General features: G+C 44.7%; 2 protein-coding genes across 6 annotated transcripts; one reads left to right on the top strand and one right to left on the bottom strand.

Annotated features, from left to right (window-relative positions):
* Window positions 1-17,353: 17,353 nt before the first annotated feature.
* Window positions 17,354-34,773, bottom strand: DCLRE1B (DNA cross-link repair 1B). 5 transcript variants are annotated; one of them, XM_030221191.1, is made up of 5 exons: window positions 34,751-34,773; window positions 32,861-32,946; window positions 24,929-25,094; window positions 24,083-24,265; window positions 17,354-19,174 (listed from the first exon to the last, which is right to left on the bottom strand). In XM_030221191.1, exons 3-5 carry the CDS (start codon window positions 25,014-25,016, stop codon window positions 18,000-18,002), a joined length of 1,446 nt encoding a protein of 481 aa, XP_030077051.1. In that variant the 5' UTR covers window positions 25,017-25,094; window positions 32,861-32,946; window positions 34,751-34,773; the 3' UTR covers window positions 17,354-17,999. The 5 variants fall into 5 exon arrangements, with proteins under 5 accessions (XP_030077051.1, XP_030077047.1, XP_030077050.1 ...); XM_030221187.1 differs by lacking the exon at window positions 34,751-34,773 and adding an exon at window positions 34,217-34,396 and having other exon boundaries at window positions 32,861-33,085; XM_030221190.1 differs by lacking the exon at window positions 34,751-34,773 and adding an exon at window positions 34,140-34,210 and having other exon boundaries at window positions 32,861-33,085.
* AP4B1 (adaptor related protein complex 4 subunit beta 1) lies at window positions 34,741-55,311 on the top strand. The gene is made up of 11 exons (XM_030221186.1): window positions 34,741-34,810; window positions 36,534-36,647; window positions 37,957-38,181; window positions 38,889-39,019; window positions 40,376-40,523; window positions 42,999-43,495; window positions 44,266-44,349; window positions 45,406-45,509; window positions 48,444-48,651; window positions 50,255-50,524; window positions 53,936-55,311. The coding sequence occupies exons 2-11, from the start codon at window positions 36,535-36,537 to the stop codon at window positions 54,364-54,366; spliced, it is 2,211 nt and encodes a 736-aa protein (XP_030077046.1). The 5' UTR covers window positions 34,741-34,810; window position 36,534; the 3' UTR covers window positions 54,367-55,311.
* The last annotated feature ends 825 nt before the right edge of the window (window positions 55,312-56,136 follow it).

The following is a 56,136-nucleotide window of genomic DNA, read 5'->3' as shown; positions in this document are numbered from 1 at the left end:
GCTTTCACCCGCTTCCTGAAGTAGAGGTAGTCTTGTGTTAAGCGGAGCCTTTCAGGCAATGCATTCCAGAGTGTGGGGGCTACTCCGGAGAAGGCTCCCTTGCGGGTATCACATCGAGTAATGTCCTTTGGAGAGGGTGTGGTCAGTGAAAGTCCTTGGGAGGACCTTAGTGTCCTTGGCAGTGTGTGGAGGATCATCCTATTTTTCAGGTACTCAGGGCCATTTCCTTTCAGGGCCTTGAAGATCAGACATAGAGTTTTAAATTTAGCCCTGTATTGTACTGGTAGCCAATTAAGTTTTTGCAAAAATGGTGTGATAGGGTCACGTCACTTGCAACCTTCTATGAGTCTTGCTGCTGCATTCTGAATCAATTGGAACTGGTGCAGGCCCTTTGTAGTCAGACCACTGTAGAGTGCTTCAGGAGAATCAATGGCTTACATGAGCCTGTCAAACAAGTGCTGACACTAATCTACTTCAGACTGAAACCTGTACAATACAAAATAGTAGATGATTATTTCTGGAGTCAACAATTGATATGTTTTCAGGGGAAAGTCTCATATAGTCACCGGGATCTCTTATGCTATTTCACTCACCAAAAAGGTGAAACCCTTCATGTGACGATTTTAATCACAGACAAAACCCCCTTCCTTCCTTCCTCTGTGTGCTACCAATTCGCGTTGCAATTTAATTTTTTATATTTTTAACTTTTTTTTTCTGCTGTGTTTCTTTGCATTTATTGTTTAATCACTCTCGCACACACAATATACCAACTTAACATCACTGTGCTAACCATGGCAGGCTTAAAGTGGTCACCTATCTGGATATTCTGGTGTGTTTTCAATTCACTGGACCCCGACAGGTGCCTGTTTCGCTTTCGAGCTTTGTCAAGGGATATACTGTAGCCTTCTCACTCGGCAGTCCAGTTGATATCCAGTGCTACAGACTTATGCTGGTTTTCTACATGAACGCTTAGGGACCCTTTTACTAAGCCATAGTAGGCTCTACACATGTGCAGCGTGCACCCAAATGAGACCAGCACCAGGCCAGCGCACCCTCCTGGCGGAAATTTCAGATTTGGCGTGCGTCCATAATGCGTGGATGAATTCTTTATTTCTTTCCTCCTATGCACCCAGTTCCGGTGGTAATCGGCACTCGGCGCACACCGACCGGTCACGGCGTGCAGCGTGTGAGCCTTTACCGCTAGATCAATGGGTGGTGTTGAACATGCAGAATCTCTTTGTTTTAACCTACATTGGCCCCCCCATTTCAGCTCGTCTCACCTTCAAAATCTGCATGTTAACTCACAAGATCATCTATGGGGAGACCCCCTGCTTACATGGAAGACTTGATTAATCTGCCATCCAGAAATGCTTCCTTGACCGCTCGATCTTACCTCAACTTATGCTTTCCAAGCTATAAATCTGTTCGATATAAATTGCTCCTTTCCACATCCTTCACCTATGTCAGTCCTAAGTTTTGGAACAGTCTACCAAAGTCCTTAAAGGAGATATACGATCATCAAATTTTCAAAAAAATCCTTAAAAACATTCTTGTTTGAGAAGGCATATTCCCACTACATCACTCAGCCCACACCTTCTTCCTCTTGACTGAACCTGTTTCAAACAGTTATTTCCCTTCTTGATATGTAACTTTTGTAATTTTGTAAGCCGCATTGTGCCCGCTTTTGTGGGAAAATACGAGGTATAAATGAACTAAAATAAATAAATAAAGAAATAAAAGGGCTCAGGCCAGTTTTGGGCGCGTGCTGGTTTTATTTTTTTATTTTTAATTCTTTATTTATAAATTTACAGTTTACATTTTACAACTGAAATACTTGACAAGAAAAACAGACCAGCCATATTTTTAAAAGGCAAATCAAATTATACAAGAAAATACTTTTCCATGCCTTCTTTAGACCACAAAATTTTTAGGAGGAGTTTACAAGTTTGTTCAGGAGAAAACATTAAGAAAAAAAAAAAATAAAGTAATTATAGTTTAATACTCTTAACAACAGACCTTCTTACAATCCAAAAACTCAATCTCAGATATTAAGCTATTCCCAACTTTTTTGAATTAACAAAAACTCTTAATTGTTCCGGATTGAAGAAGATATATTTCAGCCCTAAGTATTTTATCACACATTTGCAGGGATAATTACTACTACTACTATTAAACATTTCTATAGCGCAACTAGACTTACGCAGCGCTGTACAAATTAACATGAAAAGACAGTCCCTGCTCAACAGAGCTTACAATCTAAATTGGACAGACGAACAGACAGCTAGGGGTGGGGAAATTGCAGTGGTAGGGGTGATGTGAGGGTGTTGAGTAAGAGAGTCATGGTTAGGAGTCGAAAGCGGTAGCAAAGAGGTGGGCTTTAAGCCTAGACTTGAAGACAGCCAGAGACTGAGCCTGACGTACCGGCTCAGGGAGTCTATTCCAGGCATAGAGAGCAGCGAGATAGAAGGAACGGAGCCGGGAGTTAGCAGTGGGGGAGAAGGGGGACGACAGGAGACATTTACCCAGCGAACGGAGTTCACGGGGAGGAGTGTAGGGAGAGATGAGAGCGGAAAGGTACTGAGGAGCTGCGGTGATTTAACCAGAGCTTACATTGTGATGTCATAATGCCTCAGTCCACCAATGCCTAAGAGCCAACCTCATCAGTGATGTCACAATGGCTTGACTGTCCTATACTTGGCTCATACTACTACTACTACTATTAAACATTTCTATAACGCTACTAGACTTACGCAGCGCTGTACAAATTAACATGAAAAGACAGTCCCTGCTCAACAGAGCTTACAATCTAAATTGGACAGACGAACAGACAGCTAGGGGTGGGGAAATTGCAGTGGTAGGGGTGATAAGTGAGGGTGTTGAGTAAGAGAGTCATGGTTAGGAGTCGAAAGCAGTAGCAAAGAGGTGGGCTTTAAGCCTAGACTTGAAGACAGCCAGAGACTGAGCCTGACGTACCGGCTCAGGGAGTTTATTCCAGGCATAGGGAGGATAATTGAGGTAAAAAGATGCCCCTATTGCTAGGGCCTCGTTTCTAATGGCTCGAAAAGCTCTTCTTCTATCCTGTGTTTGCCTGGTAACATCTAGATACATCCAAATCTTTGCTCCATAAAACAAAGATGGTGCTGGTTTTATTTTTACCGCAGGCTCTTTTCCCGTCCCATTACAAAAAAGCCATATTTTGTAGATGCGGTAAAAACTGGCCCAGCACACGCCAGTGGCGTAGCTACGTGGGGCCTGGGGGGCCTGGGGGGCCTGGGCCCCCGTAGATTTGGCCCTGGACCCCCCTGCCGACGACCCTCTCAAACCCCCTTCCCGCCGCCAACCTGCCGTTGCCGTCGCCTGTCTTTGCTGGCGGGGGACTCCAACCCCCGCCAGCCGAGGTCCTCGTCTTCCTTCGTTCTATTTCTGAGTCTGACGTCCTGCACGTACAACGTGCAGGATGTCAGAAACAGAAGGAAGCCTTTTGCGGGAAGAAGAGGGCCTCGGCTGGCGGGGGTTGGGGTCCCCCACCAGCAAAGGTAGGTGACGGCGGGTTGGCGGAAGGAGGGGGGTTGAGAGGGTCATGAGCAGGGGGCGACAAAGTTGGTGGTGGCGGCGGGGTCGGCAATGGCAGGGCAGGGGGGTCGGTGGTGCTGGGGGGGGGGGCTAAAATGTGCCCCCTCACCTCAGGCTTTGGACCCCCTCCCGCCGAAGTCTGGCTACGCCCCTGGCGCACACCCAATACATGCGCTTGCACTACCGCAGGCCACTTTTTACCACGGCTTAGTACAAGAACCCCTTAATGCCTAAAGCGCTGCCCTTGTTGTAGAACTGCCTCCTTAGGGAGCTTCATTTAGGTTCTCAGAGGATGCGTGGTGAGAGCTTCTTCTATAAGCGCATCAGGGAGCCCAGCATAACCTGGTATCGGTGCATCTTACATTTAGCCCCCACAGTAGTATCAGCCATACAGCTGACGTACCTGCAGCTGTATAAATGAGACAGGGAAACTTGTAAATTACAATATTCTATACATTACGCACTCATGCTACACCCACGTGCCCCTTGCTACCTATTATATAAATTACACTTAATCGCATAAGTGCTGATTTCTTTTTAATTTGTCCAAATTTGTTATTTTGCTCCTTATGTGTGTGTGTGTGTGTGTATATATATATTTTTTGTATGCTTGAATGGTACGGTAGATTAAGTCTTTCCTATCCAATTATTGGTGTTCCTTTCTGGTTTCTTGTTTTTATCGCTATTTTATCTGTAAACCCCTTTAAGTTGCTCACAACGAAAGCGGTATAGCAAATTTTAATAAACGATAAACAATATTCTGTAAATGTATGCACTCAAGTGGACTGCAAGTGCAGACAACCAGTTATACAATTCAATGGCTGAAGTTATCTGTATATACGCCTCAGATTTTTTTTTTTTTAAACCACTTATGCAGGTGACATAACATAGTCTTTCCCAACTCTGGTCCTGGAGTACTCCTTGCCAGTCAGGTTTTCAGAATATCCACAATGAATATGCATGAAAGAGATTTGCATATAATGGAAGTAGTGTATGCAAATCAAGTTCATGCATATTTATTGTGGATATCCTGAAAATCTGACTGGCAAGGGGTACTCCAGGACCAGACTTGGGAAAGACAGACATAACAGATACCTTGTTCATATTTTTCATATGCCCTTGACAGCTCTTGCCGCTTCAAATCCATGTTTTTCCTTTTGGGATAACGTCGGATATAAATGTCACAAATAAAGGAAGGAAGGAAGGAAGGAAATAGAGCAAGTTCAGTTGGAATCTTAGGGAGATCCAAGTACATTGTGATGTCATTATGCATTTTTAAAGCTGCCTTGCCATTGGTTAGTGTCTGTAGTCACAAAACTGACTCCACTTCTTACATGGGAAAATATACTGAATAAACAGAAAGTCGTCTCATGGACCTTCTTATAATCCTGTGACAATTAGGGAAGTGTATTTTATTTTTTGTTTCAATTTATGCACATATTTTTTTACACAGATACGTTTTCATGCACATATATCATACCTATCTAAATAAAGATCTCTTTGCATGGATTCAAATGCAGGTCATTGCATTGTAACTAATTGGAATCCTGTGCAGAAGGAATGGATCCTCAGAAGCTTAGCCGAGATTGGGAGGCGGGGCTGGTGTTTGGATGGTGGGGCCAATGCTGGGCAAGACTTTTACGGTCTGTGTCCTGAAAATGGCAGATACAAATCAAGGTAAGGTATACACAAGAAGTAGCACATATGAGTTTATCTTGTTGGGCAGACTGGATGGACCGTGCAGGTCTTTTTCTGCCGTCATCTACTATGTTACTATGTTTATCACTCTATTATGACCTAATCACCTTTTATCAAAATCAATACTAAGTATTATTACAAACACACTACTTTATTCAAATCAAACATAATCACTGGTTAATATTTAACAAACTATTTATACAAGGACTGTGTTCTGTATTAACGCCACTGATACTCAATATAGTTCTTCAAACTTTCATAACCTCTTAAAAAATACAGCGTCACAAAAGTCAGATGACTTATCTTATCTTCATTCCAGACGACGAAATGTTAAATGTTCCATCATATAGTTCATTGGTGAGTATCAATCACTAGTCCGTTGATAAACAGAAAACAGAATCCAAAAAAGAAGAAATTCACAAAATCCTCGGGGTGGGTCAGTATTCTCTGAAACAAATGACTCCACTCAAATCGGATCCTTATATCAAGTTTCCTTCACAGCGATGTTTAGTTTCAATCCACATTCATATATATATCCACAGATCTCAACACAGGCCGTGTTTCATTATAACTTCTTCAGGAGATCCAGCCACATTAGAACACTGGGCACACAACAGGAAATCCCTTCTGATAGCGTATAACATCATAATTATCTAATAATCTTATAATCCTGTGACAATTAGGGAAGTGTATTTTATTTTTTGTTTCAATTTATGCACATATTTTTTTACACAGATATGTTTTCATGCACATATATCATACCTATCTAAATAAAGATCTCTTTGCATGGATTCAAATACAGGTCATTGCATTGTAACTAATTGGAATTAAATGCATATATGATGATAATTTTATGGGTGCAGAGTTTGATACATGTATATGTGTGTAAACTGATAATTCTTAGGCTGTGACAGCAATGGCCTTGTTGGATGCCATATACTTATTGATTTATTTGTTTGTTGCAATTGTATCCCACCTCTTTGCAGGCTCAATGTGGCTTACAATACATCATGAATGGTGGAAATACATAAGAAAAATATACATTTAGTATTACAGAAGGAACTATTGATAAAACATGATAGTAGTTTAACAAGCAAATATTGTAAGACAGTTCTGGAGATATGTACAGGAGTTCACATTTGTTGATCTTTGTGGTCTGCCTTGTTAAAGAGATGGGTCTTATGAGGCAGCGGTGGATGTATTTACTGCAGCCAATAAGAAATTCCATACGTGAGACCTTCTGATTATGTCGAAAGCTTTTGGTCAGCACTGTCAGACTCCATCGTTCAGAGAAAGCAAAGCAGCAGGTCACTCGGAATACTTTGAAGAGTAATTCTGTGTAATGCTCTTATCCGCCTGTAACCAGGTCGAGTCAAGGGCCATCTGCAGTACATCACGTGAGGTCACTTATTGATTGTTTTTGTTCCAGCTTTATTTGATATACCTTAGGGAAATGCCATAAGGGCAGTTTGCAATAAAATCATAGTTTCAGGTTATATTTTCATGTGTTTAGAATTCAGGCTTAGATTCTACTAAATTAATTTCTAGAGCCCAGCAACAAAATTATAGCTCTGCCAGGAACAGGGAGCATGGGGCCTGCTCAATCCTTCTGTTTCTCAGAGGGGGGGGGGAGATGTGAGGGGATGGTGGGAGACCCTGCAACACAGGGCCATAGTGAGCTATGTATGGGCAGACTGGCTACACAGGGAACAAGGGAGATGGGGTGTCAAAATTATTATTATTATTAGCATTTGTATAGCGCTACCAGACGCACGCAGCGCTGAACACCTGACATAAAGAGACAGTCCCTGCTCAAAAGAGCTTACAATCTAAAAATACAGACAAGAGAGTTACGGGTGAGGGAAGTACTGGGTGAGAAGGAAGGAAGGGACAAGGGAGGTCATGTCCATGCCCTCCCCTGATGGCCAGGACACAGACAGGGAGGGAACACTAGTGTTGCACAGGACACATTTCTGGCAGCACAATAAGGACTCTTGGAGCCCCCCCAGGCCCAATCCTGGTGCTCCTCCTGGCCCACATGTTACTGGCAGCACCTGTGAACATTTTCAAGGCTTGTGGGCAATTGTACTGATCTCATACATCGCAGTGAATGTGGCCACTGCTGGTTCTGACATTATTTAAATATAGTTCCAGGAGATGAGCTCCACGTAGTTTTGACTATATTAAAGGCCAGTTTTGCACAGGTCATCTAGGTTGTGCAAGTCCAGACTTTCTAAATGTTATAAAAGACTTACTGAACATTGTGCCTTCTGTATAATACCTATAAGGATGTGGGGGAAACATCTATACTTGGAGGCATGCAGAGCAAGAACAGCCATTGTATAAAGAAACATTTGAAAGAAGAGCAGCACAGACTTGGGGCTTTGAATGTGTAAATACTGCCACCTAAACCCGGCATAGAAAGGGAACCAGTGAAGGAGCCCAGCTACAAAACTCACATTTTTCACTTTGATCATCACAGATATTTACAAAACTCCCCCCCCCACCTCGATCAGTTCTCTAAACACTAATTCCAAGCGAGCAAGTAGCTGACATGCGTGACTTGGAACAGACATAAATGCCAGTGGGTAGGCTTTTTTTAAAATTTACATATATGTATACTGCCAGGGGCAGGGCCAGCTTACCCTATGGACCAGATGAGGCACTGGCTCAGGGCATTGTCGATAAAGGGCACCAAACACTTCAGCCTCTGATGACATTGGCTTGGCCTACCTTATTTTATATTAATCCAATCAGGCAGAGGCAGGCGCAATAGCTGGGCCAGGACACAGAGGCTGCTTGGGACTGCTAAATGCCCACTGCACACCCCCTTCCCCTACAGCATGCTGTGTCCTGGAAGTAGAGGCCACTTTGGGACCATCCCCTGTACATTTCTCACCTTGCCCCACTCCACCTCGTGACACACAATAAAGCTGAAGTCCTCCAGAATCTCCTCCCTTGAGGGGACTTCAAATCTCTATTGGATTTGATGCCCAAAGCCCCTCAAGTACTACCCCTTCTCCTCCACTCCATCCTCTGCATCACCCCAACATCCCCCCCCCCCCCCCCCCCCCCCCCCCCCCACGAATCCTGACTCACTCTAGTGGTTCTAAGGGTAACATGAACAGAAGCAGGAGCAATCGCCATTCGCTACTGCTCTGGTGGCTGCCTTCTTCAAAATAGCATTGCTGACACCTAGTGGTAGTCTTGTAGTACTACCTTAGGGCTTTAAGCTGCCAAATGCTGTCTATTATTCTAAGCTGGGTTCTAAACCTCAAACATCAATTGGGTTACATCTAGTCAACTGGGTTAGATCTAGTCAGGGAACTCATGACTTTACAAATAACTGTCCATAGTCTGGGAGGTTTATGAGATTCAACTTTGAATGGTGAAGCCCAGGTTCATCACGTTCAATCTTTTACCTTTCTTATATATCCCCTTCCTCATGTGTTTTAATTTTCTTAAGAGTTGTTAACATTTACTACCTCTATGTTTTAAATTATGTTGATGTTTATACAATTTTAATTAATGCCTAGTAAATGTACTGTTCTGTTATTATACTGGGGTCTGTGATCTGTGTAACAAATGTGGTATAACACATGCTCAATAAAGTAAAAATGAAAAATAAAAAAACACATTCTTATTTTTGGGTTGATGATTTACAGGAATTGATTCATGTTTTTGTTTCTTCCTGAGTGATTGTAATGTTTTGTACTTGGTCCTGATGAAGGGGTCATTGTCCCTGTTGCAACTGACACAAAATACGGTGAACAATGTTGTTTTGGCCAAATCTAAATACGGCAGGATTACCCCGTTGTTAAGGTTGTTGCGCTGTCATTGCATATAGTGAGTTTAAAGTTTTCTTTTGTTTTTAAAATTTTAAATGTATTCCTCCCCGACACGGAAAATGGCCGGTTAAATGGTACTTAGCCAGATATCTGGTAATATTCCACAGGAGATATCTGGCTGTCTCCTAATGAATACTGCCAATTTTTTTTTTTGTTACATTTGTACCCTGCGCTTTCCCACTCATGGCAGGCTCAATGCGGCTTACATGGGGCAATGGAGGGTTAAGTGGAACATTCCATGTAGAAGTCGGCCCTTGCAGATCACCAATGTGGCCACGCAGGCTTCTGCTTCTGTGAGTCTGACGTCCTGCACGTACGTGCAGGACGTCAGACTCACAGAAACAGCAGCCTGCGCAGCCTTCTACATGGAATGTTGCTAGTGGAATAGCAACATTCCATGTAGAATCTCCAATAGTATCTATTTTATTTTTGTTACATTTGTACCCCGCGCTTTCCCACTCATGGCAGGCTCAATGCGGCTTACATGGGGCAATGGAGGGTTAAGTAACTTGCCCAGAGTCACAAGGAGCTGCCTGTGCCGGGAATCGAACTCAGTTCCTCACTTCCCCAGGACCAAAGTCCACCACCCTAACCACTAGGCCACTCCTCCACTTGCAATCTTATGATATAACCGGCTATCTGCTGATTTTCAGCGCATCGCCAGATAAGTTTGTTGGCCAAATTTGGTCACGTCAATAAAAGGCCTATCTTTGGCTGGTTCCTACTTAACCAGTAAATACTGGCTTGGGCGGTTAAGTTAGTATCAGTCAAAAATAAACTGGCTATTCAATGCTGGTCACCAGAAATGGCCTGGAATTGAATAGCCAGGCCCAGTGCTGACTGCAGGGGGCAGCCTGGCTACCTCCCATGGTCTGAATACTGACCCCATTGTGTCCACTTTATTGAGAGTATAAGTGTGATCTAGGTCTGAATGATGGCATCATTCTATGGGCTCCTTTTACTAAAGTGCACTAATGGATTTAGCGGGCACTGACTGTTGAGTATTTATTTATTTAGATTTTGCTCACACCTTTTTCAGTAGTAGCTCAAGGTGAGTTACATTCAGGTACTCTGGATATTTCTTTGTCCCAGGAGGGCTGACAATCTAAGTTTATACCTGAGACAATGGAGGGTTAAGTGACTTGCCCAAGCTCACAAGGAGCAGAAGTGGGATTTGAACCACCCACCTCTGGATTGTCAAGACCAGTGCTCTAACCACTAGGCCACTCCTCCACTAGCAACATGCCATCTAGAATCTCAAATAGTAGCAACAGAATCTCAAATAATAGCAACATTCTGTGTAGAACCTTCAATAGTAGCAACATTCCATATATTTATTTAGATTTTGCTCACACCTTTTTCAGTAGTAGCTCAAGGTGAGTTACATTCAGATACTCTGAATATTTCTCTGTCCCAGGAGGGCTGACAATCTAAGTTTGTACCTGAGGCAATGGAGGGTTAAGTGACTTGCCCAAGATCACAAGGAGCAGCAGTGGGATTTGAACTGGCCACTTCGGGATTGCAAGACTGATGCTCTAATCACTAGGCCACTCCTCCACTCCACTATTTGTATTCGATGCTTAGCTCCACTGTATACAATCATCTGTGTTGGCACCAGGGCCACTGAGAGGGGGGGACAAAATTCCCCGGGCCCGGGCCTCCGGGGGGGGGGGGCCCAGTGCCGCCGCAGTCTGGCCCATCCGCCCTCTGTTGCTCCTTGGCATTGAATTTAAGCGCCTCACCTTTGAAAGCGCAGCAAGCAGTGGCAGACCACTCCTTCCTTCGGTGTCCCGCCCTCGCCTGACGTAACCCATGAGGGCGGGACACGGAAGGAAGGAGTGGTCTGCCGCTGCTTGCTGCGCTTTCAAAGGTGAGACGCTAAAGGTCTGTGCAGAGGGCCTGGGGGTGGAGGGGGGCCCGGCGACCTCAGGTGGGGGCAGGGGCCCCGGGGGCGGCCTTGTCCCGGGCCTGGCCTAGTCTCTTGGCGGCCCTGGTTGGCACCTGATGGGACACACAAAAAAAAGTACCTACAAATTCTCACCTATTATTATTATTATTTGTAAAGCACCCCCTTCTCATGCTTGCAGCTCAAACCTTAGTCTCAGGCAATGCCATAGGAACAGATGCACTTACACAGGAGAAGGATGCAGAGATCAAAGATCATTATTTAGGGCCGGTAATTGACTTGCAGACATGGCTGGGAACCAGGAGGCCAGGGTTCCCATCCTGAATCTCCCCCAGTGACAGTCCTTGTGTCCATGGGCACCACTTTTCACCTGTAGCCCCAGGAACTCATCTAGAATGTAAGCTTTTCTGAAAAGGGACTTCTGTACAGGTAGGGCAATGTGTTGTGACTAACTAACTAAAAATACTGAAATGGAATGCATGCATGTGTACAACAGAAAATGTTTTAACAATGTAACTCATCCTTTCCGTACTAATTTAAAAAAATGCCAGAGTGCAGAAAACAGAACTGCAGAGATCACACATTCTGGAAAATCATGGATTAGGTTGACTATGACCCCTCATTAGGCTGGAGGATAGACAGTTCATTTATCTGCTCTACACATTCAGTGTTTTATGAGCCGGGGGGGGGGGGGGGGGGGGGAGGGGGGGCAGGGTGCTTTGGTACAAGGCCCAGCCGTAGGCTATATGAATGCGGATGAAGCCTCTTCGGTTCATTATGTGAAACAGAGGCCGATGGTCTTACTTAAAGAGCTGGAGATGCTACGATTACAGAGTCCCTTTTAAACTTATACTAGCCTCTCTGTCTCTTCCAGCACAGGCCACTTACTGTCCATAAAGGTTCCTCAGACACTGAGATTTCTGAGCACACTAATGCAGCTGGATCTGCTGGCCGAAATGCTATTTACACAGAAACAGAGAACAATGTAGGCAGATAAAGACCGTAAGGTGTATCCAGGTGAACAAAACAGTGGAAATAGCAGCTTGGCACTGAGGTTGTCTCTTCTCATTTTACCCTAGTAGCGCTTTAGAAATGTTAAGTAGTAGTTAAGAAGCGCAGAGAACACAAGCTGTACCTTTGAGCAGGTGGGGGGAAGAGGGGTTGGTGGTTGGGAGGCGAGGATAGTGGAGGGCAGACTTATACGGTCTGTGCCAGAGCCGGTGATGGGAGGCGGGACTGGTGGTTGGGAGGCGGGGAATCCTGCTGGGCAGACTTATACGGTCTGTGCCAGAGCCGGTGATGGGAGGCGGGACTGGTGGTTGGGAGGCGGGGAATCCTGCTGGGCAGACTTATACGGTCTGTGCCCTGAAAAGACAGGTACAAATCAAGGTAAGGTATACACATATGAATTTATCTTGTTGGGCAGACTGGATGGATCATGCAGGTCTTTTTCTGCCGTCATCTACTATGTTACTATGATACTAAACATTCAAACCAGTAAGTAACCCTTTTGAAGCTTGCTTCCAATAGCTGAGCTTTTGCATAAAATATTTTCTGATTTGCCAGTGCCTTTGATAGCTCTAGAGAGAAGTGTGTTTGAATGATCCCCTCAAGGTATATGTCCCTATTGATTCATTACTTTTCTCTAATGTTGAAGACATACATTATATGTTATGTACTACAAGCTCATACTGTGAAAGGAATACAATCACACTAGTTTATATTATAACTTCAATCACTTCACTTGCAAAAAGACTCATTTACTGTCACATATATCCAATTATGCGTGTTTTCAGTTGTTTTTTATGTGTTTTAATTAGGAGTTACTTTTTTTCTTTTGTTATAATTATGGAACAGTATTTTAAATATAATTTATATGTATGATTATCATTTATTAGTATTTAAGTTACTATCCCTGACAGCCTTATATAGACAAAACGTGGCCATGTTGGGCAATATTTTTCTGACCATCCGGTTACAATAAAGTGTATATGTCTTTTTATGTGGTTTGTATGGTCTGCTCCATATTCTTGCTGTCTGAGCATTTACAGATCACTGCCTTCCATTGCTTTGCTGTAACTCTATCTATTGTATATTCATTATGGATATCTTGAAAACAGGACTGGCTAAGTGTGTCCTGAGAACAGGGTTGAGAAGTACTGCATTAGGGTAAGTGTCATTGTTTATGGCCGGACAGTTCCAGTTCTGCTCCAGAGAGACTTGGAATGAAGCGAGACCAATCCAAACCTCTGGTGCCATGTGGCTCAAGCTCGCAGATAGACCAGTAACAGTGGGGAATCACGGATCCCATAATAACAATCTAGGGCTGAAGCCAGATGAGGGAAAAGAGACTGGGTAAAGGCAGGGGAGGGAGGGGTCAACAAGAGAGAGATTGGTAAAGGCTGGGAGGCATGGGAGGGAAAGAGACTGGGTGAAGGCTGGGGGTAGAGGGGGGTACATGAGTGAGAGACTGGGTGAAAGCTGGGGGGGGGGAACATGAGAGACTGGTTAAAGACGGGGGGGGGGGGGTACATGAGAGAGTGACTGTGAAGGCTGAGGGCATACATGAGAGAAAGTGTGAGTATGCTCGCTCACACAAGTGCACGTCTGGCCCTCTGAATGTTACAAAATATAAAATGTGGCCCCCATTAAAAAAAAAAGTTGGATACACCTACTCTAAACCTTTCCTTGATAGCATCCTCTCTGCACAGCTACTGTATAATCACAACCAGATCTTATCTAACTTTTCAATCATTTCTTTATTTATTTTCACCCTCCATTTCTCCCCAACACTTGTTCCTTTAAGTTCTCCATTTCCCCAACTAGGTTGCTTCTCTAGCAGTCTCCTATTTTCTGGCTTCTCAACAGCCATTCCCCTTTTGTGGCCCTCTCACCACTACTACTAATCATTTCTAAAGCGCTACCAGACGTACGCAGCGCTGTACACTTGAACATGAAGAGACAGTCCCTGCTCGACAGAGCTTACAATCTAATTAGGACAGACAAACAGAACAAATAAGGGATGAGGACAAAGAGTAGCAAGATTCCATGCAGAATCCTAAAGAGTAGCAAGATTCCGGAATCCCATAGTAGCAAGATTCCGTGCAGAATCCTAAAGAGTAGCAAGATTCCGGAATCCCAAGACTACTACTACTACTACTTATCATTTCTATAGCGCTACTAGACGTACGCAGCGCTGTACACTTGAACATGAAGAGACAGTCCCTGCTCGACAGAGCTTACAATCTAATTAGGACAGACAGAACAAACAAGAGATAAGGGAATATTAAAGTGAGGATGATAAAATAAGGGTTCTGAACAAGTGAATAAGGGTTAGGAGTTAAAAGCAGCATCAAAAAGGTGGGCTTTTAGCTTAGATTTGAAGACGGCCAGAGATGGAGCTTGACGTACCAGCTCAGGAAGTCTATTCCAGGCATATGGTGCAGCAAGATAAAAGGAACGGAGTCTGGAGTTAGCAGTGGAGGGAAAGGGTGCAGATAAGAGAGATTTACCCAGTGAACGGAGTTCCCAGGGAGAAATGTACATACTCTCTCCCTCACGCTCCTATCCTCAACCATCTCACTCACCAACAGGGTTGTCCAACCTCGGGCCGCGAGGGTTACAATCCAGTTGGGTTTTCAGGATTTCCCCAATGAATATGCATGAGATCTATTTTCATGTACTGCCTCCTTTATAAGCAAATAGGTCTCATGCATATTCATTGGGGAAATCCTGAAAACCTATGAACAGCTTGTTAAAATGTTTCTCAAAGGAGACAAGTTCCTACTCAAGAGATGGATTGAGGACAATTTTAAGTGGAGGATTTTGAACAACACCCTGAAGGAGCAGACTGTGACATTGGACATCAAGGATTATTTTTATTGATTGGAGATCTACAGCCATTGTGAACTATGGTGGAGAGTTTGCTTTAATGGATTGTTTTTGAGAAGTTTCTTCAGCTTTATGGACAGTGATTTTCAGCCATTGAGATTTGAATTTTGCCTTGAGAGGTCTGATCAGGATTTAGAATTGAGAATTTCTTCATTCCATCGCAGCAAATTTTTATATCATGAGGGGGAAGTCATTTCGGTCTGGGATATTCCAGTAAGAGAAGAACATTGAAGTGCACCAGTTCAAGATAAGTACAAACCTGAGTTGAGTTATAAGAATATCAATAAGAAAATTTCTTTGCATAGAGTTGCTTCATAATTTTCATTACACATCACGATATCCCAAAGAAGCAAATAGTGATGTATTTAGCACTAATAGTAGATGTTTTTATATTATATACTGCAAATAAAAGGAAGAACTGTTTGTAGAAGATGCAAATAATTTAATCAATATTATTAGGATATGTATATACATGAATTTATATATGATTGATAACCCTATTATTATATAACCAATGAATATGTATGAAATATTTGCATGAAAGTACCGTATTTTTCGGACTATAAGACGCACTTTTTTCCCCCCAAATTTGGGAGGAAAATGGGGGGTGCGTCTTATAGTCCGAAGGTAGATTTGGCTGGCTGGCAGGCTGCCTGCCCTCCAAGTTCGGGATCGCCATCAAGGTTACCTCCTCTTCCCCCCCCCCCCCAATCACCACTTCTCCCTACTCACGCAATCTTCCCTGGTGGTCTAGTGACGTCGGGGCAGGAAAGAGCCCCCTCTTTCCTGCCCAGCGCGCTGCTCTCCATCCTCCTGTATGCAGCCTGACGGTCTCGGCGAGATTCAAAATGGCCGCCGAGACTTCAATTCTCAGCGGCCATTTTGAAACTCGCCGAGACCGTCAGGCAGCAATGCATACAGGAGGATGGAGAGCAGCGCGCTGGGCAGGAAAGAGGGGGCTCTTTCCTGCCCTGATGTCACTAGACCACCAGGGAAGATCGCGTGAGTAGGGAGAAGTGGTGACAGGGCCGGGGGCCGGGGGGGAGGAGGAGGTAACCCTGACGGCGAATCGGCGATCCCGAACTCGGAGGGAGGGATTCGGACAAGACGCACCGGAGCACCTAGGTTGTAGAGGAGGGAAAAAGGAAATTTTTTTTTCCTATTTCCCTCCTCTAAAACCTAGGTGCGTCTTATAGTCCGAAAAATACGGTAAAATGCATACAAATTTATTTATTTTACACACACATGGGATAGTCCAGAAACTTATTAGCAGCCCTAGGAATGAATAGCACTATCTAGTGTCCAAATTCCACCGCAATGTTTCACCTAAACAGCAAATCTCAAACTATCTAAGGGCTCAGCAGCCCCAGAGCTATATTATAAATATTTATTAATCTCGTTTACTTCCATGGAACTACATTAAAAGTGGTTTACATAGTGCATACAGGTACTTATTTGTACGTGGGGCAATGAAGGGTTAAGTGACTTGACAAGAGTCACAAAGAGCTGCAGTGGGAATTGAACCCAGTTCCCCAGGATCAAAGGCAGCTGCGCTAACTACTAGGAAACAAATCTTCTCTTTCTCTCCTCTATGATGACAAGAGCAGCCTGAGCTGGTAATGGACAGGGGACCTTCACACACTCAGTAAGTCTTCAAGATTTTTCTGAGCTTTACGAGGACTAGTCCACCCATAGCACTGGCAGATGTCGTCACCTACAAGTGGCTGAATCATCCTGCTTATCCATAGAAAAACTATATCCTAAATAGGAGGATTTTCATTCTCTTTTCTTATAAAACATGGAAAAGAAAATAAGATGATACCTTTTTTATTGGACATAACTTAATACATTTCTTGATTAGCTTTCGAAGGTTGCCCTTCTTCGTCAGATCGGAAATAAGCAAATGTGCTAGCTGACAGTGTATATAAGTGAAAACATTCAAGCATTTTACAGGACCAGGACACTGTACCAGTGACTTCACAGTGAGAATCCTGAAAGGTAACTTTAAAACCATACAAGAACGTAAGACCTTTGAAGTCAGAATGATTGAATATTTTAACAACCAACAGAAAGGACTTAACAAGGACCTGGGGTTCCTAGCCCATTATAAACCATAAAGCTGTATTTCTCTCCACCCCTCACCTATCCACACCCATCCTGTTAGAATATCAATGATATGCTTTGATGTCCCCATGCATACCTCCTACCCACCCCCATCCTCCCACCCTGTCAGACTGTCATAGTAATGCTTGAATGTTTTCACTTATATACACTGTCAGCTAGCACATTTGCTTATTTCCGATCTGACGAAGAAGGGCAACCTTCGAAAGCTAATCAAGAAATGTATTAAGTTATGTCCAATAAAAAAGGTATCATCTTATTTTCTTTTCCATGTTTTATTTTGTTTGATTTCTATTGATAACCTTAGGAGTGGACTAACACGGCTACCACACTCCTCTACATTCTCTTTTCTGAAATAAAAGCTGAAGGTTACAGGAAGTGAAAGATATGCAACTGTACATTTTCCTTGCCCAAAATGGTACACAGGTACTTTAAATATTAAACTCAGCTAAGGCAGGAGGAGTGATTTTGTTTAATGTCGCCATTAATGCCAACTCCAGCCCCAGTAAAACAATTATCATGATCACATCATACATACACACAGCAGGGACTGTTTTTGTGGATGGACTGGACTGAAATTTCATTCAAAACAAACACACTAAAGGACAGTGCCAAGGTGCCAACGCGCCTGCCAAATTTCAGCCACTTCCATCCAGGAAGGGTCCCAAATACTTTACTAGAGTGGGGACCTTATTTAAAGGAGCAGGTAAACCACAGCACAGAATAGAAAAACACTTTATACGCATAGATTTCTGCTTCCTTTATGAACAAATACACAGTGAAAGAGTGAACACTTCTCATAAGTTTAAAGTAGAGGTAAAAAAAAAGTTAATACTTTCAATATTTAGTGCAGTTAACATATTACATAAAGCCAGAAAAGACAAACCACCCCCCTCACGCACTTTGTTTTAGCTTAATTGCACATGATTACAGGCTGAATCGATAACAGCATCTTGCTGGTATCACATTAGACCCCTCTTAAAATAGCTTTCAACACGTTCATGGAAGCACTGAGCCATTGACCTTGTGTGCTTGGTGAAGGGGATCAGACAGTATTTTTGGGTTAAGTCTTGTGCTCTGCCATGCGGTACCAGAGATCTGTTAGATACCCTGGCTTTTCGTCTGCCATTACAGTCCTCATGTAAAAAGAGCTCCTCATTCACAATTGTTCTGTTTTTCTCTGTCAAAACATCACTATTCAGGTTTAAGGAGACTGACAGATGTGAGCTGCCATCGGTCCCCGCACTAGACTTCGGACTCTCTGGGGGTGAAAAGGTGGATGCTTTCACCAGCAGAACCGAGTTTCCATCTGTTGACAATAAAGGACCCCTGGATGGCAACACCAGTGAATTTTCTTGATTGCAGTGGTCTATAATGTTGGGTGATGAAGCTTCTTCCCTACTGTCATGGCATGTTGGTATATACAATTCATCACAAGACTGCAAGCTTAGCTGCTGTTTTTTCCTGCATTCCCATGACTTTTCCACATCAGCGTCTGATGGACTGGAGGCTTCACTTTCAGACCATTGTGATGCACTCTCGTAATTGACCCTGACTGGTGTAAAGGTCTTGGATAATTCACTATTTTCTTCCAGAGGCTCAAACACAACACCTCTAGGGAAATGTGGCATCAATGTCCTTTTAAACGACACAGGAGCCGTTCTTCCACCTTTCTGCTCCCTCATAAACTTCCGGATCGACTCCGGAATTGTAATGTTAGAAACAGTCTTTTGTGGGGAGCTCAGATACATTTTAAAATGAGATTCGCACATGTCGCTTTTTATGACAGGAATAACGGAGCGGGGTTTCAATGCAGCCACAAAGGCGCACAGCTCCTGAAAAGACGAATGGTCTGAATAAGGAACCACATGGACATCCTTATGCCAAAGTTTTATTTCTCTGCTGGTGGGGAAAATAGCTATCGTTGGGTGCATTCGGTTCCACGCGATCATGGTGATATATCGGATTTCAGACTGATCCAGGGCGTGAACTCTCCCTGCTCCCTCCTCCACGGTGAAAACATCCTCAAGTCCCAACAGCTTTATCAGCTCAAGTCTCTGAGGACTGACTACAATCCAGGTTTGGAATTCTAGAGCCAAATCTCTCAGCAGCGTCTCTTTTCCTAAGCTGTAAAGGCCTGTAAAACATACAATAAAAACAGAAATGGTGAAAAGATTACAGAAAGAAAAACAGGAAGATCGGTACATGATGCATTACGACAGAGGATCTAAATGGTTTCCACATCACAAGTAAGTGTGTGGATTACAAAATGTTCTTTCCACTATGCTGGCCTATGGACGTGTCAGGGCTGTGCCTTGGTTAGGATGTCAGGACTTTCACAGTGAATATGCACGAGATCAATTTGTATGTAGTGGAGGCGATGCACTGCAGTGGATCTCATGCACATTCAGTTGTGGGAATCCTGAAAACTTTGCAGTAGCCTTCAAGAAGCCAGTCTGACCATCATAATGAAGTAAGAGCTGGACTGATCTCCTGGCATGCTTGGAAGAAAATCCCTGGTTTGATCCCCTGGGTCACAGAACCTATAGGCATGCTTCAGAAACAGTATCCAAAGCCTCTTGGGCCCTGATGATCAAACTCTGGCACAAAATACCGCCGGATCAATGCATCTGAACTACTCCCTAATGCTCAATGCTCATAGCGTTGAGCATTAGGGATTTGTTTAGAGGTTAGGGGAAGGATGGCGCCTGGCACATGCGCATCAAGCAGAACACCGGGGGGGGGGGGGGGGGGGGGGGGGGGGAGAGAAGGAGAAAGAGGTGCTGCTTGCCAGTTAAGTTGCAGCATTTCAGCAAGCAACAGGAGTAGCGGTTTGCATGCCAAAAATGTAGCTGGCAGAGACAGTATGTGAAGGCAGAGCAGTTCTTGGTTTTCCTTGGTGAATAAGGGAGAGAGTTGGGTGGGGGGGAACATTTCCCACCCTTTCAGCTCACGGTGCTAACTTCTTAACTACTGCATTGCTGCAATTCAACCCTATGCTGACCAGCTGCTTCTTTTAAATCCTGTTTTGGCATAGTGGTGGTGTACCTTCCACTGGAGCTTCTTGCCAGGCCAAATCCTCTTCAAAAACCTTAATGCCAGTTCTAAGCTGGCGTTAGGTTTTCAGCGGAAAGGGTGCTCTTTCAAACTGCACTCTCATCTGAGCATCGGGGGGGGGGGGGGGGGCAGGGAATGGCCTTGTTGCCATGCAATTTGCTTTGATGTCTGGAGAGCTCATTGTTTCCCCATGGCAGGGTCCTTGGAACACTGTGCGCTGGTAAACGCGGGCGCTAGTCCGGCACTAATGGTTTCCAACGCCCCAATTACTTCCGAGCATTGGCCTCTTGGGAAGCAAGGGACGCATGGATGCCATTGTCAAGGGCGACACCTGCTGGCCAGATTCTACAGCTCATAATCGGGATTCTGGAAGGAGCCCTGGTACACGTCTTCTTGGCTCAGGACCCTTCCTGCAATGATCTGACAAGGAACAGAGAGCGGGTTTATTAAACTAGGAGATAAATCCCTGGGTACTAAAGGCTAAAGCCAGAGTCACAAGGGGAATTACTGGATCTTAAAAAGAGCTAAAGATGCTCCCCGCTGCAACCAACTCTGCAGCCTCAATTTCCACAGAGAGAGAGAGAAAGAGAAAAAGAGAAAGCGAGAGAAAAAAGAAAAAAAGAGAAAGCGAGAGAAAAAAGAAAAAAAGAGAAAGCGAGAGGAAAAAAGAAAAAAAGAGAAAGCGAGAGAAAAAGGAAAAAGAAAGAGAAAGCGAGAGAAAAAAGAAAAAGAAAGAGAAAGCGAGAGAAAAAAGAAAAAAAGAAAAAGCGAGAGGAAAAAGAAAGAGAAAGCGAGAGAAAAAGGAAAAAGAAAGAGAAAGCGAGAGAAAAAAGAAAAAGAAAGAGAAAGCGAGAGAAAAAAGAAAAAGAAAGAGAAAGCGAGAGAAAAAAGAAAAAAAGAGAAAGCGAGAGAAAGAGAAAAAGAGAAAGCGAGAGAAAAAGGAAAAAGAAAGAGAAAGCGAGAGGAAAAAGAAAAAGAAAGAGAAAGCGAGAGGAAAAAGAAAAAGAAAGAGAAAGCGAGAGGAAAAAGAAAGAGAAAGCGAGAGGAAAAAGAAAAAGAAAGAGAAAGCGAGAGGAAAAAGAAAAAGAAAGCGAGAGGAAAAAGAAAGCGAGAGAAAAAGAAAAAGAAAGCGAGAGAAAAAAGAAAAAGAAAGAGAAAGCGAGAGGAAAAAGAAAAAGAAAAAAAGAGACCTGGATTATAAAATAAACCAATTTGTGGTGAGGGTGGTGTGGGATTCTGGTACATTACCTCATCTGTGAAAAAAAACTGGGTTTTCCTAGGTAACACATTCAGCAGGGATTTATAATTTTAAAGGAAAATTAGGGAGAGATAATCAGTTATATCAGACAGACACTTAACAGTAGTTTCCCAATGTTGTTTTATTAAAGGGCATGAGCGCTCTTGTATTACATTCTGTAATGAGCACATCAAAACTATGAACACAACCTCCCTGTATGCTGCACAAGTTACAATTTGTATCTTTAAAACCTTCCCCGCCTAAAAACCTAAGCGGCTTCCAATAAAAACATATATAACCTTCAAGATACAACAACAAACAGAGAATAAAAATTACAGCCCTGAATACATCATAATCATTTACACTGCTTGAAAAGCCTGTACAAAGAGATGCGTTAAGGCTTTTTTTTTTGTTGTTTGTTTTATTAAATTGAGAAAAAAAGAGAAATATTGCAAAGGTCCCGGAAACGCATTCTGCAACAAAGGTAATTTTAAAACAATACAGGAACGTAAGACCTTTGAAATAAGAATGATTGAATATTTTGACACCCAACAAACAGGACTTAATAAGGATCTGGGTTTTCTAACCCATTATAAACCATAAAGCTGTATTTCTCTGTTAATTTCTCTGTTTATTACCCTCCTCTCACCTACCAACACCCATTCTGTTAGAATATCAATGAAATGTGGTGATGTCCCCATGCATACCTCCGACCCACCCCCATCCTCCCACCCTGTCAGACTGTCATAGTAATGCTTGAATGTTTTCACTTATATACACTGTCAGCTAGCACATTTGCTTATTTCCGATCTGAGGAAGAAGGGCAACCTTCGAAAGCTAATCAAGAAATGTATTAAGTTATGTCCAATAAAAAAGGTATCATCTTATTTTCTTTTCCATGTTTTATTTTGTTTGATTTCTATTGATAACGCAACAAAGGACAAAGTAACAGAATGATGCATATGTCTCAAATCTGGGACAACAGCCTTCCTAGACAAATCAGATCTCAATGGTCTGTTAGCGCGATAAAGCTGTACAACGTTTCGCAAATAAACACGATAGGCACAAAAACAATGATACATAGCTTATTGAAATCTGATATACCACCAAGTCTAACTGGCAGATCTAGGCAGTTAGTACCCAAGTCCAAAATCTTCAGAAAAATAGAAAGGAACTACAATGCTTGATAGGAAAGGATAACAAGCACATAAAGAGTTAAATCACACAAGGGATGTTAAAAAAAAAAGGAAGGGAGGGGAAAGGAAGAGGTGGGAAGGGCAAGATGAGAGAGCTAGGGTAGACAAGCAGAAATGGAGAGGGAATGGAGAAAGAGAGTCTAGTCCAAAGCAGCTATACACTAGGTTGAGCCAAAGGCCTGGGTGAAAGTTCTACTCGAATATGTAAAGGGAGTGAATTCCAATGAGAAGGTGCTGTGAAAAAGAATGCACGATGGGCAGGCAGAGACCAGACGATGGTCATTCAGTGAGCGGAGAAGACGGGCATGAGAATACGGGATAGTGAGAGAAGGAAGATATTGTGGAAGACCAAGCCTATGGGCCTTGGGGTGAGTGTTAGCAATTTGATGATGGGAAGCCAATGATAATGCTGGAAAAGGGGGAGGGGGGCATATTAAGCAGACTGCAATCCCCGCAGAACACAGCTATCTTTTAACGGTAGTCTGAGAACAGCCAAAGCAAACGATATTATAATAGTCCAGTCTTCTAGTTAGGAGGGCAAGGATCAAGTGGGGCAGAAGGACGGACACCATGAAGTTGACAAGGGACAAAGAACACTACTTTGTGGACATTAGCGACTTGGGGCACAAAAGTAAGAAGCGAGTCGAAAATGAATCCTAGATAGCGGAACAAATCTACTGGCTGAATGGAGGAACCAAGGAGGTTACAAGGACCAGATGGAATGGAGAGACCCCCCCAGTGAACCAGAAAGCTAGGGTTTTGTCTTTGTTGAGTAGAAGTCCATGGTCAGCAAGCCATCTTGAGGTGAGTTCCAAGAAGTTATGGAGCGACAGGAGTGACTGATTATGTGGGTTAGTGGGAAAGAGCAATAAAAATGTTATACTGTATCCCATATCTGATGGGCAACCAATGCTAGTGAAACATGCTCAGACTTCACAATAGTGCAAACCATACACACAGCAGCACTCTGAATTATTTGTAAGGGTTGGATTCTAGCTTTGAAACATAAAATGCAGGATCGGCAAGAGAAGCAAACTTATAGACAATACAAAGAATCGTCATGTGGCGAGCCCTGGGACTGTAACCGGGTACCTGACCACGGCAGACAGGTCACCTCCGAAAGTGGCGGACAGAATGCAAAGCAGGAACCAGGAGACCAGTTGCGAAAGTACTCGAGGTAGGGCTGGACTCCCTTAAAAGCACCCAGGCCCTTGACATCGCTCCAGCATGTCCCTCCGTCGTCCTGCTGCTGACCCGATAACAGGCGGGCTTGGTGGAACAATGGAGGATGCTATCCACTAGACTGCTAGTGGTATGTGTAAGGTGGGGCCAGGATCACAGCAGAGCCGTGACATATCTTACATAGGTATTGCTAACTCACCAAAAACCCTCCTCCTTAGATCTAGTTTTCAGAACCGGTTGTACAGCAGAAGACAGGTAAGAAAAAGAGAGATGATCGCAGATTGTAAAGTGGGAGACCAAGGGAGTAAATAGCTGAACAGGACAGCAATTTTTAATAAATGAAAACCAGACAGCTTTGAGTTTCTAAACTTACCAATCATGACATCATGCTCCGGATGACGTCTAATAAGGTCTACAATCTGCCTGGTAGCTTCTTGACGGGAAGGGAGTGCACGATCAGGACTGCAGTTTGTATTGTCCAAATACAAGACATCTATTGTCTTCCTGTTGTTCAGTGCTGGATGTTTCAACATGTCGGGTGTATAGCGGAAATCACCTGAGAACAGGGAAGAAATAACTTTTATACAACAGCCATAAATTTCAAATGATAAACATCCACTAGCTGTGTACGTTATTAATTATGTCTATGTAACTCCACTTAGGTATAAGTGGAATATCAAACATATAAATCGCGAGTGACCGTACTCACCCGCAAATGCGCAGTAGAGATTTTCCCTCTCTGTCCCGCCCCTGCGTCAATACGTGATGACGGGGGCGGGAACAGAGAGGGAAACTGTGCGAAGGGGAGGGAGGGAGGGAACCGCCGAGGTCGCTAACGCTTCCCCTCCAACTGGAGTCACCGCCGCCCCCCCCTCCACCCAGCCCGCAATTCAACTTACAGCGCCGAAAACGCAGCAGGCAGATCAGCTGAGCTGCCATCGGCCTTCCTTCCCTGCCTCTGCCCCGCCCTCGCCCACGTTACGTCACACGAGGGCGGGACACAGGCAGAGACGGAAGGCCAACGGCAGCTCAGCTGATCTGCCTGCTGCGGTTTTGGCCCTGTAAGTTGAATCGTGAAGACAGGGCCCGGGCCGGTGACTTGGCAAGGAGGGTAGCTGGAAATCTCGCCCGTTTTAACGGGCATAACGGCTAGTAAGTTAATAAACTAAACTAAACATGTCTCATAGGTTCCACTGAAAGTTCACAGAACACGAGGTACCTGTGTACAGAATGGTTCCAAAGAAGCCCTCAAAGAGAAACATGACCGAGCCTGGACAATGATTGGCATCAATTAAGGTGACCGTCATGGTCTCCTTTCCAATGTTATCCAGGTTCAATATGTGAGGCACTCCCTCTTCTAAAGGATGGATCCATCGACTGTTCACCTGGGAAGGAACAGAAAAACAAGTGGGTGCATATCTGTCTCCCGAAAGAGAGAGAATGAGGCAGTTCAAAGGACTGCGTCCTAAACAGTCTATTGGTTTAGTAAGAATAATAGTATGAAACTAATGTGAGAATATCCCTAAACATTAGAGTCACTGGCAATTTGAAAGAGCTGAAAGGACACAGTCTACGTTTAAGCTACAGGTGCGTCAGGTTCTGCAATTCTTGTCCACCATTAGCAGACCTATAGCATTCTGTAGCAAAGTACTCAGTTCAGCCACTAGGTGTCACTATACATAGCAACCATTAAGAAAGCTATCCCAGTTCAGTCAGTCATTCAGTTTTACATTAGAATTTACAACTTGGAAAATGATAATAGTAGGGGTGGGGTTTGGGAGGCTTGGGGAACAAACATTCCCAATAGAGCAAACATGTGAAGTCTTGATAATATCCAGCCCTCTGCATGTGTTATGTCTGGGATAAACATAAAGGAACCCTGTTCAGAAGGAATGGATCCTCAGGAGCTTAGCCGAGATTGGGTGGCACAGCTGGTGGTGGGAGGCGGGGATAGTGCTGGGCAGACTTGTACGGTGTGTGCCAGAGCCAGTGGTGGGAGGCGGGGCTGGTGGTTAGGAGGCGGGGATAGTGCTGGGCAGACTTATACGGTCTGTGCCAGAGCCGGTGGTGGGAGGCGGGGATAATGCGGGGCAGAATTATACGGTCTGTGCCAGAGCCGGTGGTGGGAGGAGGGACTGGTGGTTGGGAGGCGGGGATAATGCTGGGCAGACTTATACGGTCTGTGCCAGAGCTGGTGGTGGGAGGCGGGGATAGTGCTGGGCAGACTTGTACGGTGTGTGCCAGAGCCAGTGGTGGGAGGTGGGGCTGGTGGTTAGGAGGCGGGGATAGTGCTGGGCAGACTTATACGGTCTGTGCCAGAGCTGGTGGTGGGAGGCGGGACTGGTGGTTGGGAGGCGGGGATAATGCTGGGCAGACTTATACGGTCTGTGCCAGAGCCAGTGGTGGGAGGCGGGGCTGGTGGTTGGGAGGCGGGGATAGTGCTACTAACCTACAAATGCACTCGATCTGCAGCCCCTCCTTACTTCTCAACCCTCATCTCTCCTTATGTTCCTACCCGTTACCTCTGCTCTCAAGACAAATCCATCCTTTCAGTACCCTTCTCCACCACCGCCAACGCCAGGCTCCACCCTTTCTGCCTCGCCTCACCCCATGCGTGGAACAAACTCCTAGAGCCCATATACGCCAGGCCCCCTCCCTGCCCATCTTCAAATCATTGCTCAAAACCCACCTCTTCAATGTCGCCTTCGGCACCTAACCACTACACCTCTACTCAGGAAATCTAGACTGCCCCAACTTGACATTTCGTCCTTTAGATTGTAAGCTCCTTTGAGCAGGGACCGTCCTTCCTTGTTAATTTGTACAGCGCTGCGTAACCCTAGTAGCGCTCTAGAAATGTTAAGTAGTAGTAGTAGTAATTATACGGTCTGTGCCAGAGCCGGTGGTGGGAGGCGGGACTGGTGGTTGGGAGGTGGGGATAGTGCTGGGCAGACTTATACGGTCTGTGCCCTGAAGAGATCAGGTACAAATCAAGGTAGGGTATACACAAAAAGTAGCACATATGAGTTCATCTTGTTGGGCAGACTGGATGGACCGTGCAGGTCTTTTTCTGCCGTCATCTACTATGTTATATGTGACTATGTACGTATGGGTGTGTATGTAACCGAGAGAAAATGTGTGTGTGTGGGGGAGGGGGGTAGTTTGAATGAAACAATTCCCTAATCACTACGTTTCAGTGTATAAAAGATTTATGTTGCAGCTGCTACCTGTCCTTTAGAAATTAACTGGGTTATTTTGGGGGGAGTTTATATCTCTGGAACCCCTGGGTTCAATTTGGTCTGCTTTTGAAATCTGTGTGTCTTTTTATCAGTTCTGTCCCCTTCATCCCTCCCACATCAACCTTGGTCCTATTCTGTTATGGTGTTACAAAAAATGTCTGCCCTTCTAAAGTATGATCAAAATAACTCTCCGGAAGCTCAACTCTAGCATCAGGCTTCAACTTTAGTTTTATTCAACATACTAGTAAAAAAGGCCCGTTTCTGACACAAATGAAACGGGCGCTAGCAAGGTTTTCCTCGGAGTGTGTATGTTTGGGAGAGTGTATGTGAGAGTGTCTGTTTGAGAGTCAGAGTGAAAGTGTGATTGTGTGAGAGAGAGCGTGAGTCTGGGTGTGAGTGTGTTTGTGAGAGAGTGTGTGTGTGAGAATGAGAGTGTGTGCAAGTGTGTATGTGAGACACAGTGTGAGTGAGAGTGTGTGTGTGTGGGCGAGAGAGAGAGTGTGTGTGAGACACAGATTCTCTGTTTGAGTGAGTGTATGAGACCAAGCGAGTGTGTGAGTGACTGTGTGGCACATAGAGAGTGAATGTGATACAGTGTGAGACAGAGTGTGTGAGAGTGAGAGTCAGAAAGACATTGTATATGAGAGAGAGAGTGTGAGCCGTGCCCTCCCAATCCATGGCCATCTGTCCCCTGCCCCCTCCATTCATCCTTTTCCAGCAATTCCCCTCTGTCCCTGAGCCCTGCCCTCCCAATCCATGGCCATCCATGTTTGTCTGTCACCTGCCCCCTCCATTCATCGCTATCCTGCATTTCCCCTCTCTGCCTGAGGCCTGCTCTGCAATCCATATCCATCCATGCCCATCTGTCCCCTCCATTCATCCCTATCCAGCAATTCCCCTCTCCCTGAGTCCTGCCCTTCCAATCCATGCCCATCCATGCTCATCTGTCACCTGGCCCCTCCATTTTTCCCTATCCAGCATTTCCCCTCTCTGCCTGAGGCCTGCTCTGCAATCCATATCCATCCATGCCCATCTGTCCCCTCCATTCATCCCTATCCAGCAATTCCCCTCTCCCTGAGTCCTGCCCTTCCAATCCATGCCCATCCATGCTCCTCTGTCACCTGGCCCCTCCATTTTTCCCTATCCAGCATTTTCCCTCTCTGCCTGAGGCCTGCTCTGCAATCCATATCCATCCATGCCCATCTGTCCCCTCCATTCATCCCTATCCAGCAATTCCCCTCTCCCTGAGTCCTGCCCTTCCAATCCATGCCCATCCATGCTCATCTGTCACCTGGCCCCTCCATTTTTCCCTATCCAGCATTTCCCCTCTCTGCCTGAGGCCTGCTCTGCAATCCATATCCATCCATGCCCATCTGTCCCCTCCATTCATCCCTATCCAGCAATTCCCCTCTCCCTGAGTCCTGCCCTTCCAATCCATGCCCATCCATGCTCCTCTGTCACCTGGCCCCTCCATTTTTCCCTATCCAGCATTTTCCCTCTCTGCCTGAGGCCTGCTCTGCAATCCATATCCATCCATGCCCATCTGTCCCCTCCATTCATCCCTATCCAGCAATTCCCCTCTCCCTGAGTCCTGCCCTTCCAATCCATGCCCATCCATGCTCATCTGTCACCTGGCCCCTCCATTTTTCCCTATCCAGCAATTTCCCTCTCTCCCTGAGTCCTGCCCTCCCAATCCATGCCCATCCATGCTCCTCTGTCCCCTGCCGCCTCCATTCATCCTTTTCCAGCAAGTCCCCTCTCGCCCTTCCATGTCCACCCCCCCTCGCATCCATGCTACGCTCTCTCCCATGTCCCAGCCTGGCCCGCCCTCTTCTCCCCCCCCTTCGCATCCATGCCCCTCCCCCCTTCGCATCCATGCATCTTTTTTTTTTTTTTTTATTCTTTTTAACTTTACCTCCGTGGCGGTTCGTGCAGCGAAGTGTCAGGGAAGGAGGCGGCGCTCCCGACGTCTAGCTTTCCCTTCGCTGTGTTCCGCCTTGTTTTGAAGGCGGAACACAGCGAAGGGAAGGCTAGACGTCGGGAGCGCCGCCTCCTTCCCTGACGTTTCGCTTCCGGATTTGTTTGTTTTGTCGCGAGGGCGGGGCAGAGACGGCAGGCTGAACCCTTCAGCCTCAGCCTGGGAGTGACGTCAGATGGCTTCAAGGCTTCAAGGTTTGAAGCTTCCGGCTTCAAGTTTCCGGCTTCACAGAACGTTGGCTTCAGAACGTTCACGGTGCGTTTTATTATATTAGATTATCTGTTTACAATAGATTAAGAATAAGGGCTAGGTATAAGTAGTAGATTTATGACAGGATAGTGGTATAGTACAGAATAGATAAATGCTGAGAACAGTGGGGACGCTTCATCATAATGCAAGTTAACCTAGAATGGGTGAGGAGAGGATTCAGGATTACTCCATGAAAGTTGTCCTAGGCCGTCCTGGTCCAGCTGTCCATGAATGCAACAGCCCTCAGGGAAGGGGTTAAAATGAGTCGATGGGCAAAGTAGTTCTGGGTCCTTCTAATTCTACAACCATGGGACATGAGGATAAACTATAAGTACTGCTATACTGGGACAGACCGAAGGTCCATCAAGCCCAGCACCCTGTTTCCAACAGTGGCCAATCCAGGTCACAAGTACCTGGCAGAAACTCAAAGAGTAGCAACATTCCATGTAGAACCCCAAACAGTAGCAACATTCCATGTAGAACCCCAAAGAATAGCAAGATTCTAGAATCCTAAAGAGTGACAAGTACATAAGTATTGCCATACTGGGAAAGACCAAAGGTCCATCGAGCCCAGCATCCTGTTTCCAACAGTGGCCAATTCAGGTCACAAATACCCGGCAAGATCCCAAATATGTACAAAACATTTTATATTGCTTATCCCAGAAATAGTGGATTTTTCCCAACTCCATTTAATAACGGTCTATGGACTTTTCCTTTAGGAAGCCGTCCAAGTCACTTACCCCTCTGTTGGCTCAAGTACAAACAAAATTCTGAGCCCGGCGAGACACGTAACTCATCACGACCTACCACTATGTTAATTTAGTTTAATATTTTTGCTAGATGCGGAAAAAAGGTTTGGATCTATCCTGGTGTAGCTAAACCTACTCAGGATAGGAAAAAGTTATTTCTGACAATGCGAACAGAGACCCGAGCATTAGGTGCTTCATTTCTTTTGGCACAGCCCTGTAAATGTTTAATTCGCTATTTAGGAATGAAGTATGTTTTTTGGGAACCTCAATACTTAAGGGCATTTCTGTATGTTAAAAAGATCTTCAGTGATAATGTACAATCCAATGGCATTTATTTATTTTTGTTACATTTGTACCCCGCGCTTCCCCACTCATGGCAGGTTCAATGCGGCTTACATGGGGCAATGGAGGGTTAAGTGACTTGCCCAGAGTCACAAGGAGCTGCCTGTGTCTGAAGTGGGAATCGAACTCCGTTGCCCAGGACCAAAGTCCACCACCCTAACCACTAGGCCACTCCTCCACTGTTGCTACTATTTGATATTCGAATAGCAACATTCCATGTAGAAGTTGGCCCTTGTAGATCACCAATGTGGCCGCGCAGGCTTCTGCTTCTGTGAGGCTGACGTTCTGCACGTACGTGCAGGACATCAGACTCACAGAAACAGAAGCCTGCGCAGCCTTCTACATGGAATGTTGCTAGTGGAATAGCAACATTCCATGTACAATCGCCAATAGTAGCAACATTCCATGTAGAACCTCAAATAGTAGCAACATTCCATGTAGAATCTCCAATAGTAGCAACATTCCATGTAGAATCTCCAATAGTATCTATTTTATTTTTGTTACATTTGTACCCTGCACTTTCCCACTCATGGCAGGCTCAATGCGGCTTACATGGGGCAATGGAGGGTTAAGTGACTTGCCCAGAGTCACAAGGAGCTGCCTGTGCCTGTGCCTGAAGTGGGAATTGAACTCAGTTCCTCAGTTCCAAACTCCACCACCCTAACCACTAGGCCACTCCTCCACTCAGAAATTTAGACAGAAATGTGGATTTGTAACTTGATTTAGGGCCTTGCCTTAGCAATGTTTTCTTTATTTTTATCTCCTAGTCATTGTTACATCCCCTCTTATATGTTGTATAAGAAGAGGTTTAATTGTTTAACTGTTTTTTTTTTTCTTATTGTCGTATATGCCTCTGTGTTTCTCAAGCAAGTGTAAAACGTGTGAATTATATTTATAAACTTAATAAATATTTAATTTATAATATTCTCGCTACACCACCTTTCAAGCAGTACAAACTAATTTACATCAACAGATCAGAATCATGGAAGCCAGGTTAGAGTTACGAGCATAAAAGCCAGGTTAGAGTTACGAGCATAAAGATAAAGAGAAATGGTAAATATAGGAAAGGTGAAGTATAATTCATGAAAGAATAATAACACAATACTGTCTTTTCCACTGAAGCGAAAATAATGCAAGGATCTAGTGCTGCCTGCAACTAAATCATTAAATCATAATACTGATAGCTAATGATTATTTTGAAAGGAGGAAAAAGAGCCTCACAGTGCTCCTAGACAGGAAACTGCCCATTGGAGCTAAAACGGACGCAAAGCTGTCCTCTGTTCATCATAGGCTCAAAAAACCTCCAAAATGGATCTCTGTTAAATGGCTGCTCATGCTGAAAAACAGATCCAATCTTGTGGTGCACTTTACACATCAAACCAGCAAAAGTTACCGAAAGAACACTTATCTTTCACGCAAGTGCACCACCATTAATTTGATACATGTGGGTATGTATGTATAGTTCTCTCTCTCTTTCTACATTTACTAGGGTGAAAGCATAGGTCGTTGGGAGTGGAATTGAGACGTCCAGGTCAGGGTGTGCTCAGGTCCCCCTATACTTTACAAAAGGCTCTTGCTGAATTCAGAACTTTTATAAAATACAAATAAAGCCTTGCAGGAGTGCACGTGTGACTGTCAGCATGCATAGCAGGAGCAACCATTTTTCAAATAAACATGTGCAGAAAATGAGTAGCATCAACTTAGCAAGTTCCATCTTGAAGTTCTGTTATTTATAAATTGGAAGAGACAATTTTGGCACTTGGGTGTAGTGGGGCAGTTTTACACACCTATACATATAGGACTACATTCTGTAAATGGTGCCTAAAAATTGGTGCCAAAAAATTAGCACTTAGCACTATTCTGTAAATGGCGCTTAAAGTTAGGTGCTGTTTATAGAACAGCGCTTCGTGCTGGGAATCTTGAATAAATTTAGGCATGACCATTTACACCAACAAAACCTTGGGCACGGATCCCCTTTATTCTATAACAACGCACATAAATTAAAAGAATGCCCCTGATCTGCACATGACTTGTCCATCGCCATGCCCCCTTTTTGGACAAATGCCTAAACTTACATATGTAAATTTTAATTAAATCCAATTAACATCCAATCTTGTGGTGCACTTCACATCAAACCAGCAAAAGTTACCGAAAGAACACTTATCTTTCACGCAAGTGCACCACAAGATTGGATCTGTTTTTCAGCATGAGCAGCCATTTAACAGAGATCCCTTCTGGAGGTTTTTTGAGCCTATGATGAACAGAGGACAGCTTTGCGTCCGTTTTAGCTCCAATGGGCAGTTTCCTGTCTAGGAGCTCTGTGAGGCCTTTTTTCCTCCTTTTATAATAATCATTAGCTATCAGTATTATGATTTAATGATTTAGTTGCAGGTGGCACTGATCCTTGCATTATTTTCACTTCAGTGGAAAAGACAGTATTGTGTTATTTTTTGAGGAGATTTTTCCACATTCTATTAGCTAGTGTTTAGTGGATACTAATTCACGAAAGAACCAAGAGGGAGACGCAGAAGAGGAAAATAATGCAGCAAATGACTGTTTCTTACTACCATTGCTGATAACAGAAATATCCCTCATACCTGGAGTCTGAGCTGGAGTATTTTGGCAGTAAGAGGAGAACAGTAGATGGACCTATTCCAGGTGGAAGATAATCCAATTGTGTGGTCTGCATGCATGTGGGACAGAAAAAACAAGCGCACGTGGTTACACTTCCTGATCTGCCAAAAATCCACAGCAATGGGGGTATTGGGTATAAGTGCCCCATTCATGTTCACACTTTGTCAGCTTTCATGGGTTAGAAGTTCCTAAAACGAGAGTAAAGATACATGCAGCTTTGCAACTCTTGTTACAAATATCAGATTTTTAACTTTTTTTTTTTTTGCTTTCAGCCACTTACCTTATTTCTAGATTGTTTTTAAAAACCAAAGCTAAATAAAACCCTTTTATACAGACACATTATGAAATGGTCTATTCAGCAATAAAAGCTCAACTAACCTGGTTAATCCTGTCATATCTGCTGAGAAAAGGACAAGGCACAACCACATAAATGCTTTGAATCAACCCCAAAGAAATGAAAAATTCAGATCACTAATTGCAAGGTTTCAGGACTAAGCGGCATGCGCCCACTGGCACAGTAAACATGGTTACATCATTTATTCTTTGATCACAAGCAAGGAGAAGAGAAGTCAGCACAAATTTATTTATGAAGTACAGAATCACATTTTCAGCAGTATAACTAGTGTTCCCCCAACCCAATCTGGGATTTCGAATAGCTGCAATGATTTTACATGAGATTAAATTTGTGTACACCAACGTATGCTAATCTCTTCCCATACATATTCGTTAGAAATGTCCTGGAAATCAAATCAGTTTGGTGTGCCTTCTGTGCAGTCTAGCAAATGCTGGGTATCATTTCAGAACCTCTCTTCCTCCAACTGAATCTGGATTATGAAAACATCCACCTCTACATTTACCCGCTTAATACTTTCCTTTCTTTCTCCCCTTACTTAATCTATGCGCATTATTCATTGTATCTGACACCCTGTAATAACAATGTCATAACAAAACTATGTAAGCCACATTGAGCCTGCAAATGGGTGGGAAAATGTGGGATACAAATGCAAATCAATCAATAAATAAAATGATCAGCTTGTATTTTTATGTGAATGTCAGTTTATGATTGCAAATTTTAAAAAAACACACACAATACTTGTAAGTTTACAGGGATAATGTATAACTGCAATCCCACCATCTCTCCAAAGTTTTCAGTATGGCAAAAGCAAAACCCCTAAAAAAAACCCCCAAATATCGAGGAAACCTCAATTTATACAGACATATAAATGTTGATACAGATTCTACTGTCTAATTTCTTGAGGATTCGAGAGCTCTACCAGCTGGGGCATCATTTCCCTGCACATCTGGCCCCAAGTCCTCACCTTTAGCCAGTGGCGCGCAGGTCGCTCCCGCAAACAGCTGTTTTCAAAAAAAATGGCGCGTGCCAATAAATATTTTTTTTTTTCTGCTCCTTCCCCAGTCTTAATCTTTTAGTCTCTTCTGCCCGTCTCTCCCGTCCGCGTGGTCACTTTTTACTTCCCTGAAGTCTTCCCCCTCCGGCACCGGCGATTCCCAGTCAGCCTCTTCTGCCAGCGTCGGGGGCCTCTTCTCAGGCGCGCGCGTCCTCCCCACCTCTGTAGGAAAAACAGGAAGTTGCACTAGAGTAGGCGGGACGTCACGCGCCTGAGGAAAGGCCCCCGACGCTGGCAGAAGGCTGACTATGAATCGCCGGTGCGGTGCTGCGCAGCAGGAGGGAGAAGGGCTTCAGGGAAATAAAAAGTGACCACGCGGACGGAAGAGACTAAAAGATTAAAACTCGGGAGGGAGCAGAACAAAAAATATTTATTGGCTCATAGGCGCCATTTTTTCAAAACAGCTGTTTGGGGGCGCGACCGCTCCCCCTGCGCCCCACCCACCTAGTGCTGTCGGTGTGCGAGTCCTCCTCGGTGCTGGGGCGGCTGTCCAGCTACTCTCAGGTACACAGCATGCTGGGATTCGTAGTCTTGTGTGTATCCCTGGGCTTTGCAGGGGGGGGGGGGGAAGAGCTTAGTGGAACCTAGGTGGCAACACTGGTAATTGGTAAGCAGACTTCGATGGTGTTTGCCCTGAAAATAGCATTGACAAAATCAAGTTCAGATTGATATACATATGTGGTATCACCTCCAGGGCCGGTCTTAGCAAGTGCGGGGCCTTGTGCAGACCAATTTGGTGGGGCCCCATCCTAGCCCCACCCCCACCTTAGCTCCACCCCATTGATAAGATTATTCCATTTTTAGAATTTTTTTTTATTTATGAAATTTCAAATAAAGACAAATGAAGCTAAACTTGTACAAAAAAACTGATTGAAATAATAAGCACAATGCTATCAACATGAAACCTCCCCTCCCCAGAAATTATTCAGTTCAAGTCCACTACAATTAGTAGTGCCAATTCTCATAACAAAGGAGAAAATAAGGAAAAATATTAAGAAAAGATCCAGCACAGTGCTACAGTGTACAAGGTATGCCAGGAATGCTTTATCTGCCTATGGTTGGAGAGAGGTTGAGTGACTCGATGCGGTCCTGGTCCGGGTCGGAGCGGAGGCACGAGGCAGAGTTGAGGCACGCTGAGCGGGGCCCCCTTAGGCGCGGGGCCCTATGCGGCCGCCTTGGTCGCCTCTGCCTAACACCGGCCCTGATCACCTCATACCTTATGTAATGAGTTTATCTCTTCAGGCAGACTGGGAGGATTGTACAGGTCTTTATCTGCCGACATCTACTATGTTGTGTTACTATGTTATAAACCTCCCATTACGACATTGACCCCTGTTTGAAGCTGTGCATAAAATGTAGGCGTGGATCTCCATGACTAAACATGCACTTGTAAATTTCAATCAATGCCAATTAGTGACAATAATTGATTATTAGAACTCAATTATTGGCACTAATTGGCTTGTTCAATTAGTTGCCTAAATTGGGTGTGCGTGCAATTTTAGACTCCGTTTATAGAATTTTGGGGATGGTGCTCTAGCCTCTAGTTCAAACTTAATTCAGCTAAAGTCAGACTTGTTACTTCAGCTCCTGTGTTTATGAACAAATCAAAACAGAACATGTATAATGGAAAAAACAAAGCCTGAGCTCCTGAGCCTACTGGGGACATGGTGGATTAAACTCCTGTCTAATCGAATAGCACAAAATGTCAGGACTTTGAGGGTGACCTCCTTCTGAGTTTGTTTGTTTGTATTATTGAATGCTCCCTTTTCTCCTTTGTATAAGCAGTTGCACGAATGGAGAGATAAGGAGCCCAGAGTAATTGATTTGGCTCTGACAAATGCATGGCTTTCCCTTTCCAAAAAAAAAAAAAAAATTAGGCTGGCTGGAGGAGTAGCCTAGTGGTTAGAGCAGTGGCCTGAGATCCAGTTGAACTGGATTCAGTTCCCACTGCTGCTCCTTGTAACTCTGGGCATTGCCCCAGGTACAGAATAAAAACCTGTATATAATATGTAAACCACCTTGATTGTAACCCCAGAAAGGCAGTATATCAAATCCTATCTCCTTTCCAAACCCAAAATTAGGTAAGTATTGAGGTCATCTTGGAAGTTTCTTGTTTAAGAACGTTTAGCCATGTACTAGCATGTCCACCTTCCAAATCATTAAGGACTGGATATGTTCCATCTTGATAGAGGGGACTATATCTTGTAGGTTGCTTGTTGTCTTGCAGAATGCCTTATCTCGGATTCGAGGAGACAGTGAAGGAGCTGAAGAGAGCTTTATGTAACCCTCATGTCCAGGCAGACCGACTCAGATACAGAAATGTAATTCTCAGAGTGATCAGGTAAGGTGCTTGTACCCTTACATCCATGAATACGTTTGATCAATTGTGATTTAAGTAAAGTTTATAGGGTGATCTGTTTTAATTTGGAGGGGAAAAGTGTATTTATTTTCTGCTTTTACATGTTAAATGAGAGTTTGCATTCTGTAGGTGCCATTGTAGGTTTATCAACACAGATGTGAGTGATGGAAAGGTTTGAACTAGATCTTAGTTTTTCAGGTTTGGTAAAAAGCCCAGTGAGTTTAAGAGTATCATATGTTGCAGTGGCATACCAAGGGCGGGGCGGTGGGAGCGGTCCGCCCTGGGTGTCAACGGGTGGGGGGGGTGCTCTGCTGGCAAGTCCCTACCAGCTTCGTCCACGCGGCAGCTGTGTGGTGCGGCGCTTTGCGCGACTCTGCAGTGCTGTAAAAGAAGAAAATCGCCTCGACGGCCCTTCCCTCACTCTGTCCTGCCCTCGAGGAAATAGGACGTTACATCAGAGGGCGGGACACAGTGAGGGAAGGGCCGATGAGGCAATTTTCTTCTTTTACAGTAGTGCAGAGTCGCGTGAGGCGCCGGGTGGACAGAGCTGGTCAGTGGGGGTGGGGTGCCGTGTTAGGCCCGGGGGGGGGGGGGGGGTGGCGTACCATGTTGCCCTTCAGCCGGGAGGGGGGGGGGGGGGTGTGTGCGCACAGCAGCGATCCGCCCCGGGAGGCAGTGAACCACAGAACGCCACTGATATGTTGTTGCATTGAAAATGTACAGCAAGAATCGAATATGTTACTATAAGGGGCCCTTTTACTAAGCCACGTAGGCTCCTACTTGCGCCCAACGCACGTCAGTTTGGAGTTACCGCCCGGCTACTGTGAGGCCTAGGCAGTAATTTTGTTTTTTTTTTACACACATCCACTACACATGCTGGAAAATAATTTTTATTTTCCTGCGTGTGGTGTAAACCGGGCGGTAATCGTCGTCCTACGCGCGTAGACGATTACTGCATGGTTATCGCGTGAGACCTTACCGCTAAGCTGATGGCTGGCGGTAAGGTCTCGGACCCAAAATGGACGCGTGACAATTTTCATTTTGCCGCAAGTCCGTTTTTGACCAAAATTTTAAAAAGGCCTTTTTTATGGGCGCTCTGAAAAATGGTTCTGCGCACACCCAAAACACGCGCCTACTCTAGCGCAGCCCATATTTTGCCACACCTTAGTAAAAGGACCCCTAAATTTCTTAACATACTTGGAGGTACTTAATGAAATTTTAAATCAAGTTGTCATTTATCTGAAAGTGCTAACACTGTTTTCAATCTCCCTTCCGCTGTTGACACGATTAGGTGTATGACCCAGGGAGTGGATGTCTCCGGTGTCTTTGCGGAGATGGTTAAAGCCAGTGCCACAGTCGATATTGTTCAGAAGAAGTTGGTGTATTTGTACATGTGCACTTACGCTGCGCTCAAACCAGATCTGGCTCTCCTTGCCATCAACACACTCTGCAAAGACTGCTCTGACCCCAATCCGATGGTGAGGGGGTTGGCTCTGCGCAGCATGTGCAATCACAGGTGCGTTTTCCACGGAAAGGGACGCGTCTCCTTTCCACACAGTCATGCAGGGCTTGATATTTTTTTTTTTTACTAAGGTGCGCTGAAAAATGGCCCGCGCTGGTGTAGACGCGCGTATTGGACGAGCGCAGGTGCGTTTTTCAGCGCACCTGCAAAAAAGACCTTTTTTTTGGGGGGGGGGGGACGAAAATGGACGTGCGGCAAATAAAAATTGGCGTGCGTCCATTTTGGACCAAAATGGACGCACGCCACCCACTGACAGCATTAAGGTCTCATGTGCTAACCGGGTGGTAATCATCAGTGCACGTACACTGCCCAGTTAGCACCGTGCATCAGAAATTTTCCAGTCCACGTAGTGGACGTGCATAAAAAATGAAATTACCGCCCGGGCCACACAGTTGCCGAGCGGTAGTTCCGAGTTTTTTTTGTTGTTGTTGTTACATTTGTACCCCGCACTTTTCCCACTCATGCCAGGCTCAATGCGGCAGGCAATGGAGGGTTAAGTGACTTGCCCAGAGTCACAAGGAGCTGCCTGTGCTGGGAATCGAACTCAGTTCCTTAGTTCCCCAGGACCAAAGTCCACCACCCTAACCACTACGTCACTCCTCCGAGTTGATGCGTGTTGGGCGCATGGAGGCGCCTACGCAGCTTAGTAAAAAGGCCCCTTATATGGATAAAGGGTATTTTGCAATGTTTTCTTGATGCAGGATGCCAGGCCTCCATGAATATATTCAACAACCCATTCTAAACGGACTCCGAGACAAAGCTTCATATGTGAGGAGAGTGGCTGTCCTGGGGTCAGCAAAAATGTACGCTCAGCAAGGGGACCTGGAAATTGGTAGGTGGCTGAAATGTTCTTATGTTATGTTACGCCAGGCTTATGTTCTGCCTCTACCTTAAACGTTCTGTGTGGATTACAGAGTTAAAAGAAAGAACTGGGTACACAGAAATTCCGGGCACGACCTGTTGTAAACAAGCAAAAGAAAATTATACCTTCAATAGATCATATTTATAAAATAAAAATGTTTTTAGGACCTTATGGAATATGAAATAATTGTTAAGTGTTCTGTTGTATAATGGCAGTGAATTCCAGGCCAGAACTGCTTAATATGAACATGAAGCGTTAAACATCTTACTAGATACTATTTTCTTTGTTGAAGGAAAACGCAATAACAGTTGATTACGTGTATTATGAAAGTCACCTCTGTGAACAGGAGCCAGTAGCTCACTCAAATACAGAGGGGCATTATCATACAAGATTTTAAAAATGATGGTACCCAGCTTAAATTGTGTTCTGTTGAAAGCTAGCGTAAATCCAAATAGAATGGAGTAACAAAATCATTTTTATGGGCTGAATACATTTTGTATGGTTTGTATCCGTCTAATCAAAGTTTTAGAGCAGCCTGCATAAATGATATTATAGCAGTCCATTCTTGGTAAAATTAAAGTCTGGAGTAAAAGTCTAAACAAAGGTTCAAAATATGTACGAATAGCTCTAAGCTTTTTGAGAACACAGAATGAATTCTTCACCAGAGGTTTTACTTGGGATTTTAAAGACAGAAGACAATGCACTTCCACCCCCAAAATCCTTGATGAAGTTACAAAACTGAATTTCTCGGACCCATTTGTAAAACTTTGAAATATGATCTGTAGAACCTATTCAATAAAACTTACCCCCCCCCCTCCTGTTTACAAAGTCGCGTGGTAATGTCGACACAGCCCATTCACTTTGAATGGGCTGTATCAGCATTGCTGCGCGGCTTTGTAAACTGGGGGGTTATTTTTTTCATGGTTTAATTTGAGCCCATGGAATGAAGTCCAATCTTCGATTGTCTCTATGCAATCAAAACTTCCTCTCTGTCTGGTTATCCGATCTACAGAAATTGGGAACAGTCCAGTACAGTTGCAGCAGACTGAAAATAGAAACTCCAAGCAGGAGTGAAGTAATTTCTGCAGGATAAATTTGTTTGTAACCCCTTTGGGTCTAAAACATATTCAGCCAGGAGGGAATTTTCTTTGCCTGGACAATTAACCACCATGAATTTGAATTGTGTTGTTCCTTTTGTAATGTGCTGCTTAACGATTTGGAAAAAACACTTTCCCATTTCTTGACTCTGAAGTTTGTTCGAGTTGCTGCTGAGGTCCTGCCGGTTTCGCATGTCGTTCACTGTGTCATTTTGTGGCTTTTCCTCAGATGGAACTCTAGTGAATGAGCTATACAGTCTGCTGCGGGACCCAGATCCCATCGTGATGGTGAATTGTCTCCGGGCGCTGGAGGAAATACTGCAGCGGGAAGGGGGTGTGGTGATCAACAAGCCCATAGCCCATCATCTCCTGAACAGGTGCTTTCATTTTCTTTTTGTCCATCTCAACTTATTTTCCTAAAGCTTTTTAACAGCTGTGAATTGGTGTCAGTTCTCAGACTCAAACTGTTCATATCAAGTCAAACCTGAGAGCATTTTCCTGAATGAGTTATATGAAAACTTTACATTCTTAACCTTGTTGGAACTGATGGTGTTTCTCTAATTATTTCTACTCTGCTGCTTCCATTTCAGTCAGCATTTGCCCTTTTCTGGGGCTTCTTTCACATTTTAGCTGGGGGATCACACATTTTAGCTGGGGGTTTTCCTGTTTGTGGTCCTCTCCCCCTCCCATCTTGCCTAGTTGTTGCAGTAACAGTCCTTCAGATGAGGGGAACAAACTTCAGGTCCCTCTGGAACCCAGCAAAAGTGCATCCTTGTGTCACTGCTGCACAATGGTGGAGATTGTCTTCTCACAGAGGCAGTGAAAAGTATCACTGTGCACTGATTTGAAGTCTGATTTCTTCTCACCCCAAAAAAGATAAGTTACATCTAAAACTGAATCATATAATTAGCGCTTTTGATTTTCGGTTCTAACTGGAAAATCCCAATAATCCACACCCAATGGGAAATTTGGGGTTTCCACTTGTAACCAAAACATTGTGAAAAATCAGCCTTCCGGCGCATGCTGATGACATCATCCAGTACAGTTGCCTTTGCAGCCAGCTGATGTCATCAGAGTGGGCCGCTGGCACAGTGACCCTTTGCAGCAGTGGGAACCCAAGAGTTTAAACCAGCCTGAAGATACGTTTTTCGCATAAGTGAAATGCCAAAGATGTTATTGGTTGCTACAAGCTGTTACAAATAATTATGTGGCATTGATAAAAATTTTAAAACAAACTGTTTTAGAATTTTGACAATTTATGTATGATCTTTAGGGCATCTTTTACTAAGGCGCTCTCACGTTTTTAGCGCGCGCTAAACATTAGAGATGCCCATAGGAATGCATTGGCGTTTGTAACGTTTAGCACGCCCACAATTTTAGCGCGCGCCAAAAATGTGAGTGCGCATTAGTAAAAGACCCTCTTAATGTGGTAGTGGGATAATTTATGCACAACTTATAAGTGAATATAGGAGGGTTTTTAGACCAACAACGGTGGTGTTGATGTGATGTTCTTCCACGTGTTCCTTAAAAGGGAGCCGTGAGAGCGACTAAGGTTTTTTTTCCCTTGAAAAAGAAAATTTTTATTAATATCAAAATTTAAGTATCATTAAGTTAGTAATGGGATCATATACACAGATGTGGTAACAGGATTCAATATTGTGAGACGCCTAAAATTCCAAACAGTAAACATGTAGGGTCAGAAGCCCTAAGTATTTATTTATTTATTGCATTTGTACCCCACATTTTCCTACCTATTTGCAGGCTCAATGTGGCTTACATAGTACCGTCAAAGGCGTTTGCCCAGTCGGTGGATAACAAATACAAAGTTGTATAGTGATCGTATGATGTATAAGTATAATTTGTAAGGGTCAGTTCAGCATGGTGTCTGATCTCTATCATGTTCTGCAAGAAAGCATAATAACCCTACAGCACTTGATTCAGTGGTTAAACACATACACGAGACCCTAGAGATCCCAATTGGAGTTTTCTGCTGCTCCAATGATTGTATGATCTTGAGTATATCACTACACTGTTCCCTTACTGCTAAAATCCAGTTTCTGAAATTGAGACGCACCATGGTCACTTCTGCGTCGCAGCTCTGAATGCGATCAGACAGTGTTACGAGTAGAGAGGAAAGAGCCAGAGATGATCAAGCCAGCCCTCAAAGGGGTAACGATTTGATTTAAAAGCGGTAGATCAGGGGGATTGAGAAAACCAGATATTTCTCTTCCCACAGGACAGCTGTTTGCAAAGGTGAAAAATTAACTTTGCATTGCAAGCTTTGGGCCCCTTTTACTAAGTGGCGGTAAGCCCAATGCGGGCTTACCACTCGCTAAACAGGAAGTACCACCAGCCCAGCCCTAGTATGGGGTGGTACAAAAATATATTTATTTTTGTAGGTAATGTTTTTTTCATAAAAGAGAAAAATGCAAAAAAAATCCTTTTAATAAATAGGAATTAGCTGGAGAAAATCATTGTTTTAGTTAATGATTTCTTTGTAGGTTGCTTTACCTTTTACCAATTAGCGCCGGGTTAATGTGGGAGCCCTTACCACCATCTCAGTGAGTGGCAGTAAGGGCTCCCTCCAAAAAAATGGCCGTGCGGGAAGTGCTTTATTTGCCACACGGCCATTTCCTACAGAAAAGAGAGACTTCCCTTTTACCCACTGCTATAAAAGGGGGCCTCGGCGCGTGTGAAAAACACGCACCGACGCTAGCGCAGGCCCCCTTTTGCCGCAACTTGGTAAAAGGGGCCCTTTGTGAATGCAATGAGTATAACCGTATGACTAATCTTTTACTACACTTTACGTGGCATTGTGTAACAAATTCATCCTATTTTTCCTTTGGTTCTAGAATGACAGATTTGGACCAGTGGGGACAAAGTGAGGTATTAAGGTTTCTTCTTCGTTATAAACCCCGAACTGAAGAGGAGGTTTTTGACATCCTGAACCTGCTGGACAGTTCTCTGAGTAGCAGTAACCCCAGTGTGGTCTTGGGGACCACCAAGCTCTTCTTGATCCTTGCCCGGGGCTTCCCCCACGTGCAGGCAGATGTGCTGGGTAGAGTGAAGGGGCCACTGCTGGCTGTCTGCACAGCGGAGAGCAGGGAGCTCTGCTTCACAGCTCTTTGCCACGTGCGGGAGATTCTGCGTAGCTTGCCAGGCCATTTCAGTGCACATTACAAGAAGTTCTTCTGCTCGTACTCGGAGCCACACTACATCAAGTGTCGGAAGATGGAGATCCTGTGTGAGCTGGTAAATGATGAAAATGTACAGCATGTGCTGGAAGAGCTGAGGGGCTACTGCACAGACGTCTCTACGGATCTTGCACAAGCTGCCATCTTTGCTATTGGTGAGATCATCTCTTGAGGGGTCCTTTTAATAAGGTGCACTTAAAAATGGCTTGTGGTAGTGTAGTTGCGGGTTTTGGGCGTGTGCTGATCCATTTTTCAGCGGGCCTGTGAAAAAGGCCTTTTAAAAATTTTTTGCCGAAAATGGACGTGCGGCAAAATCAAAATTGCCGCGCATCCGTTTTGGGTCTGCGACCTTACAGCCAGCCGTTGACCTAGCGGTAAAGTCTCATGCGATAACCGGGCGGTAATGACCTACGCGTGTCAAATGCCATTTAGCGCGCATCCGGTACGCAAAATTATTGTTCGGACCTGCATGTCGGCCACGTGCCAAAAATGAAATTACCACAAGAGCCACGCGGTAACCGGGCGGTAACTCCATTTTGGCGCACGTTGGGCACCCGGCTTAGTAAAAGGGCCCCTAAGCATTCTCACTGGTTTATCAGTTGCAGACAGAGCTGTGTTTTCTCCCATTCAGTAAACTAGAATAGAGCCTTGCTGAAATATTTTGTGGCGGCAATGATAAATGTCCGTTCCCTTATATTTGACCGTGACCAAAACAGAACATTTACTATCCGCAGCCCTTCCATCACCATAAACGACCCACCTCCCCGTTATAAAGAACATCTTAGCCCTGTAGCGCTTCATCCCCATTCAGGACAGACTGAGCAGTCTTAGGTTTGCCCCGTTGCATGTAGGGAGTTGTAGTTCTGATTTTCATACTAAATGTAACTTTGAAAATCCTCTTCTGTTTGTTTTTCTGATTATGCAGGTCGCATTGCAAGAACATACGGTGAGAAATGCATCATCATTTTAACAGAACTGCTTGCTCTAAAACATGAGCACATTACTTCAGGTAACTGTTTCTGCCGTCTTCTGTAAATTGTTTGGGTTTTTTTTTTTTTTTTTTTGGTAAGAAACCTCTTTGCTGAAGATTTCTGGAAAGCCTTAGGAGGTCTTTTACTAGAGGTTAGGCTGAGTTATTTGCAGCAGGTCTCGTTTTATTCCTATGGGACTTGCTGCAGATAACGCGAGCTAATCTTTAGTACATAAGTATTGCCATGCTGGGAAAAACCAAAGGCCCATCAAGCCCAGCATCCTGTTTCCAACAGTGGTCAATCCAGGTCACAAATACCTGGCAAGATCCCAAAAAAACTGCAAAACATTTTATACTGCTTACCCCAGAAATAGTGGATTTTCCCCAGGTCCATTTAATAATGGTCTATGGACTTTTCCTTTAGGAAGCCGTCCAAACCTTTTTTGAACTCTGCTAAGCTAACTGCCTTTACCACATTCTCTGGCAACGAATTCCAGAGTTTAATTACACGTTGAGTGAAGAAACGTTTTCTCTGATTCGTGTTAAATTTACTACATTGTAGCTTCATCGCATGCCCCCTAGTCCTTGTATTTTTGGAAAAAGCAAACAGACGCTTCACATGTACCCGTTCAACTCCACTCATTATTTTATAGACCTCTATCATATCTCCCCTCAGCCGCCTTTTCTCCAAGCTGAAGAGCCCTACCCCCTTTAGCCTTTCCTCATAGGGAAGTCGTCCCATCCCCTTTATTATTCCCCTTTATTATTTTCATCGCCCTTAATGTATAGTCTGTCTAACATAGCCTTAATACAAGGGTATTTCTTTTTGTTTTTCTTTTTGTTAATTAAGTCCAAAGGAAAGCAGTTGAGCTTATGCAGTCTTATCTAGCCAATGCGACAAACAGAACATCTATTCCCAGAAATGTTAAAGGAGGAGTGAAAGGATATTGAGTGTCGGAGATGATAGCTTACTGGTATTTGTTAGGGGTTTTTCGAGGTGTATTTGTGTAGATAGATCTGACCCCTTGATCCTCTGCTTCCTGGAAGTTTAAGCAATGTTTATAAATTTTGTTTCTGGCATGTCATTGTTTCCAGCTGTTGTTCAAACGTTTCGGGACCTCGTGTGGCTGTGTCCTCCGTGTACTGAGGCTGTCTGCCAGGTTTTGCCTGGTTGTGAGGAAAACGTCCATGACAACGAGGTAGAGTATTCTCCGCTAGGAATTTGAGAGCAGCTATTCAGAGGGTAGTTATTAAGGTGCGTTACCGCACTAATGCACATTATTTATCCCTTAATTTGCATTAAAAGGCAAACGTGTGTTGTATTACTGTAACACACATTAGTTTAGGTTACTTCAGGATACATAATAATGAGATGCAAAGCATGTACAGTGGTGGAAATAAGTATTTGATCCCTTGCTGATTTTGTAAGTGTGCCCACTGACAAAGACATGAGCAGCCCATAATTGAAGGGTAGGTTAACGGATGGACCGTTCAGGTCTTTATCTACCATCATTTACTATGTTACTATGTTACTCTTTGAGGTTCTACATGGAATGTTGCTACTAATTGGGATTCCGGAATCTTGTAACTCTTTAGGATTCCAGAATCTTCAGAACGTTTAGTACAAGAAGAGTGCTGGGCAGACTTCTATGGTCTGTGCCCTGATCGTGACTGAATAGATAGGGATGGGCTGAAGTGTAAATTTTAAGGGGCTTCGATGTTAGCTTCAGAACTTAGTACAAGAACAGTACTGGGCAGACTTCTACGGTCTGTGCCCTGAGAAAGACAAGGACAAATCAAACTCAGGTATACATATAAAGTATCACATACCATGTAAAATGAGTTTATTTTGTCGGGCAGACTGGATGGACCGTTCAGGTCTTTATCTGCCGTCATTTACTATGTTACTATATATGACAGGGCGAGGATTGGTGATCTGAACTAATGTATTTTCAAGGGGAAGGGAGGGAAGAGGGGGGGAGCTGCTGCTTTTTAACAAGCACTGGCCCTATAGTACTTCCATAGTATGTTATTTATGATATGTTGTTACATCAGTGGATGTTAAGTTGTTGTTCCTCTGTTTGCTGTTCATTTGTTATTTAAACTTCAATAAAAATCAGTTTGAATTTAACCAAAGATATGTGTGGCCCAATGCACCCAGGAAGCAGAATAACGTAGCTTGTGAGGTTTATCACATTATTCCTGTACTGCTGGAGTCACTTACCTGCAATACTGAGATGCGCAGGTTAGTGATTCCCACCAGGACCACTGAGAGGGGGAGATGGGGGGGGGGGGCAAAATACCCCAGGCCCAGCCTCTGGGGGAGGCCTGGTGCCGGGGTTTGTCTCTCTCCTGCTCCTGTAGGGACCCGGGTGATTATATTAACGTGATAACCCGGTCCTGGCACACAGGAGCAGGAGAGAGACAGGCCCCGGCGCCAGGCCCACCTTCGAGGCCCAGGAGGATCAGACGCACTGATGCAGGAAGGTATGGGGTGGTGGCGGCCTGAGCTTGTGAGGGGTGGCGGCACTCCGGGCCCGGCTCTGTCTCTCAGCGGCCTTGATTCCCACAGTAAACTAAAATGTGCTAAAGGGCCAGCTTTTACTGCACCTTAGTAACTACCCCCCTTTGGTAACTTGCCTTTTTATATTTTGTTCATGTCCTATTGAGTATTCTTTTCCTGATCTAAGGGCAGAGATTTGGAATAATCTTCCAATCCAAAGTAGACAACTTTCTTCTTCTTACCATTTTCACAAAGCCCTAAAGACATATTTGTTCCGAGTTAGTTACTAACCTGCGTAAGCGTGTACGCGCGTCCAATGCATGCCAAAATGGATTTAACCCCCCCAGCTACCGCATGGCTCTTGCGGTGATTTCATTTTTGGCACGCGTCCAAAATACAACTTTTATTTTTGGATGCGCACCAAGTGGCATTTGATGCGCGTAGGTCATTACCACCTGGGTACCGCGTGAGACTTTACCGCTAGGTCAGTGGCTGGCGGTAAGGCCTCAGACCCATAATGGACGCGCGGCAATTTTCGGCAAAAATTTTTAAAAAGGCATTTTTTACAGATGCGCTTCCTAAATCGCAAGTTGGCGTTTCAAGATCTTGTCTTAGAATCTCACAATTTAGCATAAATGCATAGGCAACAATATAACCATTTTTAACATAAGACTCCCACCCTCATCTCTCCCCGACCCCTCTTTATAAATCTCTCTAGTCCCAAAAAAACACCACATAGGATAACTGAGAAGGAACATTATCAACTATATAAGTAGAGGAGTGTGGTAGCCGTGTTAGTCCACTCTTAAGGTTATCAATAGAAATCAAACAAAATAAAACATGGAAAAGAAAATAAGATGATACCTTTTTTATTGGACATAACTTAATACATTTCTTGATTAGCTTTTGAAGGTTGCCCTTCTTCCTCAGATCGGAAATAAGCAAATGTGCTAGCTGACAGTGTATATAAGTGAAAACATTCAAGCATTTTACAGGACCAGGACACTGTACCAGTGACTTCACAGTGAGAATCCTGAAAGGTAACTTTAAAACCATACAAGAACGTAAGACCTTTGAAGTCAGAATGATTGAATATTTTAACACCCAACAGAAAGGACTTAACAAGGACCTGGGGTTCCTAGCCCATTATAAACCATAAAGCTGTATGTCTCTGTTGATCACCCCACCCCTCACCTATCCACACCCATCCTGTTAGAATATCAATGATATGCTTTGATGTCCCCATGCATACCTCCTACCCACCCCCATCCTCCCACCCTGTCAGACTGTCATAGTAATGCTTGAATGTTTTCACTTATATACACTGTCAGCTAGCACATTTGCTTATTTCCGATCTGAGGAAGAAGGGCAACCTTCAAAAGCTAATCAAGAAATGTATTAAGTTATGTCCAATAAAAAAGGTATCATCTTATTTTCTTTTCCATGTTTTATTTTGTTTGATCATAAGAAAGCTAAACGGACTCTAGGAGGTAAATTCTGCATGTAGGGAGTCCAAATAGTCACAAATAATTTTGCACACTGCAGCTTTAAAATTTTAATTTATTGGTGTGAACTCACAAGTCAGAAATGTCTTTCTCTTCTGCCCCCCCCCCCCCTCCCCTCTGACTAGGGAAAGCAGGCACTGATTTGGCTTCTGGGAGTTCATGGAGAGAAACTCGATAATGCCCCTTATGTTTTGGAGGACTTCGTGGAGAATGTGAAAATGGAGACGTCCCCGGCAGTGAAGATGGCGTTGCTTGCCGCGCTGGTTCAGCTTTTTCTCGTGCGCCCAGCGGAATGCCAGGATATGCTCGGCCGCCTCCTTCATTACTGCATAGGTAGGTAGCGGTGTATGATGCAGGGCCCGGCCAGAGCAAGGAGGTCCAGTCTGAGCTTATTTGTGGGAGGTTTAGTGTGAATACCAAGCTCGTTGTTCCTAAGACGACGTTAGGACGGTTCCAGTCTGTTTCTGGATCCTCTCAGGTGAGGAGATGGAGGCAGTAAAAGATAAAGGAGATCTTCTTAGAAGGTTTGTGTGGTATAATTACATAAGTAATGCCACACTGGGAAAAGACCAAGGGTCCATCGAGCCCAGCATCCTGTCCACGACAGCAGCCAATCCAGGCCAAGGGCACCTGGCGAGCTTCCCAAACGTACAAACATTCTATACATGTTATTCCTGGAATTGTGGATTTTTCCCAAGTCCATTTAGTAGTGGTTTATGGACTTGTCCTTTAGGAAACCGTCTAACCCCTTTTTAAACTCTGCCAAGCTAACCGCCTTCACCACGTTCTCCGGCAACGAATTCCAGAATTTAATTATGCGTTGGGTGAAGAAACATTTTCTCTGATTTGTTTTAAATTTACTACACTGTAGTTTCATCGCCTGCCCTACGCAGTTAAGAAGTGTTTTTGGAAAACCTGCTACTAACTTGTATAGCCACAGCACACACAGGGGCTCTTTTACTAAAGCCACGTAAGCGTCTATGCGTGCCAAAATGGTGTTACAGCACAGCTACAACGTGGCTCTTACAGTAATTTCCTTTTTGCCGTGCGTCCGATACACGCGCCAAGTAGCATTTGGCGCACGTAGGTCATTAGTGCCCAGTTACCGCGTGAGACTTTACCGCTAGGTCAATGGCTGGCGGTAAGGTCGCAGACCCAAAATGGACGCGCGGCAATTTTGATTTTGCCGCACGTCCATTTTCGGCAAAAATTTTAAAAAGGCTTTTTTTACAGTTGCGGTGAAAAATGATTCTGCGCGCGCCCAAAACATGCATACACATTACCACAGGCCATTTTTCAGCGTGCCTTAGTGAAAGGACCCCAAATCACTAAGGGGCCCTTTTACTACGGCGAGTAGACACCTACGCGCATCAAATTGGAACTACCACTTGGCTACTGCGTGCCCTGGGCGATAATTCCATTTATGACACGCATCCAGAACACGCGGTAGAAATTTTCTACCGCGTGGCGTTTACTTGGCAGGAATCAGTAGCGTTCACGCGCTGACGATTACCACCCGGTTAACACGTGAGGCCTTACCGCTAAGTCAATGGGTGGCAGTAAGGTCTCGGGCTGAAAATGGCCGCACGCTGGTTTTAATTTTGCCGCACACCCATTTTCTGCCGCAAAAAAACCCCGCCTTTTTTGCAGGCACGCTGAAAATGGACCTGCGCACGTCCAAAACATGCACCTACACCAGCGCAGGCCATTTTTTGGCACGCCTTAGTAAAAGGGCTGCTTAATGTACGTTGCGCTTATTTCTGGTAAAATAACGCTAGCTCAAAGCTAGCGTTATTTTACCTTAGCGGCCCAATACTCCCAGATGCCATCAAAGAAGGGGCACTGACCACCGTGCAGCCCTCCAGGACTAGAGCTTTTTTCTCTCACTCCTGCCCAAGCTGCTGTTGGTTATTTTACCTTGTATTTTATTCTCCAGAGGAAGAGACTAACATGGCTGTTCGGGACCGCGGACTATTCTATTACCGTCTGTTATTAGCTGGCATTGAAGAGGTGAAACGGGTCCTGGCCGTCCCAAAATCTGACCCATCTTTGGGGGTTCTGGAGGATCGGGCAGAGAAACCTATTGATGCATGGGCGTCGGACTTCAACACGCTGGTGCCAGTTTATGGTAGAGAGCAATGGACAGTCCTCACTGCTCGCTGGAAATCCAAGCTCAACACGGAGGGCACCGAGCTGTCAAAAGCAGGTACATGGGCTGTACTAGAAAAGGCAGTGTGTTTTTCTTAGTCGTAGTCCAACACTGAGCTCAGTTCATAAGTATTGCCATACTGGGACAGACCAAAGGTCCATCAAGCCCAGCATCCTGTTTCCAACAGTGGCCAATCCAGGTCACAAATACCTGGCAACATCCCAAGAAAGTACAAAACATTTTATACTGCTTATCCCAGAAATACTGGATTTTCCCCAAGTCCAATTTAATAATGGTCTATGGACTTTTTCCTTTAGGAAGCCATCCAAACCTTTTTTAAATTCTGCTAAGCTAACCACCTTTACCATATTCTTTGGCAACGAATTCCAGAGTTTAATTACACGTTGAGTGAAGAAACATTTTCTCTGATTTGTTTTAAATTTACTTCATTGTAGCTTCATCGCATGCCCCCTAGTCCTAGTATTTTTGGAAAGCGTAAGCAGGCGCTTCATATCTACCCGTTCAACTCCACTCATTATTTTATAGACCTCGATCATATCTCCCCTCAGCCGTCTTTTCTCCAAGCTGAAGAGCCCTAGCCGCTCTAGCCTTTCCTCATAGGGAACTTGTCCCATCCCCTTTATCATTTTTGTTGCCCTTCTCTGCACCTTTTCTAATTCCACTATATCTTTTTTCAGATGCGGTGACCAGAATTGCACACAATATTCGAGGTGCGGTTGCACCATGGAGTGATACAAAGGCATTATAACATCCTCATTTTTGTTTTCCATTCCTTTCCTAATAATACCTAACAATCTGCTTTCTCAGCCGCAGCAGCACACTGAGCTCAGCTCAATTCATTTTTGTCCTCTGGAGGGTGAATAACAGGAAGTGCTTGGAATTTGCTACATAGCACTTGTCCAGCACAAGAAATTAAAATATGTAAAATGACCTGTAATGAGAGATGTCATTTATAACAGGAAGCACCCAACCAGGAAAAAATGCACGCAGTGACAGAAATCATTATTACTCATCATTGCAAATTACTGTCAATTAACTCCAATTATCAGAGACTATTGGTTGTTATAGTGGCTAATGTGCCAATTAATTTACAGATGTAACTGGCATTAGCGTATGAAATTCTGCACACTAACCTCCGGATTTTATATAGCTTGACTAGATTTCCGCACGGAAATTCAGGTGGATTCTATAACAACGCACGTATCTTAATTGGCTTAAGCCAGAGTTAACAGCACTTAACAAGCAATAACAAGCACTAATTGACATTAATTAGAATTTACGCGCACAAATCTCTAAGTGTATTCTGTAACGCTGTGCACCTAAATTTTAATGCGCTTAGGCAAAGAGGTGCAGTTATGGGCGGGGAAATGGGCACTTCGTGGGCGTTCCAAAATTTATGTTTTTTTTTTTTTTTTTAATACTAGCCGTTGAGCCCGTTAAAACAGGCTAGTGGGTCGCCACTGCCGGTACCCCCCCCCCCCCCCCCGAGTCACCGCCGCCGCCCCTCCACCCGGCCCATCTCTTCGCTATTCAACTTACATCTCCGCAGCAGGCAGATCATCTGAGCTCCTGTCGGCCTTCTCTGCCTGTGTCCCGTCCTCATGTGACGTAACCTCGGCGAGGGCGGGACACAGGCAGGGAAGGAAGGCCAACGGCAGCTCAGCTGATCTGCCTGCTGCGGAGATGTAAGTTGAATAGCGAAGAGACGGGCCGGGGGAGCGGTGGCGACCTGGGCGGTTCCCTCCCCTTCGCGCAGTTTCCCTCTCTGTCTCGCCCCCCCCCCCCTCATCACGTATTGACGAGGGGGGCGGGTCAGAGAGGAAAGTCTCTACTGCGCATTTGCGAGTGAGTACGGTCACTCACCGTTTATATGTTTGATGACCCAGTGCACATAAATCTATACACAGGGATTTATGCCATGTTTTCTTTGGTGTAAAAAATGTACGCAATGACAGAAATCATCATTATTCCTCCTCTACACATTCAGCATCTTTCATTTTTAGACTAACTCTCTAACGGGGTATGCCTTTTTGAACTTACCTGTTCAAAAGGCATACCCCGTCGACCCAACATAAATGCCTGCACTCTGCAACACATCATAACCAAAGCTTGTACCGGACACTAAATAATCCTTCCTCTCCTTGATTCCCATTGTAACTGAAGCATATGTTCCTTAATCATAATACCACTTGTATTTGTTTCTTTACCGGAATGGCGAATGCCATACGGTACTATGTAAGCCACATTGAGCCTGCAAATAGGTGGGAAAATGTGGGATACAAATGTAACAAATAAATAAATAAGGTGCACCAAGCCCTAATGTAGGTTTGCCGCGGGACGCCCTAACATGTCTTGCAGTAATTTTTTCCCTTTTGTATATGCTAACTGCATGGTATTTAGGGGTCCTTTTACTAAGGTGTGCCAAAAAATGGCCTGCGCTGGTGTAGACGTGTGCATTGGACACGCCCAGTTCCATTTTTCAGCGTGCCTGCAAAAAAAGCCTTTTTTTTTTTTTTGCCGAAAATGGATGTGCAGCGAAATAAAAATCAGCACCCGTCCATTTTGGGTCTGAGACCTTACCGCCACCCATTGACTTAGCGGTAAGGTCTCGGGCGGTAGTCATCATCACACGTACACTGCCGATTACCGCCCAGTTAGCACCACGCGGTAGGAAATATTTGTTCATACCGAAACTGACGATCGCCATTTAAGGTACTATATAAGCCACATTGAGCCTGCAAATAGGTGGGAAAATGTGGGATACAAATGTAACAAATAAATAAATAAATAAAATAGAAATTATTTTCTGCCGCATGTTTTGGACTCGCATAGAAATTAGAATTACCGGCCGGGGCATGCAGTAGCCTGGCGGTAGTTCTAATTTGACGCCTACGCGTCTTAGTAAAAGGAACCCTCAATTTTTTGAGGTGATGTGGCATGGGTGGAGAGTGGGCCTGGAAGCGTTAACCAGCTAGCTTGTTCACGTCAACACAGAATTAACATGGGAGTCCTTAGTACCCCCTAAACAGGAGAGGTAAGTGCTCCCACGTTAATATTTTTACTGGTTCTGCACGCTAATGGAAAAATTAGTGGAGACTGGCAAAAATGTTTAAAAAGTAAAAGCCCTGTTTTTACAGCTGCAGTAAAAATTACCTCAGTGCGTGGGAAAGTCCCGTGTTAGTACCTAAACCCATTTTATACTGCAGCTTAGTACAAGGACTCCTAAACTAGAAATATTTCCAAACCAGCGACCAAGTTCAACAGTCCCTCCACACTCTTTCTCTCTCTTGGAATCAGCTGAAGTGACTGCGAGTGTGTCCCACAGATTTTTCTAGGCCCTGAATGTACATGAATAAAGCTGCTGCATGCGTCCCGACCCGTATGAAATGAACTCGGGGAGTTTTTCGGCACGAATGTGATCTGGTTTTAATTCTGTCTTCTTTGCAGAGTGGCCGCTTTCAGAAGAGAAAAAGGTGGCTTCCTCCAGTCAGTCCGACGCTGGCTCTCTGCCCTTAAAGCTGAATGCGCAGATGGAGCCAGAGTTGTTTGAGAGTCAGTGGAAGATGCTGGCTTCAGCTCGTGTGACGAGTGCAGGCTGGCGAGAAGACGTTCATCCTGATGCCCTGCAGACGGCTTTACAGGACGTTAGTATCTACACCATCGCCATAAGCAAGGCCGGGACCGAGCCGTGGAAAGCCTACTTATTTGCACAGGAAGAGGAGGGGCAAAGGCTCTTCCTGACGGAGCTGCTTCTGGAAGCCGATAAGTCAGTGATGCACATCACAGTGAAACAAAGTAACGAACAAGAAGAGTCACTAAGCAACTTTGTTGCCATGTTAAAGAACGTCATTGGGTTGTTTGTAGATTTGAAGTCTTAACTGGCTTAGCACATATGCCACTGTCCTTTTACGTTTTGAGGAAAATGCATAAGCAGGGGTGCACATGGGGGCACACCCCTTTGCATTCACTCGTTTTCTAGAATGGCAGCTAAGTGGAATTACGCGTATAATTGCAAATTAGTGCCAATTAACTCCAGTTATCAGTGACTATTGGTTGTTATAGTGGCTAATGTGCCAATTAATTTACAGGTGTAACTGGCATTACTGTGTGAAATTTTGCACTCTAACCTCCGGATTTTATATAGCGCGGCTAGACTTCCGCGTGGAAATTCAGGTGGATTCTGTAACGACGCGCGTAACTTTAATTGGCTTAAGCCAATCAGAGTCGTTAACAGCAATTAAACAATAACAAGCACTAATTGGCATTAATTAGAATTTACACGCCCAAATCCCTGTGTATTCTGTAAGCCAGTGTGCCTAAATTTTAATGCGCTTAGGGAAAAAGCAAGCTCCGGGGTGTAGTTGATGCACCCTACAAAAGCGGAAAGACTAGGACGCGGGGACGGGAGGAGTTATAACAGTGGTGCTGCTGAGGCTTTGCTTGGCCTCTGTTGCTCCTTCTGCAAAAGTTCGCACTGCTCTATTTTGTAGCGTGAAAACAGAGAACTGGGCTAGGGAAGGGTAAATGAGAGTTGAAAGCACAAGCCTGGGAAGCAGGTTTTCAAAGAGCACACCTCTTTGTGCCTTCTCTCTGGGAGTCTACCAGCAGGGCTGATCTAATGATTAGGCAGTTGCCAAAGGCAGCAATGATCAGCTGTAGTCAAAGCAAAACAAGTAGATCATGACAGCCACAAAACTCAACCACCAATGTGCTCTTTTGCCAGCAGATAGAAAGGAATTTCAAATTGAACGTGGCTAAATGACTTCTAGAAATTGCCCTTATTTGTGTGTGCTTATATAAATGTGTATCAGTGGCGTAGCAAGGGGGGGCAGTCCGCCCCGGGTGTCAGCTCATGGGGGGTGCTCCCTGCCAGCTCCCCCCCCCCCCCCCGGGTGCAGCACGATGACACCCCCCCCCCCCCTCGGCGCATCAACACCCCCCAGACCCAGTGCCTACCCTCAGCTCCGTCCAACCAGCTCCCGCACCCTACCTTTAAAGAAATCTCGGAAGCTGAGGCGAGGCGCAGCGCCTCGCGCCTGCATGTAAAAGAAGTGTGGATCGTCTCATCGGGCCTTCCCTCACTCTGTCCCACCCTCCGCTGACGCAACTTCCTATTTCCGCAAAGGCGGGACAGACTGAGTGAGGGAAGGCCCGATGAGACGATCCACACTTCGTTTATATGCAGGCGCGAGGCTCTGTGCCTCGCCACGGCTTCCGCGATTTCTTTAAAGGTAGGGTGCGGGAGCTGGTTGGACAGAGTTGAGGAGGGTAGGCACTGGGGGGGGGGGGGGGGTGCAACGGCGAACTGCCCGGGGTGGCAGTCCCCCTTGCTGCGCCACTGGTAGGCAGGGGCCCACCCAGCAGCAGCACATATTGTTAGTGTAGCTGGAGGGGATCCCCAGGTCCCCCAGCTAAAGAGCCCTCTGCAGATCCCTCCAAGCTGTCTCAGGGTAGTTGGTGGCGCGTTTCCAGTCAGCAATACTAGCAGCCCCCTCCCCATGCATGCTTAGTTCAACTCACAACCACCACCACCCCCCCATGCATACATGCATGGCAGGGACACTGGTTGAACTGAGCGAGTACAGGGGGGGCTACCGGTGGTGGCGACTGGAAATGTGCCGCCAACCGCTGAGGGTTTGAGATAGCTC

Source organism: Microcaecilia unicolor, chromosome 12 (assembly GCF_901765095.1).
Source record: "Microcaecilia unicolor chromosome 12, aMicUni1.1, whole genome shotgun sequence".
Taxonomy (NCBI): Eukaryota; Metazoa; Chordata; class Amphibia; order Gymnophiona; family Siphonopidae; genus Microcaecilia; species Microcaecilia unicolor.
The sequence above is the reverse complement of the archived record's forward strand: the minus strand, read 5'-3'. Positions and strand labels throughout refer to the sequence as shown.

Coding starts and splice junctions, on each gene's coding strand:
- AP4B1 (XM_030221186.1), top strand. CDS start 36,535: ATGCCTTATCTCGGATTCGAGGAGACAGTGAAGGAGCTGAAGAGAGCT. Junction 39,020..40,375: donor GCAAGGGGACCTGGAAATTG/GTAGGTGGCTGA, acceptor GCTTTTCCTCAG/ATGGAACTCTAGTGAATGAG. Junction 45,510..48,443: donor AAAACGTCCATGACAACGAG/GTAGAGTATTCT, acceptor CCCTCTGACTAG/GGAAAGCAGGCACTGATTTG.
- DCLRE1B (XM_030221187.1), bottom strand. CDS start 33,049: ATGAATGGGGCACTTATACCCAATACCCCCATTGCTGTGGATTTTTGG. Junction 24,266..24,928: donor TGGAACCATTCTGTACACAG/GTACCTCGTGTT, acceptor CCCTGTTCTCAG/GTGATTTCCGCTATACACCC. Junction 19,175..24,082: donor GGAGCATGATGTCATGATTG/GTAAGTTTAGAA, acceptor TATGTTTTACAG/GCCTTTACAGCTTAGGAAAA.